The following is a 54,449-nucleotide window of genomic DNA, read 5'->3' on the forward strand; positions in this document are numbered from 1 at the left end:
GAGATAGTCATCAGCAAACACTAGATTAGAGATTTTAAATCCTCTAGGTGAGGAAAAAATACCAATATGAGACTTCGGATTATTTGTTAGGGTATGGAGGTATATAATTAAAAGTTCCATGCAAATGATGAAATTATAAAGGGACAAGGGGTCCCCTTGTCTAATTCCATGCTTCGGATAAAAATAACATAAGGTCGCCCATTTCTAAGCATAGAGAAGGAAGGAGAAGTAATACATTCCATAACTTATTCAACCCAACGATTATCAAAACCAAATCTAAGAAGAACATACCAAATGTAATCCCAGTTTAAGTAATCATATGCCTTTTCCAGATCCAGCTTAACACCCATAGCTCCAGTTCTTCCTTTCATCCTATTGAAACCAGCAAACATTTCGTGAGCAATAAGAATATTATCATGAATGGCTCTACCCAGAGCAAAAGTACCTTGATTTTGAGAGATGCAAAGATCCAACAGAGGTTTTAGTCGTTTAATGATGATCTTTGTGATAATTTTATAATTTTATAACTAACATTACACAAACTAATAGGCCTATAGTCACTAACAGTTTCCGAATTATCTATTTTAGAAACTAAAGTGATGGTAGTATGATTTATGAGTCTTAAGCTGGAACCATTTTGGAAAAAATCTTTGACCAAACATGAAACAGATTCCCTAATTTGGTCCCAGCAACCATGAAAAAAGGCCATACTTAAACCTTCAAGACTCGGGGCTTTAAGAGCTCCAATACTACTCACAGCATCCCAAATTTCCTCATCTATAACAAGAGACAACAAAATTTCATTATGATGATTAGAAACACAAGGTTTAATGATATCCGTTAAATTACTTAAGTCAACACCCAAGGGAAGACTGTCACAAGAAAAGTGCTTTTTAAAATTGTGTACAAAAACCTATTCAAGGCCCTGACCAACAAACCACCAAAAACCATTCTCATCTTTGACTTTTGTAATTTCATTCCTTTTCTTACGAATAGTAGCCACAGTTTGAAAGAATTTAGTATTCTTATCCTCAAGTTGCAGCCAATTAGTTTTAGCTCTCTAGACCCACATAATTTCTTCACAAAGTAACACATGATTTAATTCATCTCAAAGAGATTTTTCCATCATCAAATCAACAGAGTTGTTACTCATAATTTGCTTTTGAAACTCATCAATTTTATTTAACAATTCTTTCTTTTTCTCCTTTAAATTGCCAAAAGTGTCCTTATTCCATTAACAAGCGAGAAATTTAAACTTACCAGCACACACTCTGAATTTATCTTTAGGATTAATAGTAGGGTCACAATGTCAAGAATTTTGCACAAACGTTTTAAACTAAGGATGATTAAGCCACATAGCCTCAAATTTAAATGAGAAGTAGTTATTCTTCTCCTCACTAGAATTTAGAGATAATAAAATATGACTATGATCAAAACCAAAAATAGGATAGTTATGCAAATGATAATTAGGGAACATATCTAACCATAAAGGGTTAGCCACCACCCTATCCAATCTCTTGAAAACAACTTGTATGATCCGTATGACAATTAGTCCAAGTAAAAGAAACTCCATAAGCATTTAAAGACAAAAGGTTACCAAGATTAAGAAAATTGATAAAATTGTTCATGACCGTGGTATGGGTTTGATTACCTCCAACCTTCTCTTAAAGATTAACAATATTGTTAAAATTTCCAACTAAGCACTAAGGACTATGAATTGGATCTAACTTGAGGACCTCCTCCCACAGGTCACACTGCATATGTTTTTTAGGAAAGGCATAAATGAAAGTAACTAATTGCTCTAAATTAGTAACTAAGTAGGTACCGTTTGGTACGTGGGACGGGACGGAACAGAGTGGGACAAGGCGTTCCGTCCCACGTTTGGTGCGCCTAAAACGGGTGGAACGAGTTGTTCCACGGGACGAGTTTTGGGTGAATTTTCATTCCACCTCACCCCCCTGGAACGACTCGTTCCACATCCGTGGAACACAAAATTATAACCTCTCCGTCTCCTTCTTTTTCCTCCTTGTTTCCATCCGAGAGCATCTTTGCTCCCGCTCCGTTCTGTTCCGTCCTATCCCGTCCCGTCCCGTCCCATTCCATTCCGTCCCATCCCGTCTGCATACCAAACGATACCTCGCAGAACAATGGGTATATCTCAGACTAGTTCCCGCAAAGAGACTTGGTAGTTGTTGTTAGGTAGACCCGCTTATGCATTTATAGGATTTGAGTTTAATGTTTGGACTTACAAGTCTTGGTGGTTATTTTAAGGCCTTGATTTTTCTTCCCGTAACTGGACCATTTAAATCGCTTTAAGCGTGCAAATGTAGTTAATTATAAGCATTTGGAGTAATCCACCAAAGCCCAAATGGTGTTGGGCTAGGATTTAAGGGGACTGTTAAGAAAGTATACGACTATTAGGATTTAATTTTACAATTTGAGTACCACACGCTACTTTTTGCTAGCTAGTACTATCTATCATCTATTTTATTCTTTACACACTTCTTTTCAATTTTCGATTGTCGAATTGAATGAATTGAAGAAGATCAATAATAAAAAATTAACAAAAATATGTGGAAGGTAAAAATAGGTTTCTAAATAGCACTATCCAACAATTGTTTTAAAGATGTGATCAAAACCATATGAAACAAACATGGATCGATGCAAATTTTGGATATGTTGTAAGTATACATGTCCAGCAAACATCAATAAAATATTATGGCCAGATCATGTGTGATTTATTTATGATGAGGTGTAACTACGTCTACATTAGGGTTTCACTAGCCTAATATTGGAGGTTTGGTAACGCGATGTTTTGGATAATTGTTTGAGGGAAGAGATGGCTTTGTCATCATTAACTGTGATCAATATATCGTCAACATAACTAAGAAGAGCAGTAAGAGACTTTCCACGTTTACGAGTGAAGAGAGAGTAGTTTGCTTTAGACTAAGCATAACCACCTGGGTGAACAACTTCCATGAACTTTGCAAACCATTGGCGAGAGGCTTGCTTGAGGCCATACAGTGATTTGTTAAGGTGACACACTAAGTTCTCCCTCTGTCGCTGAAAATTAGGTGGAGACGACCAATGGTGTAGCTAGAGTTTTCAAATAATGGAGTCATAATATCAACTAAAAAAGCTTTATTAGGCCATTTCGTCAAGCACCTAGTCGGCTCCTGCCAATTCGTACCAACATATGCCGAAAGCTTATGCTAACATATGTCGAAAACTACTATTATTTTTAGAGGTTTGTTGAGGGTGGATGCATGATATTGTGGAGTAGTATTGAAGACTGCTAAGACTTTTCAACTAAGGTTCATCAAGCTCATGGTGCGCAAAATAGAGTTGCACACAAGAAAAGAGAAAATGAAGACAAATATGATAGAAGATAGAAGAAGTAGTAGGAGGAGGCTATAACTTAGTTTGTCTTAACTATTTATGGGTCAAATACAATACACAAACAAATATATTTTGACGTTGTTAGGATCAAGGGACAACCAATGACCACATACTGGCTCCGCCACTGGAGAAGGACAACAAGCTGATTAAGTGACATATTACGTGCAGCGGCAGGAGCAGCAACAACCTACATCCACCTCATTGTTATGTGGATATCCACATAAGAATCAGCAGGCAACAAACAGCATCCATAGAAAGCTTTCTTACATCATTATATCCTTTTCTCCATCTAATTTTATTTGCAATCAACAACCAACATTTCGCGTCAATTCAATTCCACATAGCTTTTAAACCCTAATTTGAGCTTTTTTTTTTTCAGCACTTCAAATGTAGAAGACACTCTTTTACTCTTGGAGAAGAAAATAGAAAATACATTGTACATGAATTAACATCTCCTACTACTGAAGCAAATGCTACTCCATGAAATGACACCAATTATTTAATAAAAGAGCATTATAAACTCTCAGTTGCAACTGTCACTGAAATTCCAGAGATTACATAAAAAGCCATCTCTTCCAAAAATTTACCGCAAAGTTCTTACTTTCTTGCAATTACAAGCATCTTCCTCCATATCCTGCATTTCTATATAGTGCTTGCTTTATGTCTTCAGAAGTTACCATTGTTCTCTGATCAAAATCCTGTTTCCATAACAACAATGAATCACCAGGACAATAAAAAACATTAATTTAATACTTTTCCGACTACACAATCCACAAACAGATTCTATAAATATATATTATTGGAAAGCCAAAAAATACCCAGTGCCATTATGGCATCAGAAAACAAAAAGAAAAAAAGGCAATTCACATACCTCTGAACAAGAAGCTTGCATTGCAAATTCATTGAAGCAGCTAATAACACACTGTTGAATCTGAAGGCCTAAGGCTTCCAAGGTAGATACTGTAGATAACAACAGCCCTGGCTTTCCTGTACAGCATATGTCAATCTTGGTGTCCGCATTCCTCCTTTGCACATCAAACTGCAAATCAGTACCACAGCAATGTCAATTCAGGATTACTTTTTTTTTAGCGATATTCTAATTTAATCTAAACTGCAGGGCAGGGGACTCAAAATTGGGTGCAGAAAGAAGAGCACAAACTGCTCTAGTCAACTCGGCCACGTCATTTTGAGATTTAAATTTGAGGATTTAAGAAGTGCTTGAAGTTGATGTGTTGCAGAGTACATACCTTAGGTGAGTTCCTGACTAGCATTTCATTTGGTTTTATATCCTTGAAAAGGCTCATCACATTTAACTGATCTGGATCTGCTTCAATTTCTTGTTGCAAATTGTTGATTCTCTCCAGGAGCTCCTTCATGTAATCTATAGTGTCTCCAAGTATAGATGTTCTATCCATCTACAAACCATTTTAATAAATTAAGCAAGAAAATTAGCCTCTGTATTCAACGTTAATATCTACATGCATTCTGAAAAAATGGGGTTAATTAAACTTAATTACCTTACTTATCTTGGGCACAATTGATCTTAGCATCGAAAGCCGGTCGTTCAATCGCTTTCTTCTTCTTCTCTCAGCCATTAGATTCTTTGATGGCTGCCCCTGCAACTTCTTATTATTAGCTCTGGTATTTCTCTCCACACACATTCCTATGTTGAAAGCTGGGACTTGGTCAGGGGACTGAGTTGGCTCCACTTTGCAGCCAGCAGCTTCAGCTTGAGTCTCCAAGTTGTGCATTTCATCACCAGGGAAACCCAACTCTTCTTCTTCAAGCATGGACCATGGATTGTCTTCCGGGACCGGAAACGGTGGTGTGTCGAGGGTGTTGTAGGATGAGTCAGTGACCTGCTGGTGAGCTGAGAGCAGTGCTTCATCAGTAATGCCAAAGCCTAAGGGATAGTAGACTTCTTGATTGACGGTGGTGTTACCGTTGAAGTTGCTGCTGTTAAAGTTGGGTTCAAATGAAGGTGAGAATTCATGGGTGCAGGAAGAAATTGGGAGGAAAGAAGATGAAGGGTTTTGTTGATCAAAGTAATCAAAATTTCCCCAGCTACCACTACTAGACAACAATTCATTCATTTCTGTTGGAATATTGGTTTCCCATGTACTGCTACTACTACTGTCTCTTCTTAGAGCTAATAACTCCTCTAAGAAACCATGTTCATTCAACTCCATCTCTCTCTCTCTCTCTCTCTCTCTCTCTCTTGTGGGAATGTTGATGTTAGGTTAGTGCCCTGATAACAAGATGCACCAAGTGGAATATTTATATAGGAACGAGTTTTCAAAAGGCTTCCATTATTATAATACGTTTCACTTCTATTATTTTGTTTATTTATTTTAGGACCCTTAAAAACCTAAGATTAATATGGAATCTCTCTCAGGTAATACTCCTTCTTGCTATTGTTCATGATTATACATAATACTGTTTAACTTCTTACATTACATGGAGGAGAATTCTTCTTTATTTGCAAATCACGCGTGTGTAGAAATGACTTAAACATATTTGATGTAGTCAAACGGTTCAAGCAGCATGCTTTTCTTTTTATACGCAAGTTCGAATTTTTTTTAACACGTTAAATTGTAATTTGCATGAAAAAGCAGCTGAACTAAGAAGACAAGTATCCTTCGCCTAAAGGAGGGATTTCAAGTCTTTTTCACCGAAATCTCTGCAATCAAAACAACACACAATATAAAATTGATATGCTCCGAAAACTTTGACCCACCCTTTCAAAGGGTGGGGTTAGCATTATAGACCCTGTCCGGTTCTTTGTATGCTTGAGCTCAGTAATATTACGTGGTCACGAGAGATTTTCAGTGTGTTGGAATACTACTCGGTACAATAAGTATCATAATATAAGTGGTTTACTATTTAAAAAATAAATAAAATTCAACTACTTATATTATAATATTTAATATATTAAACTGTGTTTTCGGCATACTGAAAAATTTCTCCACAATCATAAATTTTCTCTCTCTGTTGAGAAAAATGGCTGAGTTGGGTCCCATGCAACAATGCCTCCAAAATTTGGGTGAGCTCACTAATTCAAATTAGTTGGTGGGCCTCGTTTGTTTTCTTTCTGCCTCTTATTACTAAAGTTAGAATTATTCGTCGATATTTGTTTTTAATCTTCCTGTACAACTAATAACTTGATTATTCTCTTCCTTTTCGTTTTGAGATTTAGTAGATAGATCGTGGGTTTTTCCTTCTGTCCTCACCTATGTACATGAATCAAGAGTGTAGAACATTTATTGATCATTTTGATGACGGTCTCTTTAACAAAGATGAACATCATTTTGGTTAGCAGCCATTAAAAGTGGTTTACATAACACCACTCAAAATAAAACTTTAATGGTAACTTTCCAGCACTACTAGGTTAAGTACTTTTGTAGGTACCATATCGAGTTACACTTTGCCAGGTATTTAAAGTTTTTGTTTACAATTAAAATTTTGTCATCCAAGAGAAATTTTAACTAGGTGGTAATTACTAATCAATCAGCATATCACATCGCAAGAAAGTCTTCATTGAATAATTGTAATTAAGAGTAATTGCTAAGAAATTTGTATCGTACCACCTTTTTAATATGGCTAGAATTTAAAAATACAAGTAGTGGTATCCCTAAGGTTTTCTTAATTGTAAATACCAGTGTATATTAAAATAGTGGTTAGCTAAAGACCTATTTTGGCATTGTGTTTGTGTGTGTTTTCTAGTATTTCATGAATATGTATAGAGGCTGCATAGTCTATCATGTGTGGCTGTTAGCGTTTGGCTCATACCACCAATGCACTAATTGACATTAAACATATGGGGCAATTTGTGTTGCATATATGAATCCTTAGTACTAGTATACTCCTATCAAAACAACGGTTCTTTGGTAGCTTGTGGATTTACCAAGTCGACAATATTACTATCGTTTACATTAGCAATTTTCTTGGTCGGTAAGCTGGGAATCTGAATAAAACTTGTAATTTGAGAGTGGCGACATAGAGCCCCATCCAAATGCTGGTACAGGGTGTTTGACTTCGCAGCTTTTATGAGATATTGTATCCTTGTCCAACTGTAGTAATGAACTGGTGCCACACAATGTGTAAGACACACGGCCGCAAAGGATAAGTACTCCGTTAGATAAATATATATATATATATATATATATATATATTTAACAATACAAGCAATTATACAGGGTTTAGTACTATCTGGTGAAGGAGAAACATGATTTTAACAATAAATATTTATGTTGCAAAACTGTAAATTTAAACTGTATATTCAAGTGAAGATCAAACAGAATAATACTATGATAAAATAACATTTTTCTTTAATTGTGTATAGGTAGGTAAGATACTTCTGCTAGATTAGGCTCTAGCTTCCTCGTTACAAAGTTGGATTGCATCCACACCATGTGTAGCTCTAACTTTTTTCTCGGTGGAGTTCTTACAATTTTGCAGATGGGTGGTACATCCATGCAGGGGTACATTATATATCCTTCATTTTGTTATTAATTTTTAGAGTCTTACAAAAATACCCTCCACTATCAGAGTATTTTGCAAGGAATCTAATATTATATATAATTCTATATACAGCAGCTGTTTTAAGGGTTCAACAATGGAGATAAGCCTAATTACGTTAGCCAAAAGACAAGGGTGGGATCTATAAACCTAAAATTGAGTCTGGTTTATGGGTAGAATTGTTGAGCTGTATGGAAACGTGAGCTAGAAACTAAAATTGATTCTGGTTTATTTAGCCAAGGGCAGACAAATTGTGTGTTTTGCTACTAATTAAGTTTAAAGACCGTAAGTACTTATTTATGAACCCGAAATGCTACGAGCAATCTGAGCCACATGCTTTAAAAAAAAAAAAACAAGCAACAGTGAACAGATAGTTGTTGACATGTGGTGAAGAGTCCAGCGAGCTAGCTACTTAACCTAGTAATTATGCAGCTGGGTGCATGTTATGCACAAACGCGCTAAAGATTAGTTATGATTAATTAAATGAAACACCAGTTCCCTCGATCATAAGAAATTAGGGAAAAAAAAAAGAAGGCAAGTAATTCTCTTTAAAAACATTTTACCGAGATAAAAACATATAAATATTCAGGTGGCAAGAGAAAAGGTTGCATTTGGTTTCTATTGAAGTTTGAGTTTTTATTTGATAGTGTTGACTCTTTGCTATTTTCTTAGCATCCTAGCTGCCATTCTAGGTATGAAATGATGAAACATCTAACAAATGATTAAAACTTGTTAGAAACTAAGGGAAAAGGATCATCGTCGTGATCTCACCCATTCATCGTACATCATGCGATCAAAAATCATTTTAAAATTTAAAATTTAAAATTAAATATGAATAGTTTTTAATGAAAACTGACCGCACGATATACAATGAACAGATGAGATCACGGGATCCCTAGAAAAAGAATACGGATCCTCCTTTTCCGAAACTAAGAACCATTGTAATGATGGTAAAGGCAATTTGAAATTTAATATACGTTTCGTACTCCAGGCTATTTGTTCGATGTTAATCCTAAGTGTTATATTACTGGATTGAAATCCTCAACAATAAAATGATGAAATTAGACATAAAAGAAAGATATATAAGGTATACAATTGTTTTTTTTTTTTTTAATAAAGAAGATATCTCACTACATACATATTGATAGCAAATTAATCGATCATCCTCCCATGCAGTCGCACTAAACAACATTTTCTTTTTTTAATTGTTGATAAACAGTTTTCAAGCATATACATTAAGATTAATTTGTGTTCCACTTTGGGAATGACCTCGCTCCTCTTTTTGATATAGATCAATCATATCTTGACACGTGTGCAATATTTTAAAACGAAAAAAATAGATAGATCCAAATTAGGAGTTTGAGTATGATTAAGAGTTTATGTTTTTAAAAGATAAACACATGTCAATATATGATTAGTTTATATCAAATGCAGGAACGAGCTCATCCCCATAAAGGAATTTAAATATTATCGTTACACAATTGCCAAATCACATTGTAATTTACGTGTCAAGTGCACAAATTAGAAAACGTGAGGTAGAATATGTAGAATTATCAAAGAGGCGGGCCAAAGGTCCGTTTCCAATACTGTTCCCAACTTTGTAATTACCACATGCCCAATCCATCAAGTCACACGTGAGAGATCCACATATTGGCAACCAAGTGGAGCTAAGGGGACTCACCCTACACGCAAGGTCAAGGGACCCACCATCATTGCGCAAGGCCAAGGGAATCCACCCATACCCATCATGTGGCAATACAGGCTGACTCTCTGGTTCTAATACCAAGTAGAATTATCAGAGAGACAGGCCAAACATCCACTTTCAACAACACCGATACGATCCCTGACTTGGTAATTACCATCTGCATAATCCGTCAGATGTAAAGTTTTATTACAAAAGACTTCGGTATTAGTTAGTGTAAAGTTAAGATACGATCAATGTGGATATTTCAACATAATATACTTTCATAAATCGTGTGCATATCTCAATTACCGCACAAGTTTTTTTTTTTTTTTTTTTTTTGTGCAAACAAAATTTGATGGCTGATTTCGAAACCGTCCCCAATATCAACCCAAAAATAGCTGACTATTCCTATCTACCCAACACATGCATTAGAATTAGTCTTAGCCTAATATTTAGTTAACTATATGTTTTAGTTTCTTGTTTACGATTACTCGTGTACAGTATAACTAAATATATGTATGTATATGTCGGGCCATATATCCTCACTCATCTTGTTAACCGTACTTTCATGCACAACACACCAATAATATTTTTATTGTTACATGACTAAACCATGCCATTGGGCAAAGAAGATCCTTTTACTTGCATGCTTATATACCACATTATTTGTACTTTTCATTATAATTAAGTCCACTGGTCCATATTGCATATAAGGTTAATTCGTCCAGCTAGATTTGTATTATGTAATCCAAAAAAAAAATCTAGATTTTTGTTTTGTTGGCTATAATTTTGTCTTGATTATTTATATTTAAATGATATAACTAGATCAGTTTTGTTATCTATATAATATTTCTAAGGCCTGATTGGATAAATGATCCTCTTGGTGATAAAGTAGTCAGAAAATAGCTCATACGGTAAGAATTCGTATTTAAATCATTGTAGTGAAGTCCGTTAGGATTTAAACCTAAAAAAAAAAACTTCCATTTTTTTCCCCGTTAAATGCATTAGTCATGGTTTCACACTCAACAACCAAACTTCTTCCACTGCCATTGCCAGTTCCGGCCTACGATAGCTTGGAATCAACTTGCTTGTTGCCTCCATGTCTCGCACTTGGGATGCTAATGTCTAAGGACAACACAAGGAAAGAGAATTCATCTCTTTGTACATCTTTACTCTATCTTTGCTATGAAATTCTAACTTTTATTTATAAAAAAAAAAAAAAAAAAAGCAAGAAAAAAATCAAATGGATAGAGCAAACATGGAGCCGTGGGATAGGAACTGAGGAGGAACTGAATGGGAAATTCAACGACCCAATAGTTTCTCGATTATATTGAGCAAACAGATTTAGGGCTCGTTTGTTAAGTTATTTTAAATGACTGAAAGTGTTTTTAATGCAAAATTTTTTAAAACCAGTTCTTAGTAAAAATGCAAATTAATCATGAAAAAGCACTTGAAGTGCTTTCTACAAGTGCTTTTAGAATTCAAAAATATTTTCTCTAAAAACGTTTATTATTTAATGCACTTTCCAAAGAGTCCTTATTGTAAATTATTTTAATGTAATATTTGTAGTTGTAGCTGTGAATTTTCCATTCGCAAATTTTTTGAAGTACAAATATCTCCGACTAGAAAATTCACAGCTACAACTACAAATATTACATTAAAATAATCTACAAGAAGGACTTGTTTGTAAAGACAGTATCTGGATTCAATTCATCAATTTATCAAACAAGGTTTGCTTAATAAAGAAAAATGACAAATTTATCAAAATCAGTGCTCAAAGATTTTGATTCACTGTTGCTCATATAGGATTGTTGAAATTCAAACTTGTTCTTAGTTAGACTGAGCTAGTAACTTTCTAGAATATTGATGAGAAACTTGTTGAAAAAGTTGCACTAAATAGTTATCTAAGAAGCTTAACGGAAAATTAACGGAAATTTTGATTTTATGCTTAATTTTCAACAAACTTCATCATAAATATGTTTAAATTCAATTTTTTTTTTTAACCACAAGGATTATCTTCCAAATAATCTATCACCATAAAGACTATTTATATATCCAATTATGCCTATTTCAAATTTCATAGACAGTATTAGTATGCCATCATAGGCTAGGTATGAGCTAAAGCTAAAGATATGTGTATTATTTATATATACATACATACAAAAGTATATATGTTATTACCCATCAGTTGATGGATTTTTAGATAAGCTTATTTGAGAGATTACTTATAGGATCCACTTCTTATTGTATTTCGATGAATCAACCGTTTATTTTTTACGTTTTCTCAAAATTATCTGTACTAAAAATCACTCAAAGCCAAAACTATATTATGTTAGATGCAATACATCTGCCAATTTGAAAAATATAATTAACGTGCTACGGAACCTCACTTTGATTTTAGATTTCTAGTATCGTATTGGTCGCTTCGGTGTTAAGTTTTAAGTATCATAATTAACATTATAACTAGGATAACTTTCGGATCGAAAATCCATTGATATCATAGTTCATCTAGATTTGTTTTTTTTTTGGTACATCAATATTTTAACACTAGGGGCAGGGGGAGTTCGGCTAAGCCATATAATGAACAGCCTAATTTGGTATCAAATTCACCATCCACGAGATTCGAATCTTAAAACCTCTCACTTCTAAGCAAACATCCACGAGATTCGAATCTTAAAACCTCTCACTTCTAAGCAAAGAGGAAACTATCAGACCGTAGTACTGAGTGGCAGTTCAGCTAGAAATATAAGTAGTAGCTGGAAATTACAAGACCAAATACAAAATTGAAGTAATAGTGTCATATAAAAACAGCAAAATTAAACTATCCATAGCTTCTTTGGGCCCAGAAATGATGGATAACCGTGACTTGCCATCAGTTGTCCTCATTTAAAAAAAAAAAAAAAAAAAAGAGAGAGAGAGAAAAAAAAAAAAACTATCCATCGCCATGGTTATGATAATTATGATGAATAGAAACTTGAGGAATTTGAAAAGAAAAAGAAAGGTTATATTTTATTTCTATGTTTAAGGAAAAAAAACAAATTTTATTTATCAATAGGGAGAAGGAGGATGTACAATCAAGATTTAAAGAATATTTTAATTTCCACGGCATTTACACTTAAATGTGATATTTAAGATATGGTCCTTACATTATTGATTGTACAAAAAAAGTGCACGTAGAACGAAAATTAAGTTTCATTTGATTTGATTTTTATTATTAGTATTTTCTACTCAAGTATACACTAAAAAGGAAAAAGGTTTGAACCAGATTGTAATAAGAATACATTAAACAACAGAGCAATTCACAACCTGTAAATTAAATTAAATTTTTATTTAAAAAAAACTTGTAGTTCAAGTGGCTAAACCATGCATATAAAGTTATAAGTTTTTGTTCAAGTAGTTTATAGTTAAACGGCATCAGCCATAACACATTATCTAGGTGTACGTTATTCATATTACCATTAGCATCAGCTATAACATATTATCTGGGTGTGCGTTATTCATATTACTATTAGCTATCAATAATAAAGATGAGACAAAGAATAACATATTAACATCGTAGTAGTGAACATTTGATAAGGATGGACTTCTTTTGACTTTAATTCACTACATACCGATTGAATGAAGTTGAGATTTTACTATAAAATTAATTAATATGAAGAATAGTCCAACTTTTTATAAATCTTTGCTAAATTTCTTATTTCACTAATTTAGAACTCTTTTACCTTTACATCTTCACACGGTATAGCCATCCATAAAAAAAAAAATATATATATATATATTTAATATGGAGCTAATTATGCGGTTGTTAGTGTCATTACATCTGTGGATGCGTATTGAACCAATCAAAAAACATAAAATCAAAGAAATAAGTCATGAGATTTAAGAGATTAATTAACAACAACTGGAGATCAAACTATAATTAAGCTAATCAAACTCTAAATGACAAGACTGGTACGACCACGAGAGGCACAGGGCACCGTTGTTATATGGCTCCTCTGGGTGGTGTGAGAGAAAACCACGGCTTCATCCCCCTACCACCCCGACACTAAGCGGTTTTCCAAAGCGGTTTCATTTGCATAATGCATGCACGCACGTCACACAGAAAACAATACAACTTTTGACAGCCCACAATATCGGAATGGGGTGGTGAGGTCGTCTCCAAAAACTACTACTGGTTTTCTCTCCCTCTCTCTCTCTCTCTCTCTCTCTCTCTCTCTCTCTCTAAGTTTTTGTCTTGTTATGGGTTGTTTGTTAGCACCATTCACAGTGGGTAGGGGGTCCAAAGGGGGCGTAGCGGCCAAAGTGCCACAGTGCTAGGTCTGCGTACTCGGCCATTTTCTATAGAAGAGTAGTAGGTCGTCATTTTTTCCCTTTTTGGAGACACAAGTTGCTTCCTTGTGTCTATGTGTATAGCCGTATGTGGTAGTAGTGTGAGTTGCAAAACTTACCATTATACACATATAGGTCGCTTCTGTTTCACCTTCTTACATCATCTCTAACTCTTAGGTTATAATATAAAAATTTAGGTTTTAACCAAAAATCAGTTTTTCTGCCCCAACCCTTCTAGATTAAATTTTTAGCTCTACATTATTAAAGAATGAATATAGTTTAATTTTTTTCTAAAAGTAACTTTTAAAAGAAAAAATTATGTAAACTATCCTAATTTAATTCTATGAACATTTTAACCTAATAATATTTAGATTTCGATCAATATTGAAAAATTACTAAACCGACACCATAAAACTCGTGGAACACTATGAAAGAATATGAAACGCATGAAAGATTTTTCTAAAATTATTTTAGCTTTTGGATTTAAATTTAGACCATTAGATCTTTTTTTTTTTTTTTTTTTACCGTTGAATTTGATCATAATATATCATAGCCGTTGGAATCAATGAATTTATAAATATGAAATTAAATAAAATACACATATATAGTGGGCTAGCCCACTAACCTAGGGGCAAAGGGTTCTAGCCTAAATTTACCCCAAAAATGAGTTTTGGGTTAAAACTTATATTTTCCCCAAGGGTTGGAGCAAGTTGGTATAAGTGGGATTACTAGTCTAAGGTAAGTCTTAGGTGAAAGTCGGCTAGCTAGGATTACTAATTCCGTATTTAGTATGACTAAGAATTAACTTAATGAAATTAATCCAGACTCACTTGAACTGCTGACCTTAGGCCATCTCCAACCAAAGGGTCCAGAGGGCCGAAAATAGCCCGAAAACAGTCTCCAACCGAGGGATAGGCCAGAGGACTCGTGGAATCTGAGAGGGCCCTACGAAATCTGAAAGGGCTAGAGGGTTGGAGGGCTGGCTGCTTGCCCAGGGCTGGCTGCTTGCCCAGGGCTAGCCAGAAAACTGATTAATCCTGTCGGTTATAACTGACAGGAATTCTTAAAAAGAATTTTGAGAATATGAAGGCACCACTCCAATGACGGTGTTTGGACTCGTTCGTCCAAAAAATACTTAGAGTTCTATGAAGGCACCACTCCAATGACTATTCGAAACCGCGAGAGTTGTTCTTCAAGATGGAAGAAACATCTTCAGCCAAGTTTGAACAAATGGCATCAAGCATTGTTAGCAGCCACAAGTAGACATGAAAGCGGCACTAATTACTACAACGAAGTAAGCGTTTTCACAATTTATTTTAAATATTTAATTATATTACATTTAATTTCATAAATAATTTCTTTAATTTTTTTCTAGGTACGCCAAGCGGAGGAAGTGTATATGGACAGCAGCTCGAAACCCTTTCAGTTTCACAGTTGTTGGGAAATTTGTAAAAGGTGGGTGTTATTTGAAGATCCACCACAGAGAGCTCCTACGCCGATGTTCAGAACTGCATCTTTAGCTGCAAATATGGATGAAGATGGATCTCCAAACATTCAACAAACAAGGGTAGAAAATTCTTCTTCGGGTGAAGGTTCCATACCTAAGGCTATGGGATGAAACAAGGTGTGAAGGTTGAAGGAAAAGGGCAAGGCAAATGATGATTACGCCGCTCAACATGAAGTGGTGGCCTCGTTGCGATTATTGGCGGAGTAAAATGCCCTTGAGGCGGAAGAAATGAAGTGTAGGCATGAAGAACGGGCCAAACAAATACAAGAAGAGATGGATGATAAGAATATGGAAAGGAACACTTCAAATTACACTCCAATGAGAAAGGCCTATTTTGATAGGAAACAAAAAAAAATTATGAGCCGACGGCAGTTGTTTCCTCTAACTATACTCCTACGATGGCAGATGATGAAGATGATGTTGATTATGGATATTAAATTTAAGTTGTTGTAGTTTTTAAATTTAAGTTAATGTTGTTTTCGAATTTAATTTGTAGTTTTTAAATTTCAGTTGTAGTTTTTAAATTTAAGTTGTTGTTTTTAAATTTAAGTTGTTGTAGTTTTTAAATTTAAATAATAAATTATGTTTGTCCCTATGGCTCTCGGTTGGAGACGGTTATTTGTGACAGGGCTAAAACGAGCCCTCTAGCCCTTTGGCCCACGATTGGAGACGGAGGCAAATATGGCCATGTACTGTTCATTAAAATATTAATATCTTTAAGGGTCAGAGGGCTAAAACGAGCCTCTAGCCAGTCCTCGGTTGGAGATGGCCTTGCTAACGCGCTATCTAATCCCGAGCAACTTATTAGGCAGGAGAGAGGAGGAGGCTGAATCTGTTTCCTTGTGTCTATGTGTATGGCTGTCTGCGGTAGTATGTGAGTTACAAAACTTACCATTCCACATATAGAGGCCCTTTAATGGAAAGGATCCCTATTTTATTTCAAAATTAGGGATTAGTTGTGGGACACACTCCACATTGAACTTCAATGATCCAAGCTGTTTATTTTGTAAGTCTCGATTCATGGATCATCTTTACAAAAATTCAATTCAATTCGAAACCATTTTCCTATTTTATTATCACGATGAAATTTCAATGTTTTCCTAAAACAAAGTGTTCTTCAATTTCTTTGAACTCAATTAGATGTCTCAAATATTTTCGATTTAGCTAATATTTTGTAAGGATAACCTATGAGGTGCAACTTGAAAAATAGACCACTCAGATTGTTAAAGTTCGATGTGGCGTTGGCCCTACAACTAATTTCCATTTTTATATATAAAATAAAAAAAATATATATATATATATGCCCATGTGACATTAGAGATTAGTTACTCCTAAGTGTTTGGTTCCCCCAATATCAATATAATCGACACCCTTGCATTATATTTCTTTCTATCACCTAAAAGATATCACTCAAACATGGACCGAACGTCAACAATGTATCATATAAATACAATATTATATAAAAGTGATAATAATCATTGTCCTTATCATTAGTTTTTATGTTTAAGCCTGAATTTATACCCTAAGCTGTGCCAAAAGAATAGTGAACAATATAATGAGATACGTACTAAAGCTCAGACCACACAGCAAAAAAATAGTGAACAACATAATGAGATTCATAACCACACAGGGTCACTGCTAAAGCTAAGACTACACAAACCGCTAAACGTTACAAACATACACAAAACACAATTAAATCGAAAGAACAAACCCTCGACTTATTTTCACAGCTGACCAATATCATTTATATACAAAGTACTACAAATCGGTACCCGGTTACACGTAACCAATCAGTGCACTTGATATTATCATTATTGCAGTGTAAAAGTTGATGCACTGCAAAAATGAGCTTTTACTTAGATGTTGGGTTGGCCCTATGAAATTTTGTGTACGTTTCCATGGGTGGGAAATCCTTGAGTCCTCCTTCACGAGTCCTTTACGGGCAAGAAAACGAGATGCATGGCAACCCCACCACATATTCATATTTTCACTCAGATCCTCCGCAGATTCACTGATTCACTCATCATCATCAAAAGGCGTGTCAATTCAAATAATGAAATATCCAGATCTTTCTCTGCCGTCCGGTCACTCGATGCTTATGTAATGTTAAATTACATGCATGTACCAATTTGGTTGCTACTTCATTTGATTTTATATATGAAAGTCATACAAAAATCATAAGTGATGCTTCTACGCCTTTCTTCCATATGTCCACACTTCATTCGCTTGTGTGTAAAGTTTGTGTCCTCACAACCCTAGCTAGTCTATTATTAATGACATTCTCTTTTGTTTTTTTTTTTTTTAACTTTCTTTTCTTGGTTAAAAGAACACTATTACATATTAGGTTTTTTTTATTTTATCGAAAACTATAGAATTAGATAAAAAGCAGCTTACAGAGCCCTTATGACCCACCACAACTGCGACTTAAAAAGTGTCTACATTCTTATTTGTCACCTAGTAAAAATTATTGACGCTGTTGTAAAAAGAGGAAAAATTATTGACCCTGGTACATAATAAAGTTAGTAAATTTCACACCATTCAATAAGAAATTGTGTAAACAGAAAAAATGATCAAAAAGGAGAAGTAAATTGAACACATCACAATTTTTTACATATAGGAAAGAGAAATTTCGACAGATAAGGAGCTCCTTTATAAATGATGTTAAATGTAACAGTACTGCTAAAGAAAAGTTGTTAGTAAACCATCTCATAACTTTCGGCAAATTTCGTGTTCACGAACTTAATTGTTGGATTTTATATTTTATCATACATGTGCAACACGTTTTATATTTTATTCATACTTAACAATTCTTGATATGAAATTTTACATTGATAATTCCAATTATTTTGTAACAAGATGATATTAAAGTCTCAGATCTTCGCTCATTGTGAACTCATTTATGTGAATTACATGCTCTTAACTTTTTTAAAGAAATTTGTTTCTCCATCCTACTGAAAAATTTGGATCGTATTAAATTTGGGACGTAGCTAGAACCATGTGCATAACCTTTTGTTGAACTCAACAGCTAATCGATGGATTGGGAAATAAAAATTAAACTATAAAACATTGAAATTATGAGATGGTGTTAATTTTACAGCACTGGTGCATCTGATCATTATGCATATTATTCCTGGTTTCTCTTGTTAGGGTTTGGTATGGTTAAATACTAAAATAAAGCATGCAAAGTATACGTACTTATTAAATAACGTCAATAGAAGTGCACGGAAGCTCATAACAACATGGCAAAGATCAAATGAATTGCAATATTGTCTGGAACAAGCATCTGTTTGTGTAATGCTTTAAGAAAATATATATCAGGACTGTGCTTAATTATTGGAACAAAAACATGAAACCGTGTTGATATCCTCAAAAGAGAATGCTTATAGGAGCAAAAACAATGAAATCGTGTTGAGGGGGACGTTATTGCTAAACATCAAAATATTCACACAGAGTCCATTTTAAAACTTTAATTAATAAGTTTTTTTTTTTTCGCAAATGGTTTGACGTTTAGGCAACTAATCACTACCGTCCTTCACATTTCAAATTGATAAACATCGTCCCCACGCCTATTATTTCGTCGGCAATTTCGTCAAATCCTCGAGCCACGACTTGGGTGACCTAATTTGTCAGTCATTTGCCTCTCTTCACCTTCAGTTTGACGTCAAATTGTCCATTTTAAAGCAGAAGAAAAATATTGGGTTGGCGGTTACAACTCTGAAACTTTTCAATCATTGTCAGCCTTTGGTTGAATTCATTGAGGGAAGAGGATGCGGTCCAGATCTCTTCCATCAAAAGTTCAGGATTAAGTGATCCAGATCGTTGAAATTTGATTCAACGGTTACAATTATTGTAACTTTTAGAGGGATTCCTTGTTTGTAATCGTTAGATCAAATTTCAACCGTCCGAATCACTTAATCATGGCCTCTGATGAGAAGGATCCAGACCGGATCCTTTCTCCTTCATGGAGTTGTTATTACATATGATATTATATTTTGTCAGATTGCGCCGGCCTTTGAGCAAGACTTGAAACAAATCACAGAGCACTCATTTCTCAGGTAGGATATTAAGCGAGCTAGAGTACTAATGTTGAAAGATACATTGTATGGAAAGCGTTTTCAGTCTACGTTTACAAGGGATTAGTTAAACTTAACCCTAGCTATATATATTGGTTATTATAAACATTTAACGGTCAGCTTGAGATGGAAATATATAAGATTGTTTATAAAATAAGCCCACTAGTTAGTAAAAGACACAAACAACATATATATATATATTTTTAAATATGGGCTTGAAACTAGAGTAATATAAATACATAAAACCTGTTCTAGCTAGCTAGGTTAATTAATGGAGTATAAAAGATTGTGTGCAAAGATTTAGTTGTTGAAGTACTTGAACTGAAAATTAAATGCATGGCGACGAATTAAGATAAGCTAATCAAATCCCCACTTGTGGCAGCACATCAGATGTCTAGCTATGTTTTTTAAGTTTGAGTTCAACAGATTAGTTGGAAGAGCGAAAATATTTGTCAATGGCGGGGGCAGCTCTAAGGAAAATTAATTGGAAAATTAATTTGTCAATGGCGGGGGCAACTCTAAGCTCTAAGGAAATTTAATTTGTCAATGGCGGGGGCAGATCTGAGGAAAATTTATAGTCCCGACATATTAATTTGGACGTAAATCCAACTGTCTTCCTTCGACGTATATCAATCTAACATCTATACCCGGTTCCTTCAACATATATCAATCCAACATCTATACCCGGTTCACAGAAAATAAACCAATACATGTCGACAACAAGATCTCACGCTCACCATTCTTCCCCGAGATATTTTAACGACTCAAATCATTTAGTTAAATTTTAGGCTCACACTTGTTAGACATATTTTTTAGTGCACATGAATTTTACACATTTTGTTCAAATCTGAAGTAGTGGTTTTGTAGTTTGTGCGCTTGTGCACATGGCAAAGATGCATGAGAAGAAAGCTCATCATAGGATGGTGCGACCTTTTCTTGTGGTGCCAGTTGTGATGGTTTGAGGGGATTCATAACCAGTTTTTTGTCGTTTGTCTTTGTAAGGTCTTCAATTGATGGTATGGTGTTCACTATCATCCTGCTGTTTGGTTGGATGTGGTTATGTGGTGAGGTTTTGTATTGACTTTTTATTGTGTCTGTAATTTTGGAACTGTATTTTTTATTGGTTTTTAATAAAAACGATATTCTTAATTTAAACTACACTAAGTGGAGATGGAGAATTTGAACTTAAGACACAATAGATAAAAAGAAAAAACCCTAACTACCAAAGCAAATGAGCAATCCACCACTTGCATATTCTTTATTGATGATGTTTCTCGTTTTCTTTCATTAATGGAATGTTCCTTATCTTAAAACCAAAGAAGAAGAAAAAAAAAAAAAAAGTAACCACTAATAAAGAAACACAACCCATGCTATATACCAAATTTGAGTGCAGTACAAGGGTTTAACTAGACCTGACATTCGTGTTGTGTAACACCCGTCAAAATAAACGGGTATATTGATCCAATCCAAACTCGAAGTATTAATATTAACGGGTAATATGACTCAACCCGTTACTCGTTAAAGAAACTATATTTTAAACCAATAATAATCAAATGAAAAATATGATACTAAATTAGTACGTATATACATGCCACATTGTCACATAAATATTACTTCAAAACATAAAAACACATTTGTCTTCCATTCCATGTATCACATAAATATTAATTAATAAAGAAGTGTGAATGATATAAAATAGGTAAAACTAGGTTCTCATCCCTATTTTTCCTACTCCATTGATTAAAAATCTTATTCCTTTTCAATTTTAGATCAATGCCCCTAGATTTTAATAAACGTCATTAATTATTTCAATAAGTAAATATTTTATTTCTAAATATATTCATTTAGTGTTATAAACGTTACATTTGGTATATTTATATTTATGGCTAAATTTTTTATCATATATTTTTATTTTTAGTTTGTACCTATTTTTAATTTACGACCCTTTTTTTTAATTTGTTCCAATTTTCTTTTCAGTTTTAATTTGTACTCATATATTAATTCTTTTTTGTGCCCATATTTTTTAAACTTTTATTTGTATTTGTACCCATATTTTTTAATTTATTTGTACCCATTTTTAATTTTCCTAAATGTACCCATGCTAATTATATGTATTATTTATGTTAATATGTTTAAAATATATCAATAGTTAATTTTTAAAATATGTTAATAATTATGTGATCAATACATTATTTTTTTTTTTGCTATAATCTTTGTGAAGAACAATATTACTCTAAATTTGACTTTTAAGTATTTATTATAATTTAAAATATTAATTGAATTTGTTTAAATTTCATAATTTGTGGGACATTAAATGTATAAATGCATGAATTAAATCTCTTAAATGATGCTAAGGACCTCAATCAAAATATTTAAACAAACAAGGTTTCAGTCTAACAATTAGGTTGATTAGGGACCGGAACCAAAATGACCCTATAAAAAAATTTATATATATAAACGCTCGTATTGACAAGCTTTACAACTTTCACGAAAGGCTCAATTGCGAAATTCGTCACTATAATCACATAAACTATAAATCGAAATTTAACCATTGATTATCGTTTACATTTACGCTCCATTCTTCTTATCAAATACCAAATTTTGTTTTTCTTCAAATTTTCTTTTTTGAAAGCATGATCTTTTAGAGGATGCAGGAAGATGAATAGTTCAAATTGTTGATATTACATTTACAGTTTTACCATTAGTGAAATATTGCTCAAAGTTTATAAACTCTCTAGAAACTATATAATATCGACTCATATTTCAATTAATTAACCATAAATATTAGACGTGATATCAACCATTCGAACTGTTTATTTCTTTACATTCACTAAAAGATCATGTATTCAAAAAGCTAAATCTAAAAAACAAAATTCGATGATAAAATAAAGCATAACTGACAATCGACAGTTAATTATAAATAGATAGTTTATAGATTGTGGTGCCGGATTTTGAAGTGATCCTTTATGAACGTTGTAAAACTTGTCATTACGAGTGGTTGTATATTTTCTTTTTAATTTTTCACATTTCTACAATATTAATTTTATTAATTTTGTCCTCAAATAAAATACACTATTCATGAGGTTGGAGGTTTTTGAAAATCTAAACAACAACAACAATAATAATAATAATAAGAAGAAGAAGAAGAAGAAGAAACTCTCGTAATAAAGGTAAAAAAATATAAAATAAAACTTTTTTTTGTCAAACGATAAATTTTATTAAATTAGATGTTAGATTAGTTACCGACAAGGTTCAAACTCACGCCGTCATGCAAGCTTAGTATTAAAAGGCCTATATGGGTTCTGCAATTCGAGAAGCTCTGGATTTGCAGAAAGGAAGGGTTCAATAACCTGATTGTGGAGTATGATGCACGTGTTATGATTCGCATGGTAAATAAGGAGATTGTCGTCGATGCATCTTTGGAAAGTATCATGCATGATATTTGGTCTATAGTAAACGGTGTGAGGGCTGTTTCGTTCGAGTTTACTCGTTCGTGGGGATGGAAATCGAGTGACATATTCTGTGGCAACGTTCCAAAAAGGTGGGGGGTCGTTTAGCTGGGATTGTATCAGTCTAGAATTTCTTTTTAATATCTTAACTGAAAATGTAAATATTTTAATTAGAATCTAATAAGCTCTATCTTTGAATAAAAAAAAATTAAAAAAAAAAAAAAAACTAATGACAAAAGCTTGAAAACTTTAAATTTTAATGATAAGGACAAAATAAAGAGTTAAGTGAATAGTACCAGAATTGACTTTTTAGTGTAAAAATGTGGTTTTTCGTTAAAGTGAACAGTACCGTGGGCTTTTCGTTAAAACTTCTTTAAAAAAAAAATGCTTGCCAACCCAAGTTTTCCTAATATGCCTTGTGTACAGTGCAGAGCATAAAATTAATTAGAACAGTTGGAATGTATTAGAGTTTCTCTAAAAACTTGCATACGTTCTTGGTTTTTCTTGACGACTCCTCTCATACAACATATAAAACATTTACTAAGCCAGTGAGTCACATCCAGATGGATCATCATCATCGAAGGTGATTAAATATTGATCTGTTAATAAGATCATTCCACATTGACTGTTGACCATAAACTCTGTCCTGAAACTGGTGGGTCTCCTTAGCTTAACATGCTTATTGCGTGATTGAGCATTGTCCAGACCAGTATCTTGCTCTAATATTATTGAACACCGTACGTTTTTAATTAATTTTCTTGCTAAGTAAAGTTGGTGTGTGCTAATCATGCATAATAAGACTAGTTTATGCCCAAACTGCACATATATGAACTAGCTAATAATTATAACGGGATTATTTTCATCCAGCTCTAATTTTCTAAATTAAGCATTAACAATTGCACAACAAAAATTATCGCGATAATGAAATATTGTGTGGTCCTGGTCCTGGACATGCATGCATATTAAAAATTCGTTAAGGACAATACGATACTGACCAATATCATTATATACATTCATCAATTTACCTATATAATTACCAAATTAAAGGGTCTTCTCTCCATGAACATTACTCCCAAATTGAGCGGTTGTCTGCTGGGTGGTCACACTACACTCAAATCTAATTTGTTTTCTTACAAAGATTGAGAGTGCATTTTATGTTATTAAAGCAGCAAGTGTAAACCCTATTATTTCAAAGTTGTACAGATATATATATATATATTTCTTAAAAGAAAATTATAATATATACAGCAACAAAAGGAAACTCTATGCATTATATATAAAGGTATATAAAGTTTTTTTTATATATAGTTCTTATAATTTTCTAACTTAGAAACTAATCTACTATAATTAATAACTATAGCAGTCCTCACGTTTTGACAATACCAGCCGGTTGGCTAGCTGCTGTTCACCTGAGGACTGCACTCATCTTCCTTCCTTCTTACAACAAGCGCTTCACACAGCTAAGGTTAGGTTTATGGTTCCTTAAGGGACATGTCGCGGCTCCGACTCTGCATTTTAACTCAATCAAGGATAATTCTTGCAGAAAGTGGGTTAAATGGAAAATCACTGAGCCATTTATGTCAAGTAAATAGATAAATATAGTTTTGTGGCTGGATTTTTATGAAGTTATCATTAAATGGGGACTTGAAAAATGAACGGCTCAAATGATTCAACTATAATTATTGGAAATGAGACTCCACAATGTGCGAATCTCTTGAGTTCTGTATTTTCAACAGAAGAGGGTTAACTCAGCTCTATCTTCATTAAGAAATAACAACTGGAGACATGATGAGTTTGAAAATCCATAAGAAATATTAGAAAAACAAAATATTTGAAAACTGGCATTTATGAATTCATTCCCAGTGATATTCTCATTGAACCATATTTTGTCTCTTATATGTATTTCAAGCATCTTAGAGCAGAGTTTAGCAACCTATCATCAGTCAAATTATAAGGTGTGGCCTACCAAAATAAATAAATCCTTAATCAAGATTATAGGTTGATTAAGGATCCACTTTGATATTGATTAAGATTAGAAATTTGACATAATTAAACATATGTAACCCAACTTGGTCATTTTACTGAATACATGAAGAAAAATTGCTACGCGTTGAATTAAACATGCATTGCCAAAAAATCATTTTGCCTAAGCTAGAAACATACGTAATTAAACTATTAGCTGTCTAAGAATAATATAGAAGTGGTAACCCAATTATTTGGGAAATTTTAATCATAGTAGATGACTTAGTCGTTGAATTTATATATTAGGGTCACGGGCTCTGTTTTGTCGTATTTTTTGCAATCTCTAATTCTCTATAAATGCCTCTACTTTGGAGGAGGGAGGGTTTGAACGCGGTAGGTTGATAATGAATGGTAAGAATCAAGACAATCCATTACTTGCAAAGTAAGACTTAATTTGTTACAAGCATATAGTTTGTTGTGTTGATAAACATAAACGCATAATTAACTTGGTTTTATTTGAGTTTTAATGGAGATCATCAAATTAAAAATTCATATGTTGTCCACTTCGTTCCATTTCAGAATCAGAATACAAGGTAATAGGTTATTACACAAAATAAGACATTTGTCAAACTAAACCTCTGCTTTTTAAAATATACACACAATTGTCCCAAAATGCTTTAGATTTGAGAGTGGGCTGGGCACCTTACCAAAACGTTGGGGTTCAAAACTTTCTCTAAAGTCCAATATTCAACATTGCAGAGCGTCGGACCTCGATTTGAAATAAAGCCCACCTCTTAGCATAATAATTTTTCGGCTCTTTTTCCAAACATAAAAACTGTTTTCAAACAAAACTTTCTTCCCTACCGCTCAAACCCCTCGTATAAGCATTCCAGATCAAAATTGAGTAATGATAAGAATACCAACTATTAAATTAAATTTTATAAACTATATGATTTGACTATTGACGATTCAATTATTACTTAAGTATTGAATAACGTATTTGTTTTGACACTCATATGATTTACTAATTTGATCTAAAAGTTGATCTACCAAGCATTACTCATCAAATTTGCAATGGCTCGTAGCTAGAATGCCAAATGTGATACATAACTATGGCTTGTAGCAACGGTATGCTTAGGTTATTCCTTCCCCTAAATTGTTTTATAAAGCTTTTATTTAGTTTTAAAATTTTAAGAGATTGTGTTTTGTCTGATTCAAGATTTTAGGGATATATATATCAATACTAGCTTTCCTTTTTTTTTTTTTTTTTTTTTTTTTTTTCTTTTTTTTTAACCTTCATCGTCTTCTCTATTCGTGATTTGGATAGTTCTCATACCTTTTTCAATATGGTTATTACTATGTTCCCTATGTAAGACATGTAAGCAACACGGTACATAGATCACAGATATACCATTGAATCACAAAACTCAAGAACAATATGACAACACAAGAACAAGGAGAAAAATACCTGCATAACTCAATGCGGAAGATGAAGCTATCACAGCTTTGAAACTACTAGCCTTCTCCTCTTTAGCAAAACACAATTGCTCCCCAAATATCAGGTCTTTGGAACGAAATAAGCAGAGAGATCGCAAGAGCAGTGGCTACGTTCACATATATACTGAATGTTTTCCTAACTATCTTCCTATTAGAATCAGTATGGGAATCAAACATTCAATCCATATTCGACACTAGAAAGAACTTACAGTCCTAATACAAGTCAAGCCCCTAAACATGAACCAACTTTCAATACTTTTAATCCCACAAGAAAAAGGATTACTTCAAGCTTATTAACAAGACTTTTCCACATCGAACTCATACACTATAACTGGTTCAATATGTCAAAAACATACTCACACTCTAACACCCTATACTTGCAGATGGAGAATCGATACATTGGCTGATTTTCTACTCAATCTTTTTTCCAATTGCCGTGTCTAAATATCTCTTCACCGGTGCATTTCGAAAGAGTAATGCTGGGGGAAGGCTGAAAGGTCTATGTGAGTCTTCCGACCGTTGAAAAGGTGGACTACTGTGACGAAGCCAATAGCTAGTCCCCTATTTAAAAGAAGAAGAATATTAAATATAAATATGCAGCTGTGTCTGAACACAAAATGTGGACACATTTTTTCCAGATAAAAACAACATAACAAGTATATGTCTATCTACAGAATATACAATTTACAACAGCTCAAAACCTTGTCTGTTTATTCACTTTTAGGCATCAATAAACAACATAGCATGTCTATGTCGAGCTACATGATTTGCTAAATATCAAATGACCAGTAGACCGTCGAATGGAGCTCCTTTAGCTTTTTGTTCCCAAGCGATAGTGATATTTCATTAAAGTTACACCACGATTACATAAAGGGTGCCAAACTGGGTGCATTTCTTAAGTGACCAAATCCTTAATCTGCAGTGAGTAAATCACAGAAAACAAACATAGTAAATCCCTTACATGGCCACCACAAACAATAGAAAACAAAAGAACTAGTGGCGCAAATCTACCACAATAGGTACCACACAACCCCTAAGCGGCACAAACAAACACAAATTACAACGAAGCCGAGAAGGAAGCCATCGACGGCTCATCTCCACAGCAAAAAACAAGGCAGATCGTTCTCAAACAATTCGTAGTAACACGACCAAAGCAAGAAAACCCGCTGCAAATAAGCCCCCCTGTGGAAGGCTTCTTGGCCGAAGAGCAAGCGTTGGCTCCGTCATAGGTCCACACCACCGCCGAATCAAGATGGATCCGCATCAATTATGGCTCAAACAAGGTGAATTCGGCTCGAATTTGAGCATGCAAGGTGGCTCAGCCACTGAAACTGCCAAGAAGCTCACGACGACCTTGCAGCCAATGACGCAAAGGTAAAAGAACCGCCAATTATGGTTGCGTACGTCTCTCTATGGAGAATTTGTAGCGTCAGACAGGGGCCATGTGTTCATGCAGCTATACACAGCATAGGAGTCCCTTGCATTTTTTCAACAACCAGGTCTATGTGGTAGTTTCATGCATGTAGAATGTTGATACGACCGGTTGTACAGAAGAAGAATTTGCTCCCCTTGAATGGCCGAATGTCATAATCGGATCTTGAGACAATAATACAAGAGGAAAGTCTTTCCTATTTGCCTTCTCCAATTACATTTTCCACTGCGGTTCACTTGCACAATAACAATAGAGAAATCGACATACAAAGTGACAAAAAATGAGCGAGAAAGGTTAACTAATAAAAGATAAATAAGAAATATAGTTAGAATTCATGATAATACAATATCATGTGCATATCTACACATTGCTACGTAGTATTACAGTCTAGTGGTATTCGTCTTCACTAGTAATTAAGATGTCTTAAGTTCGATTCTCGTCAAAGAAAAATTTAAACCACATTATTACCAGTCTATTGTGAGACTTAGCTTACTTCTCCATCCCTTTAATGTAGATAATATCGTTTATTAAAATAAAAAATATCATATGCATCACACATATTGCATTTATACGTAAGTTATTCTCATCTGTAAAAAAAAAAAAATAACAACATTTGTCCAACTTCTAGGTTCTTGGTTAATCTTTGGTATGCCCCCTGAAATTTAAACCTTTCTTCTTTTTTTCTTTTTTTTTTTGGCATTTCAGTCTTTATCGTTGAGAATGGGATATTGGAACCAATTTTTATTTTTCTCTTGCGCACAGCGCCGTCAGATCCACACTCGAAGTGGCGTCAGTGTGGGTAGATGGAAGAAGATCCAAGAGAAGGAACAAGACGATGATGGATTTGACTGAAGGAAATGGAGAGTGGGTTAAGTCTTATAATGAATTAATAACAATATGGTTAAAATCATCTTTAACAAGAATTGAACTTAAGACATCTTAATTAAAAATAAAAAAGAATATCATTATACCGTAATATGAGTGGCGCAAAATGGTGATATGTTTAAAAAACTAAATAAAATTAAGTTTGACTTGGGTCATACCAAAAAATAAGCATTTATAATACGGAGAGATTTTTCAAAGTGTTCGAAACATGGCGTGTCTCTATACAATTGGTGAGATTCTTGTGCTAAACAATTAATAACTTAAAAAATAAAAAAAATTACCACTTATATAATAACACGAGGTACATAAAAAAATAAAATTAATAACAGAAAAAATAAAGTTCCCACCACTTATGTCATGTTAAAAGGAGTATTTATCAATAGTAGTCAAAATTCAAGTGATTTGGATTTAATAGGTATTTACGTCTATTTAAATGAGTTTTTTGATATATTTAAAAGATTTTATAAAAAAATGATATTTATAAAATTTGATGTTAAATTTTTTGACTATTATTAATAAATACTCTGTTAAAAGAGAGGCCAATCAAGTTGCCCATAGACTTTTTGTGCGGGGATGGGTTGTTGTTGTTGTGGCATGAAGAACCTTCAGACTTAATTGCGGATGTACTAGTTGAAGAAGTTTCCTATTAATCGTTTTCCATTGTAATTTGTTTGTGAAGATATCTTTTAGTTAATTGTGCGGGATGTTTTTTTTTTTCTTCGATCGGTTGAAATCTTCGGTAAGATTTTTATCGAAGCTTATATATGCACAATATTCACCTATTGTATGGTTTCTAACTTTCTTAATAAATATCGTACTTTCTCAACAAATCAAAAAAAAAAATAAAAACACGTACTCTTCATCTATCACAAGGTGCTTCCTTGCTTTCGTACGTGTCACTGTAAGTTAACCAATCATCAATTCAGCCATCGACCACGACCATTTCCATTTCTCCTCTCCCAAGATCGCCCCTTTGTCCCCACTCCCATTTCTAAGTTCCAAAGGTCATCTCACTACCACTACCACTACCACAACCGCCGCCGCGTTCTTCCGCCGTCTGCTTCTCTTCTCCTCCAGGTACTGCAGTTGTCTTCCTCCTTAACTCTTACCTTCTGTATTTCTTAGTTTGATCTTCCATCTCTAGCGTTAATTAGTTAGAATCAAGGATTTTGCTTTACGGTATTGGAACCGCAATTAACCATTTTTCTATGATTTTATTATTTTTATGTGTTTGTTGATGATTAAGTAGTAATGCGATTGGACATCCATCAGTTTATTCCTTCTTAAGACCCTCTGCTCATATAGCCAAGTTGGCCAGAACAGTGTATATGGGCACAAGTTTGCATCTCCTTTTCCTTAATTTAGATTAGTTAATTAACGATATTGCACCAATAAAAAAAGGAACTAGTCAAAAAGGTAGAATCTTTTTTTTATTCCTTCTTTTTATTTGTAGAGCTTTAGTGCGAAACACGAATGTTATGCCATGTTCTTTTGAAACTTTTATGTCATTCATTGTCGTCGAATATACTTCTGAGATATGGTTGTGCTCTATATTGTGGATTTTTTTGTGTGTTAATTTTTGGGGGTTGGGGGTTTGATTGAGGCAGATATGGATGCCAGTACAGGTCCAAGTCTCTACCCGTTGCACCGGTCTAAAACTCTTCACCTGGTTTGTTACAGGCTTAATTCCTGTTTTCCTTCTTCTTTTTTTGTCCTTTTAAATCGTGGTCTTTGAAGTGCATTCAGGTGTTTTCTGACTAAGTGATCATATATCCAGGTAAGGCATGGACAAGGGATTCACAACGTGGAAGGCGAGAAGGATCAATCGGCATACTTGTCTTATGATCTTTTTGATGCACATCTTACCCCTCTTGGCTGGAGTCAGGTAATTACTAATGAAACTGATTAGTTGAGTTTATGTTTGGTATAAAAAATGCTATTACTGTAAATCTTTTCAAACTCTTTAAACCGATAAGAGTTTTAGAGTTTGTTCAGTATATGCCGGCTGTACTAGAAATACTGTATTTTTTTTTTTTTTAAATATTTCTGTAAGTTTGATGTTGTACTGAACCAATATTTCTATAAGTTTTTAAGTTCCTTGTGTCTGCTGCTAAGTGGTCTTTTTATTTATCCCACAATAAATCAACAAATGCCATGTAATCAATTTTTTCTGTCATAACAGGTTGATAATCTGCACAAGCATGTTCAAGCATGTGGACTTTTCAAGAAAATTGATTTGGTCATAACATCTCCTTTGTTAAGGTATCTCCTGTTCAATTTTTTTTTTTCCTAAAACTTCTATGATCAGGTTCTGCATGGATATCATTAGAGCAGTCCCACTTTTTCTTGTGTTTTTTTTTTTTTCTGTGAACTTTCATGACACTTACTTTTTTGATAGAATTTTGAGGAAGAAATGCATACACTCGTTCTCTAATACATAAGCTTGTAAAAAGCCATTTACTTTGTGGAAAGAAAATAACCAATAGCATTATATGACAGATTCTATGAGACAGGTGAAATTATGCACCAGTTTAATCTTTAAGATCATCTTTGCTTCCATCTCTGAATGAAGAAGGATACTACCTTTTCAATTAGGTTGGTTGGGCTCCCTTCATGTGTCAAAAAAGAGCTTTGTATCTTGCACTGTATAATTATAACATTTGTTTCTTGTTTTTTTGTAAAGGAAACAAAAAGAACAGCTGCAGGTACTCTTGCATCAATGGATTAGTTAAGAATCTACATTTGTTGAAGCGAGTTGGATTCAAATAGACATTAAGATGACGAGGTGCTGTTGAAATGATTTAGAAACTTGACACTGCTAACCATACAGTCCTTTAGATATCTCTCTTTTGAAAACTGATAATGGCTATGAAACTAATTATTGAATGATTGGATAAGTATATGTTCCTTGAAACCTTAAGCTGCTGTTAAGGCACTTTTGTTTATAACCAATAGTTGCATTGTAGGACCATGCAGACAGCAGTGGGTGTTTTTGGGGGTGAAGCATACACAGATGGGATAGATGTACCTCCTCTAATGGTTGCAAATGCTGGGAACAGTAACCATCCTGCAATTTCAAGTCTAAACTCCCCACCATTTATAGCAGTGGAGCTTTGCCGCGAACATTTGGTATGCCATGTTAAAAGTTAAAATTAGTAAGAGCTATGTAGGCTATGTATAGAAGGTACAAAGAAACACACACAGAGATGGGGTCTGGTTTGGGTAATTTGGACTCCACTCATGCAATAACAATAAGAAAATGAAAGTGGTTCATTTCAAAATTTCCTTCTCTCACCCTTCACACAACCACTGGGTTTTAACTGGACATTGTACTTAAATGTGTGTTTTTTCTCTTCTCCTGCAGGGTGTTCATCCATGTGACAAGAGGAGAAGCATTAGCGAGTATCGGCCTCTTTTTCCTGCAATTGATTTTTCACTGGCAAGTGACTTGTTGCAATTAAATTGACAAAAGCTATGGCCGTCGGTTTACTAGCTTTGGTTTTGGTTGCTTGTCTAACCATCAACTTTGATTGATTGTTTAGATAGAAAATGAGGACGACATTTTGTGGACACCTGACATTAAAGAGAAAACTGAACAACTGGAAGCTAGGGGAGTGGAGTTTTTGAACTGGTGATCTCTTAATTACTCTTAAGTTCCATTGCATTTTGTTAACTGCTTTCTTTATTATTCATGACCACAAAAAGAATCACTGAGGAAAAGAAAAGGTGAAAAGAAAGAGAATGATATCTAAACTTAACTTAAAATTGTGGCGAGCAACAGGAAAATTGTTATGCTGCGGGTATGCTGCGCCAAATCATGTTTTTAAGGCGTTGGCATGCTGTCTCGTAATCCAAGTTTTCTCCAGAGTTCAATTATAACTTAAAAATATTCCTGTCATGCTGTTTTCTCACCTCAAGATTTAATTTATTGGAGAAATTTGTGTATAGTTTTTGGGTGTGTCCCATGAGTTCATTACATAGGTTTTGACCGAAGTACCATTGCAACAATTTTTCTTAACATCCTCCTGTTTCCAACATGTTCATTTTCATAACCACTTTTGTTTCATGTTCATTTTCATAACTACTTTATTCTCCTAAGTAGAATCTAGCATAATTCTCAACATTAGCTTACATTTGTTTCATGTTCATTTTCATAACCACTTTTTGGAATTGATTGGAGTGATAATGTAATTGTTAGTTTTACAATAAATCTTGTAGATCACGCAAGTTGGTCAAGTTACATGTTAATGATTTAAGTTATGGATTTCAGCTATTTTGACAATTGTTCTTGCATTGGCAATGTGGAAAGGTGTTAACTGTTAATTCTTTCTTTTTCTCTTCTCTCAATTGGTCCAGGTTGTGGACGCGTAAAGAGAAGGAGATTGCAATTGTTAGTCACAGTGAATTCTTGTTTCATACCTTGAGTGCTTTTGGAAATGATTGCCACCCGTCTATCAAGAGCGAAATATGCACTCCGTAAGTGTTATGGTGGTTGTTTTATCCCAACTTTTAAGTCAAGAGCATGCACATTACATTCTGCAGCACAGGGTAGTGTTTATTCTTTAAACTAGGGAGAACCAGTCCCTTTCTTTTTCTCTTTTTAATTTCGGAACTGCTAAGCTTAAGAGTGGAATTCTGTTTATGCAGCTTTGCTAATTGTGAGCTTCGTTCAGTGGTGTTTGTTGATAGGAGGTGAGTTTCTTGTTCGCTAAATTTAGACGCACGTGCGCACAGAGTCACACGCACACGCATTCTAGCTTATGCAGAAGTTTAATATTTTGTCTTCTATGTGCAGTTTAATGGGGTCTGATTCTTCAATAACTAATTATCCTGGAAAGATCCCTCGTGGGCCTGATCTTCCTAGTGACGTTGCTGATGAGAAGAAGTCAGAGAAGGGCGCTTCCGTGTAATTATATGCACGCCACGATGATGGATGGACAGTCTTACATAAATAATACCAGATATCCTATTGGCAATAAACTAATGTAGCTTGAAGTTTTGTGATCAACCGCTTTAATGGAGTGCCCTTATTATTGAGGTGCGACCTATTTAAGGTCCCACATCGCCCAGGAAGTGATCCTTATATGTATATTCTTATCTCTATCTAGCGCGAGGCCTTTTGGGAGCTCACTGGCTTCGGGTTTCATGGAAACTCCGAAGTTAAGCAAGTAGTCTGCGAGAGCACTCCCATGATGGGTGATCCATTGGGAAGTTCTCGTGTGAGTTCCCAAAAACAAAACCGTGAGGGTGTGGTCGGGATCCAAAGCGGACAATATCATGCTACGATGGTGGAGCGGGCCCAGGATGTGGTGGATCTCGGGTCGGGATGTGACAATTTGGTATCAAAGCCTAACCCTGGCTGTGATGTGCCTACAATGGTGGAGCGGACCCGAGATGTGATGGACCCCGAGCCGGGATGTTACAACCTACCCCTCCTAGTCTTCATCTTTCTCATACCAAGTATGTTGATCTACTAAAGCGCACCAATATGCTTGTAAACTTTGCACTACTCCTATTGCTTCGCGAGCGGAGCTTTCTAATCATGATGGTACTCTCCTCTTTGATTTCGACACCTATTTTGGTTCCTTACAGTATCTTACCTTAACTTGTCCGGACATTGCATTTGATGCTAATCACATCGCTTAGTTTATGTCTCGGCCAACCAATACACATCTTATCAAGGCCAAACGCATTTTGCGTTGTGTTAAGGGCACTGTTGATCAAGATATTGTATTTTTCGCTGGTTTACTACACCACCCTTGCTTCGTGGGTATTCTGATGCTGACTGGTTGGGTGTCCTTATACTCGACCCTCCACCTCTGGGTATCTTATTTTTCATGGTCCTAATCTCATCTCATGGAATTCTACAAAGCACCTTACTGTGTCGAATTTGACAACCATGCCCTAGCTGATGCTTGTACAGAATCTATTTAGCTTTCTTATTTACTTCTTGAGCTACAATTTCCAGCTTCTCAATCCATAGTTTTCTTTTGTGATAACTTGAGTACTGCTTATATGGCTGCCAATCCTGTTTTCCATGCCCTCACTAAGCATAGCGAGCTTGATTATCATTTTGTACAAGAGCGTGTTAAGATACAGTCTGTTCCATCTGTTGATCAACCTGCGCATCTCCTCACGAAGGGTCTTTCGAAGCCTCGCTTTCTTTTACTTGGGTCCAAACTTGTCTTTCTGAGGGATGTTAGTGCAGGATAATCCGGTCATGATTTATTGACCAAGGTTTAGTAATCCTAATGGCCTTTGTATTTCTTTAGCTCCAAGTCATAGACCTGTATATCTATGTACCTTGCGGAATCAATATAATTACACTTCCCATATTTACAATACCATTTCAAACAGTTTGTCTTCTCTCCCTCTTCTTTTCTCTTATTTCCTCTTATATTCTCAGGATTCAATGCGGAAAAAAAAAAAAAAAAAAAAAAAAAAAACCAACCATTTTGTTTTGAGTTTTCCTCTTCTTCCCTCTTCCCACGCCAGACACTGAAAACTAATAGCTAAAAACAAAATGGTTATTATACGGAATTCTAAGCATGTACCATAATTTAAATTACGTCGAACTTTGATCAACCTGGAAATTAGAAACATCGTCCGAATGCTAGCCTCTGTCCTTGGTTTGTTAATGTACGCATGAATTCATATTATACGTGGAATGAGAGATTAAAGCAAAAGGAATTCCAAGAATTTATCATATTAATGTTCAATAATACGTAATCATCAGTATCAAAAATGCTCATCACATCTAATGCAACTGCATATTTTTACCGTAAAAGTAATAGGAAATTCAATGGAAGAAGTAAATTGATTTTATAGGACCACAAAAAATTAGTGTGAACAAGTGAGGCTTGCTTTAACTATGATCTCCTTACGAATATGAGAATGTATCCTATAATGATAGAGAGAAGAAGGAATATACCAGCAGCCATGATGTTGACATTAGAGAACTCTGTAGATTTTCGGCTACTTTCTCCCCTTAATTTTTCGATTCCACTCTTCTCCAAACAGGAGTTAGATGCCGAGGGAAGCGGCACCACCACATCCCAGAAAGATTTGGTCACTGCAGATGGGGCGTCTATTTCTGGTTCCAAGATTGTTGAGTCATCTGCTGGAGCTTCCATAGACAACAACTCGACACATCGATCTTTCAGAACCTAAGCAACCATGGAAAGCAAAAGGTCAGAACTGCTTAGACATTGAACTAAAGAGAGTAACTGAAAAACTCGCGCTTGATTGAGTCCGAATAGAGTTCTTCAGAACCAAAGACGAAAGGGAGCATCATCTTTATTCCAGTTTCCTTAATATATCTTTAGTTTATAAGTACAAACCTCAAATGTCTCGGATGGCTGTAGGTAGTCACACACAAATGTACCCGCTAACCAAGGAACAAAGACTCTTCGGGGAAGTGAAAGATTGCCTGATTGTCTGTTTTAGAATGCATAACAAATGTGGTCAGTACAGTGACCTACGTTCAGCAATGTGAGCCGCAGATAACAGGACTATGGAAAATCAAAGTGGCATATAATCAGGCATAATTCAAATTCGTAGTGAAAATCTCGGTTTATTAAAACATAACAGCCCTAACAGACCTGAATGATTGAAGAACAATTTGAGAAACAGGTGTTTCACTGGATATCCCATCTCTTGGTTCCTGAGTATCAGCACCATCTCTTGCTTGCTGGCCACTGGTTTCAGTTGGACCCGCCTCACCATCTGCCTCATCACAGATGATATCTAGTCTACTCTGCAGACTCGTGATTATGTCATCCTACAAACATACAAGCAGTCCATGATTTTACAGGATATGAGCACTAAGAGGAATTAAAACTAGCAAAAACTATATCGTGGAAATATCAAAACAAGGCCTTTGTGCGATAATTGCAAGCAACACCACATTTAACACAAGACACCGCAAAAGTTTTCTTTCTACCACATCAGAAAACACTTGGGCCTCGTTTGATAGAGAGGATTGGCTTGATAGGACTACTCACTATATTAAAGGTATTTTAACGGAAGAAATGGATGACAAATTCCTTATTTTGTCCAAGTTGAAGGTTACTCATGAAGAATAGTTGTCCCTGTTAATCGTATCATTTTTGTGGGGATTAGTAGGGACAAATATTCTTCATGAGTAACCTTCAACTTGGACAACATAAGGAATTTGTCATTCATTTCTTCCTTTAAAATGCCTTCAATTATAGTGAATAGTCCTACCTAAACCAATCCTCATTATCAAACGAGGCCTCAAACTTTAAAAATTTTACATCATATCATGGAAAACAAAAAATTCCTTAAATACTTAGACCCTTGGATTTCCACAATATGCACAAGATTCTGCCAATTGATTCAAATGACGTATGTAGATAAGGATTCAAATCTAGTAGAATGAAGCTTCTCAACGTCTTTACTGCAATTCTGAAACCAAAATGCAATAGATATTTTGCTACCCGACTCTGCTTAGGAAATCCTAGAAACATGGACTTTGAAAAATGAAACTGGACACCTTCCACAGAGACAATGGACCCCAACTCCTTATTTACCAGACCTAGATTAAATTTCAAAATTAAAATTAAAACTTTACATTTCAAATGTTGTGTGTTAGCAGACTAAAACCGATATTAATTTTCAGTGTAACATCAGGAATGGCTAAATAACAGTGACTATCTCTTGTATACCTTAATATCAGCAACAGCTTGTGAAATTGGTTCTTTGGGATTTAAAAATGCAAAGGAACACACAGAACCGCTAAAATCAACAACACCAACAGTATCTTTCTGGCTGCAAGCTTTACACAATATAGATGCATATTAGGATAGAAACTCGAAAGGGAAGAAGCAATTCATGGAAAAAAAAAAAAGAACTGAACAGAAAAATTAATAATGCATAAACAAACCTTCAGTATCTTTCATAAATGGTAGAAGCAACTCGACTTCATGCAGACCATCCAATGTGCATAGATCATCGTTAACAACCTAAAGTTGTATGCAAAACAGAGAAATCTGGATGAGAACTTGAGGCTAAAAGACTTAACAAGGGGATAGCACAATTCAAACACTCTGCTTTAAGCTGTAAATATGATTAATGGTTTAGTTTGCATCACTTAAAAAATGTAAAATTAACCACAAGGTTCAATCAAAATTGAATTTTTTCAGTAAAGGAAATTCGAGAGGGACTTCATTACACATGTGATGTTGGTGTTGAAATTGGTTAGTATCGCATGCAAAAATGAAAAGGCAGAAACTCAGGGAAAACCAAGCAAGCTTAACTCAAGGACGATAATAATTTACTCAAAGGAAAGGTCATATTTTGTTTAAAAGATGTTGAATCTATGACTTAAAGTGCACCACCTTAAGACACAGATCAAGGTTTTATTTATTATTTTTTTCTGCTGACTGCCTTTTGATGAATTTTTATTTTATTTTTACCACAGCTAGAATATGGTTAAATTCCTCATATTTAGATCTGTAATCATAGAGGTAGCAATAAAATTAAACGAAAAAAGTTACTTCACAAACAAGAACGTGGGTTTCTAATATCACCTATAAAGGTTTAAATGATAACGAAAACTTTTTAAGAGTCCGGATGATTGCTTTAAATATAGTCCCTACTCCATAGAGTAGCAAGAGAACACTAGTACACCTTGAATTTGTCTTGGAGCCAAATTAGGTTCACCTGAATAGAAAAAAAAATATATAGGCTCGAACCTAGTGGTAACCAAGATTCTGTCAGCCTACTAGAGATATATTGAACCTCTGTGGCAGCTGCATATATGTCAAAGCCAGGTCCAATAAAGCACACAGGAACTTTTTATCAACAAAATGATGAATGTTTATTCATGACTTTGTGGATAAATTTGTGCTTATGAGTAAGTCTATTTGCTAATAGATGAAAATTGTCGTTAAAATCTGGCTTAAACCTAATTTTGAGAAGCACAAAACAAAATTCTAATATGACAAGCTGTATCAACTTTCTCACCTACAACGACTTGAAATAAACAAAACATACCTTAAAAGTCTTGAGATATTATAGGTAACTTTCTACAGCACTCTCCTACAGGCATCACTACCCAGATTTAGTATACTTCTATCAACTTGCAACGAAAACATCAAAGTTGCAAAGAAGAAGTTGCGCATGCAATGCAGACTGAGAAAACTTTTACTTTGGACTTTAAGACATACATGGTATACTATTACTTCACAGATATCATCAACATACGAATCAATAGAACCAACCCATGCTCATCCAGAGACTTAACAAAGACTCCATCCCGTGCACTAGCTTACACACAAGAATCCAGCACATTAACAGGCATTCGAGGTACCACACTTTTGCATGTTAACAAAATGTGCACAGTAATTTTCACTTTCAGAGGAACAAGTCAATGAGCTACTTACCAAATTTCCATCAAACATGGCTTTTGCACTTCTTAAATCTTTCGCATGAACTGAAATACCATGACGAAGGGCTTCACTAAAAGTTTGGAGATTTGATGAATTCTTGTGAAATATGGGCAATCTGGGAAACAATAACTACCATGAGAAAACCTAAACACAACTATAGCACTAGTGTTGTAACAAAGCATCAATAACCAAAAATACTATTATTAAATTGGATAGACCCCCAGTACTCTGAGAATGCAATCTATCAAGTGGGAGAGGTAGAAGCTCAGTACAAGTCACATTCAATATAGGATTAGGCGTAATCGGACCTGCTTTTTACATATCTCTCATTATTTGATGCTAGAAGGTCAAGGAAGTGGGTGACCTAATGACAGGAGAGCCGGCGACCAAAGCCCCAGTGAATGGCGGAGCAAAATGAAGGTTGCATTAATGTAAAGATCTCTCGGGAAACCACTAAAAAAAGATTGAACATGTGGGAGGATCGTAGATTAGATCTGTGCCAAGGTTTTAAGACAAAAAGAAAATAGAATCATGATCTGAATGTCGTCTGTTGACCAGTTTTTTGGAAATTCTTTATTATGTGGATTCAGTCCAATCCATTTGAATGTCGTCTGTTAACCAGTTTTTTGGAAGGTCTTTATATGTGGATTCACTCCAATCCAGGATCACTGCCAAAGTGTTTAAAAGAAGGGTTATACTGACATAGGTCTGCTTCTGGCCGGTTTAGCAATCTAAAGTCTTGAAAGCTCCGATGCATACTCGAGCGCCGCAAAAGGCAAAGGGTTTAGATTTAAGGTTCAACGTCAGTGTTGGCTTTGGATATGACTTAATAGTGGATAAGAAATCAACTGCGATGATAAATAAGGTATGCCACTAAGATTTAAGTTTCAAAATGGCCTCCAGTAGCATCTTGGTTAGATATTGATAGTTTAATATACTTGACAGTTGGATAATCAGCTCACCGTTTGCTTTTGCTTGAACTGAGCTCATTGTTTACTTTATGTTTGAAGGAATCTGTATCCTTTCATGTTCTTTCGATCAACAAAATTGGGTGTTTTCAAAATCAAAATAAATGGCATCAGGTGTTTTAAAATTTTAATCCATGATGAAAAAGGGACTTCAAAATTATCCTCAAATGGGCTACTGAAAGGAAAAGTAGATTAAAAAAGGGTCCTAAATTTTAGGTGTGTGTGAAAATCACAGGAAAATTTTATTTTTAAGTTTTAAGAAAATATAAATATAGCACAAGAGCACTCTGGTAGGCAGGACTTTCAACTACCTGAACTATTGAGAGGAAAAACAAATTCCTACATTTTCAGAAGCCATAAATAAACGAAATCCTCCACTTTCAGTTACATAAAGATCATTAAATAAGAAAAGCTGACGGTACCTGATATCAAAGTTGTACATGCACCTAAAATGTTGAAGGGAATTTAGGACCCTTCCCATTTTGAAGTCACAAGGTCTTAGGCTGCTTGACGTAATATTTGAAGCTACTGCACAATTTCGACATGCCCACCTACAGAAATAACCTCTTTAGTCAGCCTGAAATAAAATTTGACAATTTAAGAGGGAATAATTGGGACAATTCAGGTTGGGAAGATACCTCCTTGGACTATAACAAATGTGAATAAGCAGTCTCTCATCCCAATCAATCTCTGAGAGGGGCGCTGCTTTGGCAACTCCCATTACAGTCTGCAAGGGCCTTTTCCATTAATAAATAAAAAAATCATTGTTTTCCACAGATTTGCTTATGTTAGCTACAAGTTTAAAATGAATATAGGCAGTCCTGTATTGATCATAGCTGACCCATTATAACTAGCCAAGATTTCTTTACTACTTGATTTATGGTAACTTTAAAATTTCCACATGTTGTATAAGACCTAATTTCATGAATTCCAGCTTTACTTGATATGCCTAACAGATCACATCAACATCCAACAGCCAAAAGCTGACTATGGAAACCAAGCCTTCACCAATCAATCTCACATTTATCCTTCCGACATATCTCACCGTGACTAAGCAGGGATTTATGCACAGTTAAACCCACCATCCTTTTGATGCGGAACCAAAGTGGAGTCTGGCCTAAATCAAAGGGTGTTTTAATCTTTTAATCTCTAGGCATTTAGTATTTTAATATTTAGGGTTTTAGTCTTTTGATTTCCTAAAGAGTCAAAACCAGATATCTTTTATTTTTGTTTTAATTTCAGTTTTTTGTATTTTCTCTTCCGCTACACTACCTAAATTCGCTGCCCAACCGTATCCTACATCACCTTCTAGACACAACCAAGCTCAGAGAGCACATTCCACAAAGTGATGGTTGATCAACATTTTAGCAACCAGAATCAAGCTCTACAAAGAAACATCCATATATCAAACAAGACCAATCCAATTCGGGATAAAATAATACCTGGCAAAGCGTGATGTTCGAATTCTTAAAAGCGCTATCACTAGCCCAAATGTATATGCCAACCACTTTCATGCCACCCATTAACATTCTAGACACCTGAAACATCAAACAAATTGCGCCATGACAACCCTTAATACAAATACACAAGCACAATGAGCAAAACCCAGAAACCAGATCAAATATTGTAAATTACACACACACACACACACACACACAAATAGGAATATAAATATGCAAGCATAGATAAATAAAGGAACATTTTTTTTTTATATGTTATTGCTTACCTGACGGGCATGTTCAGCGACCCAGTCCTTGTCAATGGAGAGAGAGAAGGAATCGGAGGGCTGAGATTTGGGTTTAGGCCCCTTTCTCTTGTCGTCCTTGGCAGGCTCGAGGACGGAGCAAGGAGCCGCTCCGGCGTCGTTCGGCGGCGTTGGGATCAAATCGAAGACAAAGCCTCGGTCTAGAGAGTTGCTGAGCTTGCCTATGAGGAGCCCCACCTGAATTTTCATAACCAACAAATCAAAAACCGTAAAACTCAGAAGCAACAATCTTTACAGAGAGAGAGAGAGAGAGAGAACCTGCACGGGGGTGGAGGATTTCTCGAGGCGATCCTCGGCTAGTTTGAGCTGGGTTTCCTCGCCGACGACGGCTTTCACCATTGTTGCACGGACGCTGTGAATTTGTGGCTGGATCAATGAGCTTCTTCGCAGTCGGTACAGGAGTCGTTTGTTTTGAGTTAATGGCCGGGCCGGGCTTGCGAGTCGCGCAAATTAGAGCATAATCACGGGTCGGCCCATTAAATCAAAATCAGGTGGTGACATAAGATTTTTCAAAAGTTGAACTATATAGCATCAAGATCATTTTTAGTGTCAACCAAGCAAAGTTGAATTAACTTACAAAATTATAATTTATATGCCAACAAAAAAGCTTCAACCGAAAGAAGAGTAAAGGCAACGCTATAACTCATTTTTACAAATGAAAAACACCACCAAATTTCAAGGATTGGTATTTAAAAATTTATACGTAGCTTAGATAATATGAAGTGTAGTACGTAATATGTGGATAAGCGAAGATGAACCATAAATCATGTTAAGTATGGGCTGACATGGGAGGCAAGGTACAACCAGCCCCAACAAACCAAAGATCAAGTTGAGATCACGTTGCGTGCATATGAGTTTTTACTTCGTTTTAACCAACCCAATTGAATTTAAAATAGAATTTGCCATGGCCAGTTAAGTCGATCCAACCTAAACTGCAACCCTAAGCGAACAAGACATGCTCAAGCCTAAAAACTATTATGGGTGTGTGTATTTATCAAAAAGGTTTTTTTCGGAGCTTCTACCTATACCCAAATTCTATTTCTTCCGACTAAGCAAACTTTTGATGCTCAACAAAAGTTTAATGTTTTAAAATTTTACACTTTTTATCTAACCCCTCCTCTAAAACTACTCATAACATATCGCAACCCAAACTAAGGGGTGAAGTGTTTTTAGATTTAGATGAACTTTTGTTGAGTTTTTTAGTGATAGACTTTCACAGATTTGATAGATTTTTACTGACTAGTAAAAGCTCTATAAAATTTCATACTTTTAATGATATACTTTTGTGAAAAAGAAAGAGTAAAATGATAGACTTTTGCAATATTTTTAAAGAGTCGCTTCTGTTGTATTAAATTGATTAGGAATGTGGTTTTGCATTGGGATCAAATCAAAGATGGCAATTGAAATGAACAAAGTTTTGGTGATTGGAATTGGGGTTTTGGAGTTTACTACTCCATTGTGAAGAAGGTGATGCGGTAGAATATATGGTGGGGGTGAGAAGGGATGGAGCCCTCGTGCTGACTTATCTCATTGGACTCAGGGCAAGAAGTTCAGGGCTGGAGATGTTCTGGGTAACAAGACTTGTTTTCAATTTGTGTTCATGCATCCTCAAGTTTATTAGTTGCTTTTACTCAATTTCTTATGTTTGTTGTTTTTGGAACAGTTTTCAAATATACTGATCCTAATCTCTACGTAGTTGTTATATCGAACGAAGACAGCTTTTGATGCTCAAAAAAAATCTCTACGTAGTTTTCAAGCTAAAATCTCTACGTAGTTTTCAAATATTCCGATCCTAATCTCTACATAGTTGCTAAATCAAACGAAGACAACTTTTGATGCTCAAAAAAAATCTCTACGTAGTTTTCAAGCTAAAATCTCTACGTAGTTTTCAAATATTCCGATCCTAATCTCTATGTAGTTGATAAAAAAGTTTTTTTTTTAGCTTGTATCTATACCCAAATTTTATTCCTTCCTACTGAACAATCTTTTGATGCTCAAGAAAAGTTAGTGCTTTAATATTTCTCTTTTTATCTAACCACTCTTCTAGAACTACTCATCACATATCAAATTAAGTTTTTACCTTCTATTATTCCTTGCACAAGAAATCCCAACCAAACTAGGGGCGTAGTGTATTGAGATTTATATTGACTTTTGTTTGAGTTTTATATGGACTTTTGTTTTCAATTTCTAAAGTGATTGACTTTTACGAATATGATTTTTTACATAAGGGAGACTTTGGTTCCATTACTTGGTTGATCAAAATCTAAGATTGAATCATATTATTTTGAATACTTTACTTGAGGAACAAAATATTATATTTCAGTATTAGTTAAGAAAATTAATAATTCCTCTCTAAAAGCATGCAAAGATTAATACCAAAGGGGCTTTTAATTTTTCGCTCAATTTTAAGTTGTGTGAAATCTGATTAGATTTTTTTAGGAAAAATTGCACATAGAGTATGCTTTTAATACTTAATTTTATATTGAGATAACACTTTTTAACATTTCAAGGAGAAACAAAAAACAATAAATGTGAAAGATAACATCATTTGGTTTTTTTTCTCTGGAGTTTAACTTACCAAAATACTTTTTATTTTTGGTATCTTTTTACACTTCTCTCTCCAACATTGAAGTTGTTCATGCCACCTAGGCGCCTTGTTTCTCGAGGTTCAAACTTCAAAGAGATGATGCAGTATGTAGAGGTTGGGCATCTACACCTTTTTGCCGCAAGAGAGAGCTTCCCATCATTAGGTGAGGTTGACTAGTACGAAAGCTAAAACAATTATATTTACACTTAGGAATGAGACTTTAGAAAACCCAATTCAAATTTATTTGTTTCAGGTACATCAAATATGCCCTCTAGCTTTTTAAAAGGATAAGGAAAATTGATCCAATTGAACAAAAGACCAAATAACAAAACAAGCATCAATCTTATATCCTTATACATTTGGACATAGCTCAATCAACTTTCAAAGGATAGAACACATGATCGAGCCTGCACAAGAGAAATTAAATTAATACACAATGACTAATTTAATTTGAAGGAGGATGTTACTAAACTTTGAAATTAATTTGATTGATAAAAAAAGTAAATTCTTTGGAACTTACAAGTACAGAGTAAGGATCAATCTAACCCAACTCAACACAAATTAAGCTTCCCCATTTACTAATTCTTCTAAAACTATACAAGCTGATTCTATTAAAAAAATATATATATATATATATATATAACTGATTCAATTTCGTGCTCTATGATGCTCTTGATTCTTCCGTAACCTTCACCTCCCTTGCATGAGTAAGAAAGTTGCATATTTTTTTTTAAAGTATTAAAGTCAATTAAGTTACATATTTTTTTTTAAAGTAAAAAAGTATACAGAACTGATTTTACATGTATTGGAAATTGATTCTACAGAAATGGTCGAAGACAGTTTGAACTGGTTTTGCAACAATGGTCAAAGACGGGTTAAATTGATTATGCAAATATGATCGAAGATGGGTTGAACTGATTTTGCAAAAATGGTCGAGGACAGGTTGAACTGATTCTACAAAAATGGTCGAAGATGGGTTGAACTGATTTTGCAAATAATCAATGATGGGTTGAACTAATTTTGCAAAAATGGTTAAAGACAGATTGAACTGATTCTGCAAAAATGGTCGAGGATGGGTTGAACTGATTCTGCAAAAATGGTTCAATACTAATTGAACTGATTATAGTAATAAATGAACTAAACTTATACTGCATATAGTTTCAAAACTTGTTCTGCATCAATAGTCAAGGATTGGTTAAGTTTATGGCACATATTAATTTTGTTGGAGTTGTGAAGGCTAAGTTCTATTAAAAGCCTAAAATCTTAGGGGTATGGTTAGCATTTTAAAATATTCTTTTCATGTTTTTGGGCAAGGCTTTAATTGTTTTTATACTTTTGTCTCTCCTTGACATGTTTAAAAACTAGTGGAGTTCCTTGAAATATAGTAAAAATTGTTCTATATATAAAGCTTCCATTTTTTGTGACAACCTATCCCTAGTTCTATGATTTTATAAATTTGAAAAGTGTGAATTGACAAAAATGCTCTAGAGACAAGGATTTTGACTTTTGCTGACTATTGTTGAGAGAGAGACATATGACTCATTCTTCTACCGTATTCTCAAAGTACTATTCTCAAAGTACTCGACGGTACGAATACGTAGACGCAAGCAGAATCTAATTTGGAGTTAGGATGACGAATTTACGGAATTACGAAGTCAAATGACATTTTTGTCATTTCATAATCCTAAATAATTGGCCTAAGTTATTTTATTACTTTTCCTTTCAGATTTTTATGAGTGGGACCCACGTCCACCATTCACCCTCTTCCACATGTTCCTTTTCTCCCTCGGAAGACTCTCTCGAACACTCTCTCGTTACCATCTTTCTCTCGGCTGTCTTTTCCGCCCATTTCTTTTTGTCATTTTCATTTTCTCCCCCCCTCCGAGCATCCACCACCACAACTACCATCACCCTCGCCAGCTCCAACGACGGCGACGTGTTCTTCACTCCTCCTCATGTCGGCTTCAACTTCCTCTATGTACTCACAGCGCATAGAACTGAGCTGAGACCATCCATCAACTTCTCCAACAAGTTTGGCCTCGACAATGGCAGGGTGAGCTTCAAGTGAATAGGGTTGTTTTAATTGCTAGTAATATTTTATGACTGAATTAGGTTGTTTTCAAGTAAAAAACCGAGAGTTTTAAGCCTACTTGGGTTTGTTCTTTGTTTTCCCAGATTCCAGCGAGAGATCCGGCGGCTTCGAGCTGTTTTTCGACTCGTTCTGGCCACATCAGGACCCTATGTTGGTATATTTCTCTTCCTCTCCTTTAGAGCTTCAAATTGGTATATTAGATTGCTGGTTTTAGTTGAGTTTTGAGCTCGAACAGAGCTCGGGAAGTTTCCCGGCCAAAGACCAGTGTCCTTCTTCGCTCAGTCTGGCAAGTCAACCCGATCCGGTTCAAAAAAAAAAAAGGGGGGGGCCTAAGCCGAAACCCAGCCCAAACCTTTGCGCCACTAATTCGGCTTAGCCCAATTCCAAATTGGGCCTGAAATATTTAACAATATTCTTGGAATATTCTAGGGAATATTTCCTGTGTTGACTTTTTCGGAATTTTCTCGGAAACTCTCCTAGGCTAATTTCGACGTCTCGAGTCCGTTTTGGACATCCATTTAGTGAACTTATAAAGTTTTAACGTAGTTGACCACCAGAGCGTCTCAATTGACTGTTGACTTTTTATAAAATTTGTTAGGGACCCTCCTTAGCGAATTTCGGCGCTCTGGTTCCGAATCCGCACTCTATTTTCTCAATTTTAATTGTCTTAGTAGAGTTTTACTAATGGGTCCTAATATTATGCTTAGGTGCGATTATTATCTGTGACTCTAGCTTTCTTAGTTCGAACGGCTACGACCTCACAAATATCTGTGAGTGGGTATTTTCTTTAATATAGTATATATATTTGACTGTTAGTTTCCAATTATACATTTGAAAAAGAATTTTCTACGTATGCCTAGATTAGACTAACGTTTATAAAAATTAGTGAAATAACGGAAAATAACGAAATTATCATAAATTCTACAGGATGCACAGGTATGCGTACTTTTTAGGGTTTTGATTATGACCCTGATTAATATTTCATTTATTACTAGTACGACGATGTGAATTATCAAATCACTATGGCATGACTATATTTATGTTATCTGCTCATCGTTTGCTACATTGGTGTTGGTACTCGCCCAGGTCAGGGCCAATCTTTCACGTGTATGTGCACATCGCACCGTATGCTCACTTTGGATCCATTGCAGGTGTCAGTCATGTCCTAGATTGCTATAGGCAATTAGGACTCGTATGTGCTGCGCATAACACCAGTTTTTATGTGATTGTAGTACTAGAGCATATATCATTGTTACACCCAGTCATATTCATGTCAGAATACCTCTGTATAAACTCGTATATCAGCATGTGTCGATGAGCACTCGATATGATATGTTTGCTTATGCGAGATTATACGATTACTGACGTCATGCACTTATTTATGAATTATTATGCCATATTGAATTCTTGAGATTTTGCAAGCTATGGTAAGTATTTTCTTACTATACGTAGTATGTATATTTTGGAAACTATACTTGTTTTAGGCCGATGAGTTATAATGTTTTTAGAAAGGTTTTATTAAAACTTTATTTTCAGGCTCACTCACCCTTGTTTTTTGCCCCTCCAGGTTCTAGTGGCTAAGATTTTGTGTCGACGAGGATTCTTGGCAAATCTTGGTATTGGAGATTACCTTCGATGGTATAATTCTCATCTTACTCAAGTTCATTACTTATGCTCTGACATCACGTGTGAAATGAGTTCATTCCCTCTCCCTAGTACACTCTTATATTTAGGTATCTTTAGGTTTAAATTTATTTACATTTTCCACATTACTACGCTTTATAGCTTCGTCACTTTCGGGTATCGGCCAACACAGCTCGGTTCGAAGTCCAAGTGGACATTCTGGGTCAAGGTGTGTTATTTTTTTATAGTATAAAATAAAATATATATATTTATTTTTAAATATGGTACGTTTTAAATTAAAAAGGGTATGCTTTAAATTAAAAAAAGGGTAAATTTTTATTACAAAATATACGTATTTAATTGATAAAATAAGTGAACAGATTTTACATTAAAAAAATGATATATTTTACATAAAAAGGTGATTCATTATTTTATGAAAAATGGGTACAATATAGGTATATGAATGGGACCAATGGATACATTATAAATTATTGGTACAAAAAAAATTATGTATGAGTACAAATAAAAGTTTAAAATATGGGCACAAAAGAAATTAAATATGTGGGTACAAGTTAAAATTAAAAACGAAATTGGTACAGATTAAAAAATTGTTACAAATTAAAATGGGTACAATTAAAAACAAAAATATATGTACACAATTTAGCCATAAATACAAATATATCAAATGTTCTAACAATAAATGGATATACATGAAATGTAAAATATAAAATATACTGACATATAAATCTTTTATTATTGGAATAATTGTGTGGATAAAAGTCAAAGCACCTTAATAAAAAATGGAAAATGAATAAGGTTTCAATCAATAAAATAGAAAACTGAGGGATGAAAACCTAATTTTTTCCTACTATAAACTCTATAAAATACCATAAACTTTAATGATAAACTTTTGTGGAAAACAAAAGAGTTTTTTTTGTTTTTGTTTTTTTTTTTTGAGCAAACGATATTATCTACACTAAAGGATGGGTGAGTGGACTGAGCTTCATAATGGTCTAACAATAATTTGGTTCAAATTTGCTTTTGGCAATAATCAAACATAAGACCTCTCACTTACAAGTGAATATGAATATTACTATACTGTAGTACTAAGTGGCATGGAAAAAAAAAGAGTTGAACTTATAATGATATACTTTTATGGAAAAGAAACGAGTTAAATGATAGCCTTTTTGTAGAATTCTAGAGAGTTCAATGCTAGAATGTTTTTGTTTCCTCCACACAGTTTTTTGTGCTCACGAATTTTAGCAGTGTGACTTTTTCCTCAAGTCACCTATGAATCTTGAAATTAAAAGAATGCCCCGATGATAGAGCACACGTGGTACACACTACGTTCAACACAAATTCTCCATTTTAGGAATTTGAACCATATTATTACTAGCCCATTGTGAGGCTTAGCCCACTCTCCCATCACTTAGCGTAGATAATATCGTTTGTTAAGAAAAAAAAAAAACCTCATTTTGGGCGGTTAATTGTCAAAAGAAATTGATTTCGATAATCCCTTCTCTTCTTGAGCTTTGTTAATATTGGAAACTTTTAGGCCCACAAAATGGTGCAAGGCTGGTAAGAAGCCATGAAAAGCCCAAGGTAAAGTCAAAGTCCAAGGTCTAAGAGATTTAGAAGATAATACTTTCATGCACTAAAAAGCGACCATTGACTAGCTCAGCCCAACTAGATTATGTAAAGTGCTTTCCAACCGGCAGAGGAAAGTGGCAAACCTAATAACTTTATAGCGCAATGCTTCAGGAGCAAGTCTACTCAGACGTCAATCAAGCCCGTGGGCAACTCCTAATCAGAATCAGAGGCCTATGATGGGACACAAAAGTGGTTGGGTGTTGCTCAGAAAGGCAGGGTTGGATAACTAAGACCAAGCAAGCTGCTCGACCGCATCACTCTGAAAATGGGTGCCAACTCGACTGAGCATCTGTCATTTCACTGCTGAATATCCCTTCAATAGGTGAAAATGTGTCAATATGCTAGTCTACATAGGTGGCACATTAAATACCAAATTGGGAAAACCCAAGGCTTGGAGGTCCACTAAGAGCCTATATAAAGGGGGTAAGAAGCTCTTGCAAAGGGGTCGAATGACTGAGAAAAGAGAGAGCCCATGTAATTTGCTGAGCGCTATTTGTAGTCTTGAAATCCATATAATTCGAGCAACATAATGTTTATTTGATATGGATAATTAGATAAGATGATCCAAATACAATCCGAATAATTCAATCATAAATGAATTTGAATACGAATTAAGACTAATTTGTTTCGAACTCAATATATTTTTTTTTAACAAACGATATTATTTAGGCTTACAAATGAGAAAATCTTAAGTTCGCTTATCCTCAAATACGAATTCAAACTCAATTATGTTTACAAGTTTATTTGTACACACCTCCAAAATGGATCTTGCAATTTTTACAAATTAAAAAAATATCAGTGTCTTAATCAAGAATTGTATTGTGAAAATTAAAATACAAATTCTCACCTCTACTACGTAAACCAACCAAATCAAAGCCCGAAAAGAAAATTCTTTCCATTTTTTCTCATCACCGCCCACCGAATCCAAAAACCCTGACCCTTTCCATTTCCAATGGCTCCCAAATCCCCAACCCTAATTTGATTTCCTCGCTCCTCCGTGTTCTCCCTCCTTTCTCACTTTCCGATGGAGAACTACTCCAACCACTCCTACCCGGACTCCCGCGACTCCTCCCCTCGCTCCCGCGAAATCGACTGCGACACCCCCTCATGGGACGACCAACCCCCCTCCGCCACCTCCACCTACAAAGTCAAGTTCATGTGCAGCTACGGCGGCAAAATCCAGCCCCGCCCCCACGACCACCAGCTCACCTACGTCGGCGGTGACACCAAAATCCTCACAGTCGATCGCAATATCAAGCTCTCCGCTTTCATCTCCAAGCTCTCCTCCCTCTGCGACACCTCTAACGATGCCGTTTGTTTCAAGTACCAGCTCCCCGGCGAAGATCTCGACGCTCTCATCTCCGTCACCAACGACGAGGACCTCGACCACATGATGGTCGAGTACGACCGGCTGTACCGCGCTTCAGCTAAGCCCGCCAGGCTCCGACTCTTTCTCTTCCCTCTTGACAGCAACACTTCCGCTAGCTTCGGCTCCAGCGAGACCAAGTCCGAGCGCCAGTGGTTCGTCGACGCTTTGAATTCGGTTCAGATCGGGTCTCCCGATGGATCCTCTCCGACGGCTCCGGTCACGGCCTCGCCGACAAACCCCGATTTCCTGTTCGGATTCGATAAGGGATACACGGCTGTGCCGGTTGGGAAATTTCCCGACTCGGTCACTCCGCCGACGGTTCCCGATTTGCTTGTGAAAAGCACTCTGGTTGGATCTGGGGATCGCCACACCGGAGAACCGGTGATGTCTCAGGCGGAGATTCAGAGGCAGATCCAGGAGTTGCAGAGGATGCAAATCGTTGCTGGTCACGAGCCGACCACCATCTATCACCGGAAAAGCGACGAAATGGGAAACCTTAGGGGTTACACCGGCGATTATTACACACAAAAACTTCCAGAGAACATTCAACCGGCGCAAGGGTCGTCTCCAGTGGGAATGCCACAACCTGTGCCATTTCCAACTGCGTATATGCCAGAGGGGCACATGAACACTGGGGGTTATCCGGTGACGACTGCCCCAGCTGGACCGGAGCAGCCCGTTTATTTCATTTCTACTCCGACCGGTGTATACCAGGCTCCCGCCCCTAGACCGGCGACCGGTCCAGTTGGTCAGGCATACTATGGAGTACCGCAGAGGATGGCACCAGAGGTGTACCGGGACGCTCAGGTGTACAATACTGCCGTGGCAGCACAGCAAGCACAACAAGCTCAGCAGGCACAACAAATTCAGCAGGCTGCAGCTTATGGTGAAGGGTTTGCACAGGTTGGGTATGATGCCGTCGGCAGGCAGGTATACTACACTGCAGCAGGAGGTGTCGTTTCTTCATATCAGACGGTTGCTCCAGTGCCCGTAGATGGGAGACAAGCTGCTGCTGGTGTATTGAATCAAATTCAAGATGGTAAGGTTGTTGTTTCCATGGCACCCCAAGCGTCTGCTATGTGACAAATATAAATAATAAAATTCATATATAATGTGTTTGTTCTTTTGTTTTCTAATGGTTCTATAGTTTAAATAAGAAGAAATAAGAATTTAATTGTATGGGTTTGTGGTGGATGCTTCTCTGGTTTTGAAATCCGAAACCTTTATTGTTGTTCGAATGGTATGACAATTAACATTGTTTCTTGTGTATATGAGGAATTGTTTTAGCGCAAAGTTTGGGTCTCTTTGGATTTTAGTTGTTCTTGAATCGAAAGTAGTGAAACACTGAAAATACTTGATACAGATATTGGGATTGAGCCTTTTGCATGAAATGTAGCTGCTTTAGTTACCCAGAAACGTGACAAGAGCCTCGATAAAGATTGTAGCAGCGTTTTCTCCTGATATGTTAGCCGCTTACATTACCTGAAAAGTTGATTAGTATATCGATATAACTGTCATTCAGAACGTAGCTAGTTTTGGCATCTGTTCATAATTGATCTGCAGTTTTGGTGTAACTTCTGTGTTTGCTCCCTTTTCTATATTGCTCTTAAATTGGTAGTAGAAGAATACAAACACATGAATGTTGTTATTGAGCTTTTTGAGTACCATGCTGCTACTTTGGGGACAAAGAATGGTGACAAGAACAAGGAGGAGATGGTGGAAATATTTTAGATGTTAAAGTGAGTAGTCGTAGTTCGAACAAGGAGGAGATGGTGGAAATATGCGTAGACCATGTGGCGGGATCTGCGTCAAAATATTTTTTGACCTCAAACGAGATATCGCTTGATAGTTTGTTTATATTAACTTAATGTAAGGTCTAGTCTACTTTATATTGTAATAAAATGCAGCAATGTGTGCTATGATGTATTAACTTAATACAAATGAAGTAATTGTTGATTATTCTTGTCCAGCCTGGTTATCATGTGTATCCGAGGAATTTTTTTAGTGTATTTATTTCGTCTGTTTTCGGTTTGTTGGTCTTGAGTTGAGGATTGAGATCCAATCTCTGTGCCCGGAGCACGCGGAGGAGATCCGAACTGTTCAAGAGAGAAAGATATATAAGTCTGAAGTTTTTAGATTTTTGTGAAGTGGGCCAGTGGATCTCGCTCACTTCATGGATTAACTACAATAATGTGTGGATCATGGCAAGTTGGATAAGAGTGCGGCGTGGGTTTGGTGGATTCTGTCTGCATTGTATTTTATATGCAATCTTAGTGTTAATTATTGGTGTTTAGCTTTTTTAATGTTGGTCTTTGAATTGGAAGTAGTGTAGTAAAAGCTTAAAAACACATGAATGGTGTGATTTAGCCTTTCGAGTGAAACAAGTTGCTGATTTGGCTACTAAGAATGGTGACAAAATACAAGGATTAAGGATAATAGCATTGTTGTTAAGTTTAATATTTGTAGCTCGATTATAATTTGCGTTGCGCGGTGGTGGTTTCGGGGATATTCTTGCAAGCACATGAGTATATCTCATGTGAGTATAGCACTCATCACGTGACCAGCCAAGTTGTTGCCACTGTGGTGGATGTAAATAATTTATTTTGGGCCTTTACGTTGCAAATTGCAATCAAAAGGAACTGCAACTTAACGTTATAATAAAGAGTTTAAATAATTGCTCTTTTCCAGCCTGGTTTTTGCACTATTGATTTTGTCTGCCATTGTTTTGTTATCCAAGTGGACAATTATTATATTCATCATCATTATTATTATTCTAGAGGTGAGACTAGATTCTTTAATATGAGAAAGAATGATTTATATGATACGGATATATTGATGTTGTATTACGTTTTAATAAAATAAAGATATGTGTAAGTTTTTTATTTACATTTTCTTATTTCATTGAGTAAGACAAGCGCGGAGATATGTGGAGCTTTGATTTGTCTATAGCACAGCCCAAAATTTGATAAAAATGATATAACATAAGGTCATTTGATTGTTTTGACTACATAAATATATTAATTTGAAAATTTAACCCACCAAACTAAGAGCATCTCTAATCACTAATGCTCGTCTTAGTGGTGGAAATGAATTATGTCTTTGCATTATGTTGGATTTGAATTCCGTTAGCTTCCTAATCTAATATCTAATCTAACCACTAATGCTATCATCTTATAAAAAAAAGGAGCATCTCTAACATCCTAGTTAAATGAGATCTTTTGGCTACTTTAACAAAAAAGTGCAGAAAA

The 54,449-nt window shown here is 35.3% G+C and overlaps 4 protein-coding genes across 9 annotated transcripts; 2 read left to right on the plus strand and 2 right to left on the minus strand.

Annotated features, from left to right (window-relative positions):
* Nucleotides 1-3,787: 3,787 nt before the first annotated feature.
* Nucleotides 3,788-5,661, minus strand: LOC103941211 (transcription factor bHLH93-like). Its single transcript, XM_009351407.3, has 4 exons — nt 4,917-5,661; nt 4,647-4,814; nt 4,271-4,438; nt 3,788-4,097 (listed from the first exon to the last, which is right to left on the minus strand). Exons 1-4 carry the CDS (start codon nt 5,586-5,588, stop codon nt 4,011-4,013), a joined length of 1,095 nt encoding a protein of 364 aa, XP_009349682.2. The 5' UTR covers nt 5,589-5,661; the 3' UTR covers nt 3,788-4,010.
* Nucleotides 5,662-29,617: 23,956 nt separating this feature from the next.
* LOC103941212 (phosphoglycerate mutase-like protein 1) lies at nt 29,618-33,777 on the plus strand. Of its 4 annotated transcripts, none has more exons than XM_048583587.1 (10): nt 29,618-29,820; nt 30,343-30,404; nt 30,513-30,620; nt 30,918-30,997; nt 31,702-31,864; nt 32,100-32,174; nt 32,278-32,366; nt 33,092-33,211; nt 33,383-33,427; nt 33,531-33,777. In XM_048583587.1, the coding sequence occupies exons 2-10, from the start codon at nt 30,345-30,347 to the stop codon at nt 33,643-33,645; spliced, it is 855 nt and encodes a 284-aa protein (XP_048439544.1). In that variant the 5' UTR covers nt 29,618-29,820; nt 30,343-30,344; the 3' UTR covers nt 33,646-33,777. The 4 variants fall into 4 exon arrangements, 3 of the variants coding, with proteins under 3 accessions (XP_048439544.1, XP_009349683.2, XP_048439543.1); XM_009351408.3 differs by having other exon boundaries at nt 29,619-29,812; XR_666435.3 differs by lacking the exon at nt 29,618-29,820 and having other exon boundaries at nt 30,071-30,404; nt 33,092-33,283; nt 33,531-33,715.
* A 301-nt stretch (nt 33,778-34,078) lies between these two features.
* Nucleotides 34,079-42,312, minus strand: LOC125476976 (protein odr-4 homolog). 3 transcript variants are annotated; one of them, XM_048583694.1, is made up of 12 exons: nt 42,139-42,312; nt 41,842-42,057; nt 41,558-41,653; nt 40,754-40,842; nt 40,538-40,666; nt 39,142-39,262; nt 37,641-37,719; nt 37,423-37,532; nt 36,337-36,515; nt 36,076-36,172; nt 35,667-35,901; nt 34,079-34,610 (listed from the first exon to the last, which is right to left on the minus strand). In XM_048583694.1, the coding sequence occupies exons 1-12, from the start codon at nt 42,217-42,219 to the stop codon at nt 34,600-34,602; spliced, it is 1,443 nt and encodes a 480-aa protein (XP_048439651.1). In that variant the 5' UTR covers nt 42,220-42,312; the 3' UTR covers nt 34,079-34,599. The 3 variants fall into 3 exon arrangements, with proteins under 3 accessions (XP_048439651.1, XP_048439650.1, XP_048439652.1); XM_048583693.1 differs by lacking the exon at nt 34,079-34,610 and having other exon boundaries at nt 35,411-35,901; nt 42,139-42,311; XM_048583695.1 differs by lacking the exons at nt 34,079-34,610; nt 37,423-37,532; nt 37,641-37,719 and having other exon boundaries at nt 35,411-35,901.
* An 8,544-nt stretch (nt 42,313-50,856) lies between these two features.
* Nucleotides 50,857-52,284, plus strand: LOC125467981. The gene has a single exon (XM_048583359.1). It carries the CDS (start codon nt 50,857-50,859, stop codon nt 52,282-52,284), a length of 1,428 nt encoding a protein of 475 aa, XP_048439316.1.
* Nucleotides 52,285-54,449: the final 2,165 nt, after the last annotated feature.

The sequence above is a fragment of a genome, unplaced genomic scaffold (genome assembly GCF_019419815.1).
Source record: "Pyrus x bretschneideri cultivar Hongxiangsu unplaced genomic scaffold, Pyrus_bretschneideri_v1 Contig2, whole genome shotgun sequence".
Taxonomy (NCBI): domain Eukaryota; kingdom Viridiplantae; phylum Streptophyta; class Magnoliopsida; order Rosales; family Rosaceae; genus Pyrus; species Pyrus x bretschneideri.

What these genes read in the sequence shown, in the direction of transcription:
- LOC103941211 (XM_009351407.3), bottom strand. Translation starts at nt 5,588, where the DNA reads ATGGAGTTGAATGAACATGGTTTCTTAGAGGAGTTATTAGCTCTAAGA. An exon ending in TTGTGCCCAAGATAAGTAAG is followed by an intron (nt 4,815 to 4,916) that starts GTAATTAAGTTT and finishes AATGGTTTGTAG; the next exon opens with ATGGATAGAACATCTATACT. An exon ending in TGCAAGCTTCTTGTTCAGAG is followed by an intron (nt 4,098 to 4,270) that starts GTATGTGAATTG and finishes TTATGGAAACAG; the next exon opens with GATTTTGATCAGAGAACAAT.
- LOC103941212 (XM_048583587.1), top strand. Translation starts at nt 30,345, where the DNA reads ATGGATGCCAGTACAGGTCCAAGTCTCTACCCGTTGCACCGGTCTAAA. An exon ending in GGTCTAAAACTCTTCACCTG is followed by an intron (nt 30,405 to 30,512) that starts GTTTGTTACAGG and finishes TCATATATCCAG; the next exon opens with GTAAGGCATGGACAAGGGAT. An exon ending in GTGGTGTTTGTTGATAGGAG is followed by an intron (nt 33,428 to 33,530) that starts GTGAGTTTCTTG and finishes TTCTATGTGCAG; the next exon opens with TTTAATGGGGTCTGATTCTT.
- LOC125476976 (XM_048583693.1), bottom strand. Translation starts at nt 42,219, where the DNA reads ATGGTGAAAGCCGTCGTCGGCGAGGAAACCCAGCTCAAACTAGCCGAG. An exon ending in ATGTACAACTTTGATATCAG is followed by an intron (nt 39,263 to 40,537) that starts GTACCGTCAGCT and finishes ATTGTTTCCCAG; the next exon opens with ATTGCCCATATTTCACAAGA. An exon ending in CCATGTTTGATGGAAATTTG is followed by an intron (nt 37,720 to 39,141) that starts GTAAGTAGCTCA and finishes ATACAACTTTAG; the next exon opens with GTTGTTAACGATGATCTATG.
- LOC125467981 (XM_048583359.1), top strand. Translation starts at nt 50,857, where the DNA reads ATGGAGAACTACTCCAACCACTCCTACCCGGACTCCCGCGACTCCTCC.